The following is a 72089-nucleotide window of genomic DNA, read 5'->3' as shown; positions in this document are numbered from 1 at the left end:
GTTGGGCTGCATGCACGGCGGCAAGGTGCAGCACCCTGGCCACGTCCAATGTGGTGGGGTGCAGGCAGGATTCCGACCATGGGGACGCTGACAGTGGGTGGGCAGCCAGCAGGGCCCTGTGGTCGGGAGCCGGACAGTAGGTTGGGGAGGGCCAGCACAGCCCTCCCCAGCCTCAGCTCTTTGGACTACTGGTAGTGGACAATGGCGCTAAGTTCCTACATTGTTTCAGTGGTTGAGCAGAGAATCCAATCAGGGTCAGGCGCGGTTCCAGCTTGAATGGGAGACCACCTGCCATTTGCATCTTTTTCTCAGGTATCTTGATTCAATTGATGGTGACGGACAATTCATTGCCAGTCCTCCTTGGGGAAGGAATCAAAAGATCGCAAAGTGGCCACACCTGTGCTCAGGGTTCCAGTCCCGGGAACGCGGGGGTTTGGAATAAATCTGTATATATCACCTGCACTCTCTCTAGGCTTTTGGAAAATTATTTCTCTGCATAAACATTGATAGCAGTGCATTCCATCCAGGTGGGAATCAACTAGCTCTCAGTATCATTACACTGGTCTGGATTTAGGACCGTGATCACTTGGTAGAATATGAGAAGAATTCTTAAGAAGAAAAAATCGCACACAAGCATTGTCCTTTCTCTGTTCTTCTTCACCAATGGTATATGCGAATACACAATTTGCTTTATCCTTCCTGCTCTCTATTATTTATTGATTCCTGTCCAGGGCACATTTGCACATCGATCCATACCTGGGAGGAAAGGAACAGCAGAAATAAATGGATTTCCCATGACCACAGTCCCATTGTCAAAGTTGAATCTTTCGACGATCATTTTCAAGAGTCAAGGCTTGGGGAACAGGGCTCAACAGTTTCAGGCAATTCCCTACTGCTACACCACTCCACTAGAAATGAAAATTGGATGTTCCAAGAATGCCAGTGAATCACCAGCAGGATAACATGTGGACTGTTTGTAATTTTTGACCACTGAATCCTGGTTTTGTTCATTTCTCTCTTCCTCTTTGGGCCAAGCAGGCTTTCTCATTTCCTTGGTGGTGGGAAACAGCCTTTCCCCTGAGATCTGTCCCATGTCACCAGGGAGATGTGCACCCCTTGGGATAGGTCCTCCGTGGCTGGAGGGGGGCGTTTCGATCACCTGCTGCATTGGCAGAGGAAGGGCATGCCCTGTATGTCTCAAAAGAATAGGACTGGCAAGATGTACTGGAGAGGCTTTAGGGAAGTGCCTGAAAATGTTGGGCTGTGTTCCAGTAGCCACGTGTCTTGAAGATGGTTGTATAATGATATAGCTTTCACAATATGACTCTGTGAGTGTGAAAACCTTGTGTCGGATGCTCCTTTCTTCTACCTTGTCAACAGACAGGTTGAACAAACAGAATAATTACAAGTAATAAAGGGAACAAATGTTAAGGTAAATTTACTTTGAAACATTAGTGATCAATGAAAGGGAAGGACAAGGTGTATGGTATGCATAATCAAGTTTTTCTGTTTTCCTTTTATTCTTTTTCTGTTCTCTATTTGTTTCTTTTTTATTTCTTTTTCTGAATTGAGGCAAGTGTTCTCAGAAACAATGAATATGCAACTAAGTGAAGATATTGAGAATTACTGATTATATACGTAGAACACAATGATCACATGTTAATGTTTCCATGAGTCCGTTGCTTCATTTTTTTCAATGAAAAAATAAATAAATTTTTCAAACATCAGTTTTATTTGGCAATGCTAGTGGTCAATGAAAGGGAGGGATAAGGGGTCCGGAATGCTTAAATTTTTTTCTGTTTTCTTTTTATTTCTTCTTCTGATCAGATGCAAATGTTCCAAGACATGATCATGATGATCAAAATGCAACCACGTGATGATCTCGTGAAATCCTCATTGCATCCACAGAACCGAACAATCAAAATAGGAATGTTTGCATTTGTTTGGTGATTTCTGGTATTTAAGACAAGGAAATGAAACAGGAAAAACCAAAGAAAAACTCACAGGGGCCACAGCCCCTCCATCACAAATGTCTGTAGTGGTCAGCGGGGTGAGGTTCTGTGGGAGGTGGAGCTTAGCAGGAGGCCCAGCCCACTGCACAGCCGCCCAGTTGACAGTGCTGTTGTGGCCACTGCAGTTCAGGGAAATCTAGGCAGGCTCTGGTGCTACCACTAAGACATCTTGATACATTTTGCTCACTATCATAAAACTAGCACATGATTTAGTACTATACAGTTATCTGAAGTATTTAAGTTCAGGGAGATGTATTTTTAGACTTAGGTCATCTGATCTCCTGTTACCTGCCTGTCAATAAGTTTTTTCTCTTATGAAATACTGCCCATCTCAGGAAGAGTTTGGCCATTTCAACAAATTAGGCAGTGAACTCAACAATTTCACTGATATTAATTTGGAAACCCCAGAAATTTTGTAAGAGGAGAGGGCATCTAAATGCTCAAAGTTCTGGAACACTACTCTGTTGCATGAGCATTGTAATCAAGCCTCTTGTGACTGCTCCACTGTTTTAGTCTAGTAGCTTTGCAACCAAACTTTTCTCTGTTTGTCCACAAACAACCTTGGTGCCTTAATAAGATACATATGGAGAAAATGTTTCCAGTTCTAAGTCTGGAAGTCAGATGGGCTGAGTGGGTCATCCAGCAAAATTAGATCAGGAAGTCAGAATAGAATTTTGACTCCCCTGGAGCTGGGAATGAGACATGGATCCAGCTTTAAAAATTACCTTGCTTTTGGTATGACCTCTACAACTTTCTGTTTTTGTGTACTGCTATGGATGTGGTTCAAGGCCATGACTTCAATTTGTCTTTTGATTATACTTCTAAAAAATATGTAATCCAAAAATTTTTATTAAATTAAACTAATTTTAGTAATTTAATGAAATTAAGTTTATGAAGCCTGACTACCTGTTAATTGGTGTGTGATATAGGTATAATAAATGTTTATTTACTCTTTAATCACTAATCATTGCATTTAATTTCATTGTCAATTAAATGACACCATGAAGCACAGGAATATATGTGTTAGGGTCGTCTCAGAAGGAGAAAAGAAATAAAAGGCACAGAAACACTAATGGATGAAATACTTCCTGAAAACTTCAATGTCTTATGAAAAACATAAAATTACAGATACAAGAAGGCAGTGTATGCTAAAAAAAAATCCACTTAAATCTCCACAAAGACACTTACTAATTAGATTGTCAAATGAAAAGGACAAACAGAGAATCTGAAAGTAGGGAGAGAAAATTGATCCATCATGTACAGGGTAAGCATGATGAGATTATGTGCAGATATGTCAGTAGAAGCCATGCAGATAAGATGGCAATGATATGATCTATTTAAGATTATGAAAGGGAAAAACTGCCAATTAGAATTTCATTCCCAACAAAACTGTCATTCAAAATTGATGAAGAATTAAAATAGTTTCAAACAAATAGTTACTTGAAGAGGTTGTGGCCAAAGGAGCAGAGCTATGAGAAATAGTCAATGTAACCTTACAAGCAGTTAGGAAAACATAGGAAAGACATGTCAGGAGAAGAGTGTAGAATGAAATCTATCAGTAAGGGTAAAAAGAGAAAAAACTTATGACCTCTAAAATCCCAAAGACAAGATGTTAGCAGAAAGTACTGGCTTTATATTAATAACATTAAATGTGAATGGATTAAAATCCCCAGTCAAAGATATAGACTGTAAGAATGGATTGCAAAACAGGACCAAACTATATGGTGTCTACAAGGGAATCAGTTTAGACCCAAGGACAGAAAAAGATAGAAAGTGAAAGAATGAAAAAAGATATTTCACCCAATCAAAAACCAGTAAAGAAAACAGCTAACTATTTTAATACATGATATATTAGTCTTCAAATGAAAAACAGTTAAAAGGGGCAAAGAAAGACATGGTGTACTAATTATAGGAACAATTCATCAAGAATTCATGATAAAAACTATAAATATCTATACACTGAACCAGAGTGATGCCAAATACATGAGTCATGCACTGATAACATTGAAGGGAGAAGTAAGCCCCTTTACAAAATAGTTGGAATTTTCAATACACTACTCTCAAGAATGGATAGAATATCTAGACTGAAAATAAGGAAACAGTGATTTTGAATAATACAGTAAATGACCTAAATAAGAAATATTTACAGAGCATTACACCTCACAACAGAAGGATACATTTCTCTCAGTTGCTCATGGATCATTCTCCAGGCTAGATCACACGTTAGGTCTTAAAATAAGTTTCAATAAGTTTCAGAAGATTGAAATTATACAAAACACCTTCTCAGATGATAATGGAATGAAGTTGAAAATCATTAACAGGTGGAAGTCCTGGACGTTCATAAATATATGAAGGCTAAACAACATATTATTAAACAACAAGTGGGTCATGGAAAAAAATTACATGAGAAGTCAGTAAATATCTCAAGGAAAGGGAAAATTAAAACACAGCATTTCAAAACTCATAAGATGCAGCAAGGTCAGAGCTGAGAGGGAAACATAATGTCCTAAAAGCATACATTGAAAAGAAGAAAGAGCAAAAATTAAGTAATTAAATGCTTACCGGGAGAAACTATAAAAAGAATAGAAATTAACTTCAAAGCAAACAGAAGGAAAGAAAGAACAAAGAGTACAGAGAAATAAAAGGAGTTGATAACATGAAAAGAATTGTGAGAATCAACTAAACCAGAAGTTGGTCCTTTGAGAAAATAAAAAAAAAGAATTGTTGGAGCTTTAGCTACTTTACTAGTTTGAAATGGTTATGTACCCCAGAAAAGCCATGTCCTTTTATTCTTAATCCAATTTTGTGATTGCAGATCAATCGTTCAAGGTATGAGGGAACCAACTTGGAAAAAACTTAACAGCCATGAGAGCCAGGAGATTCCATGCAGTTTTTGGAGATGAAGAAGAGAAATGCCCCTGGCAGAGCTTCATGAAACAAGAAGTCTTGAGAGAAAGCAGATGTCACCATGTTTATCATGTGTCTTTCTAGTTGAGAAAGAAACACAAAATATCATTGGCATTCTTGAAACCAAGTGTCTTTTACTGGATACCTTAGATTGGGCATTTCTATAGCCTTACTTTTAATTGAACATTTTCACTGTTTTAGAACTGCAAACTTGCAACTTAATAAATTCCCATTTTTAAGAGTCATTCCATTTCTGATATATTGCATTCCAACAGCTTGCAAGCTAGAAAAAACTCCAGAAAAAAAAGTCCAGGACCAGTTGGCTTCACATGTGAATTCTGCCAAGCATTCAAGAAAGAATTAGTGCTAGTTCTGCTAAAACGCTTTAAAAATTTGAAGAAGAGGACAAACTAAGTATCTTATTCTATGAAGCCACCATTACCCACACCAAAACCATAAAGTGACACTACAAGAAGAGAAAATTAAAGATCAATTTATTTAATATATGTAGATTCAAAAATCATCAATAAAAATACTCACAAATCAAATCGAGCAGAACATTAAAATAATTATACTCCATGAGCTAGTGGGATTTATTGCAGATATGTAAGAGTGATTCAACAGAAGAAAAACAATTAATGTAATATGGCACATCAAAAAATTCAATGCAGAAAAAGCATATGATCATCTTGATTGATGTAAAAAACACATTTGATTAAATTCAATACACTTTCTTGGGAAAAGTGGTTCAAAGGATACAAATAAAAGAGAACTTATGAAACATGATAAAGGGAAAATATGAAAAACCCCAGCTAGCATCACACTCAATTAGGAAACGCTGAAAGTTTTCCCTCTGAGACCAAGAACAAGACAAGGATGCCTACTTTCACCACTGTTATTCAACATTGTGCTGGAAATTCTGCCTACAGCAGTTAGAAAAGAAAAATAAGCAAAAGATATACAAATTGGAAAGGAAGAAGTAAAGCTTTCACTGTTTGCAGATGTCGTGATAACATATGTCAAAATTCTGCTGCGGTGAGCTACCCGAGGGGCGCGCGTTTTCCCGGCCGGGGCGGCTGGCGACTGGGGTCCCCTCCACGCACGTGGCTCCCCGGTCTGACTGGGAACGTTGGATAGCGGGGCCCTCCCGTCATGCTTGGCGTTTCGGGCCAGCTGGGCAATTAGGACCGGCACTCCCCCAAGCCAGGGCGGCCGGCAACACCCCCCGCCCTCCACGCGCGGTTTCCCGGGCCGACTGCCGTGCAGATAGACGAGCGCCACGAGCACCACCTACTGGGCAGGAAAAGAAAAACAGAGCCCAGAGATTTCACAGAAAAAGCTTTCAACCAGCTGGGTCCCACACCCAGGGAAATCTGATCAAATGCCCAGACACCAGCAGAAAATAATGGATGACGCTCGGAAAATTGAAGATATGGCCCAGTCAAAGGAACAAACCAATAGTTCAAATGAGATACAGGAGCTGAGACAACTAATGCTGAATATACGAACAGAAATGGAAAAATTCTTCAAAAACCAAATCAATAAATTGAGGGAGGACATGAAGAAGACATGGGCTGAACAAAAAGAAGAAATAGAAAATCTGAAAAAACAAATCACAGAATGTATGGGAGTGAAAGACAAAGAAGAAAAAATGGAAAAAACAATGGATACCTACAATGGTAGATCTAAAGAGACAGAAGCTACAATTAGTGAACTGGAGGATGGAACATCCGAATTCCAAAAAGAAACAGAAACTATAGGGAAAAGAATGGAAAAACTTGAGCAGGGGATCAGGGAACTGAACGACAATATGAAGCGCACAAATATACGTGTTGTGGGTGTCCCAGAAGGAGAAGAGAAGGGAAAAGGAGGAGAAAAACTAATGGAAGAAATTATCACTGAAAATTTCCCAACTCTTATGAAAGACCTAAATTTACAGATCCAAGAAGTGCAGCGCACCCCAAAGAGAATAGACCCAAATAGGCGTTCTCCAAGACACTTACTAGTTAGAGTGTCAGAGGTCAAAGAGAAAGAGAGGATCTTGAAAGCAGCAAGAGAAAAACAATCTGTCACATACAAGGGAAACCCAATAAGACTATGTGTAGATTTCTCAGCAGAAACCATGGAAGCTAGAAGACAGTGGGATGATATATTTAAATTACTAAAAGAGAAAAACTGCCAACCAAGACTCCTATATCCAGCAAAATTGTCCTTCAAAAATGAAGGAGAAATTAAAACATTTATAGACAAAAAGTCACTGAGAGAATTTGTGACCAAGAGACCAGCTCTGCAAGAAATACTAAAGGGAGCATTAGAGTCAGATACGAAAAGACAGAAGAGAGGTATGGAGTAAAGTGTAGAAAGAAGGAAAATCAGATATGATATATATAATACAAAAGGCAAAATGTTAGAGGAAAATATTATCCAAACAGTAATAATACTAAAAGTTAATGGACTGAATTTCCCAATCAAAAGACATAGAATGGCAGAATGGATTACGACCCAGCAATACCACTGCTAGGTATCTACTCAAGGGACTTAAGGGCAAAGACACAGACGGACATTTGCACACCAGTGTTTATAGCAGCATTATCTACAATTGCAAAGAGATGGAAACAGCCAAAATGTTCATCAACAGACGAGTGGCTAAACAAACTGTGGCATATACCTACGATGGAATATTATGCAGCTTTAAGACAGACTAAACTTATGAAGCATGTAATAACATGGATGGACCTAGAGAACATTATGCTGAGTGAGTCTAGCCCAAAACTAAAGGACAAATACTGTAAGGTCCCACTGATGTGAACCGACATTTGAGAATCAGCTTGGAATATATCATTGGTAACAGAGACCAGCAGGAGTTAGAAACAGGGTAAGATAATGGGTAATTGGAGCTGAAGGGATACAGACTGCAACAGGACTAGATACAAAAACTCAAAAATGGACAGCACAATAATACCTAAGTGTAATGTAACTATGTTGGAACACTGAATGAAGCTGCACCTGAAATATGGTTTTTTTGTTTGTTTGAAAATCTACAGCAAAGCTATTAGAGTTACTAAATGAATGCAGCAAAGTAGCAGGGAACAAGATCAGCACCCCAAAATCGGTAGTGTTTCTATACATTTGTAGTAAGCAATCTTAAGAGGAATCAAGAAAAAAATTCCATTAACAATACCAAAAAACAATAAAATATTTACAAAGAATTTGACCAAGCCCCGCAAAAGCCTAAGCAAAGGAAAATGACAAGAAATTTCTAAAATAAATCAGAAAAAAAACAAAATAAATGGAAGACCACACTGTGTTCATGGGTTGGAAGACTGAATATAGTTAAGATATAAATTCTACCCTAATTAATTTATACTTTCAATGCAGTACCAATTAAACTCACAACAACATGCTTTCCTGAAATATAAAAATCATAAACCTAATTTATTTATAAGGGACAGTATCTTGAAAAAGAGGAATGAAGTAGGAGGTTTCATACTACCTGACTTTTAAGCATGCTATAAAGTACAGTGGTCAAAACAGTATGACACTGGCATGTAGAAATACTAACCAATGGAATTGAATTGAGTATTCAGAAATAGACCCTATCATCTGTATATAATTGATCTTTCATGAGGCTATCAAGCCAACTCAAATGGAACAGAGCAGCCACTTCATTAAATGGTCCTTGGGAAAATGGATATCTATAAACAAAAAATGAACGAGGACTCCCTGTCTTGCACCTTATACAAAAACTAAGTATCAAAGCTCTAAAAATTAGAGCAAAGACCATAAAATGCTTAGAAAAAAATGTAGGGAAATATCTTACAGATTTTGTTATAGGAGGTGGTTTTGTAGAACTTTTGCCCAAAGTCATGAGCAATGAAAAAAGAAATAGCTAAATGGAATTTCTTCAAAATTAAACCTTACAAATCAACAACAAGAACAAAAAACAAAGGAACCAATTTAAAAATGGACAAAAACATGGACAGACATTTTATCAGAAGGTTAAATACGAATGGCTTAAGAACATAAAAACATGCTCAACCTCACTCGCTATTAGGAAAATGCATATCCAAACCATATCACCTCACACCTAATAGAATGAATATTATCAAAAAAAGTAAAAACTGCAAGTGCTGGAGTGAATGTGGAGGAAAAAGCACACTTATTCATGTGGGTGGGAACATTGAATGATGTAAACACTCAAAAGTAGTTTGGCTGTTCCTAAGGAAGCAAAGTATAGAATTGTTATATGATCCAGCAATCCCATTCCACATTTTCACACCAATGTTGTAGTGGCATTATTCATGGTTGTCAGGAGATGGAAAGAGCCCAAATGACCATCAGTGGGCAAGTGGCTAAACAAACTTGTACATACATATGATGGATATTTTATGCTGATAAAGAACAGACTAAAGTCATGAAACTGCAACAATGTGGATGAACCTCAATGACATATGCTAAGTGAATCTAGCCATATACAAAAAGACAAATTCTGTATTGTCTTATTATCAGGAATTAATGTTAATGAGTTTACTTTGAGGGATAAATTTAAGAACACAGTGTATCAGGAGAAGAAAAGAGGGTAGAGATTTGGCATTTGATGAGGAAGGAGTTCAGAGTATTCAACAGGAAGGAGAACAGAATGTTCAACAGAACTGATTGCAAAAATCCAGAAATTGATAGCACAGTACTATTTGGTGGTAGCACAATATTGTAAGTACTCTGAACAAAACTGAGTGGGAGTATGGTTGAGGGAGGAGGGCTGTTGTCATGTATGACACCAGAAGAAAAGATAGAGGGGTAAGGACTGGGAAAGTATAGTCTACCATCGCATAGAGTGGGCAATGATGGTGATTAAATGGATAGATATGCGAATATGTAGGATAACAAATGAACGTCCATATTGCAAGGTATTGAAAATGGGATGGCATGTGGTGAAAAATACAGTCAGTTGAAAGGAATCCTCTAGTTAACAGTAAAATTATAATATCCATCCATTGAATGTAACAACAGCAATATGACAAATTTAAACGTCAATAACCAGGGGATATGAGGGAGGGGTATACTATACTTTGCAAAGGAAATGGAAACTCTGGGATTGCGCTGGTAAGACCAAGTCCCTGTGATTATAACAGAACCATTGAACTTTACTTAGATTGTGTTGCATGATGCGTGAATAAAACTGGTTAAAAATGAACTAAGAGATGCGAATGCTGGAAAAAATTTGGAGAGAGAGATGAACCTATTCCCTGTGGTTATGAAAGTAATGTGGTGCAACCAATCTAGAGAACAGTGACTCCACAGGAAGCTAAGTGTGAGTTGCCATGCCTGCAACCCTGTATTTAGATGTATACTTTGAGGATCTAAGAGCATGGACACGAGTGGACATTTGCACATTGTTGTTTACCATGGCAATGTTTGTTTTGTAATGATGGAGATGGCCCAAAAATGACATCCCATGTCCTCACCCCAACCTCCACACTCCACCACAAATCACTCAACCCACCTCTGCTAGTTTGAAGGAATTCTTTACCCCAAACAACCTATGTTATAATCTTGATTCAATCTTAGGTTGTGTTCTATGTTGTGTGAATAAAACTGCTGAAAAATGAACTAAGAGATACAAGTGCTGGAGAAAATTTGGAGAGAGAGATAGACTGATTCCCTGTGGTTAGGGAAGTAATGTGGTATAACTTTTTGTTTAGAGATTTAACTCCACCTATTTCAGGTGGATCTTGATTAGTTACTGGAATTATTTAAAAGAGTAAACATTTTGGAGAGAGTCAGAGTCTTCAGAGAGAGAGCCATCGGAAACTTCAGAGCAGAACTCACACAGAAGCAGACATTTGGAGAACAGAGACATAGATGTTTGGACATATATTAAGCCCAGCACACATCACCATATGATGTTAAGCAAGCCAGCACTGGATAGAACTGAGGGAAGCCAAGAGATGCAGGCCAGCCCCAGAGAAGGAAAGTGAGGAACCCCCAAAGGAATAGAGGCTAAAACAACAGAGCCCAAAATAAGGGATCAGCAGATGCCAGTCACATGACTTCCCAGCTGACAGAGATGTTCTAGACCCATTAGCTTTCTTGACTGAAGGTTACTTCTTGTTGGTGCCTTAATTTGGACACTTTTACTTTCTTAGAACTGTAAACATGTAGTTTATTAACTTCTTCTTTGAAAAAGCCATTCCATTTTTGGTATAGTGTATTCCAGCAGCTTTCAAATGAACACACTGCCTATGCCTACATCAGTGCACACTGTAGCATATGCATAACTGCACATCTGAATCCTGTCCTCCTGTGACCAACACACTCAAGTCTGACCCACCCTGTTGCCACATACTCCCAATATGTATGCTGCCCCAGCAGCCTATCTCCTGCAATGTCTTCCCCCTACATCCAACATGCCACACACTGCCCACAATCCCTGAGCCCTGTATGCACTTCGTCCAACAACCCCTGACTCTTTGGCTAACATCCCATACACCCAGACACCTGCACACCAACCCTCACCATGCATAGCCCTAGGTCACATCCTGTAGCTGGACCCCACCCCATGCAATGCACACCACCATATGCCCACCCAAACCCTGCCCCATGAAACCCCCACCCGCAAACGATGCATTGCACCCCACTCATGCCACACTGTTCCATGACCCTCACACCTACACTTGCACACTCTGCCCCGTACCACAACTAAACCACAGCCCAAGTCCCTGTCCCTCCATTTCCTGTCCACTGGGCCAGAAACTTTGTATCATTGACAAGCCTAGCCAATGTGCATTTCTGATTGACTGTGTACACTAGCAGCTGCCATAACCAGTTCCATGACCCCAGGTAATTCCAAGGAGGGACCTGGAGAACACCAGCCTAATCAGGCCCACAAGAAATATCTCCAATGAAGTTCACACTGCCTCACCACCAGCTATGGGGTTGGTAGCTTAATGCTCACACCAGGATGAAGGGACTTGGCTAGAATTGCACCGGGTCTCCATCTGTCTCATAGGGATGCTGTAATTAGAGAAAGGCAGTCCTGTGGGGAAGGTGAGGCCCAAGACCACCATCTGCTGGTAAGAAACAGAAAGTGCAAACTGACACACTGTCTAGATTCAGAGATCCACAAGTTGAGGGGCATCCCCTGCCTGAGTTTTGGGACATGATTTGGCCAGGAAATACTAATAAACCAAAACCTAAAGGAGAATTTCAACACAAATTCAAGCAAATGTAAAACCTCATACTACTGAGTGAAATCAACTTCCATGATAACTCTATCAAGACAATTAAATGACTCAAAATCAACAGAAAATCACCAAGCTTATGAAGATACAGACACATATTTTCCAGTGAAAAAATTGAAATACCATAGGAGACGCAGACTTTGAAACAACTAATAATGATGCTCATACAACTCTCCTAAAGAAATACAGTGGGTTGGGTAATGGCATATAGGATACGAAGAGGAAACTAGAAGGGCATAAAGAAAAAGAATGAGTAGGAAAAACAGCAGGTACCACAGAGAGTAAAGAGATAGTAGACCAAATTAAAAATATACTAGAGATGCACAACAGGAGATTTGAAGAGGTAGAAGAAAGAATAAGAGAGCTAGAGGACAGAGAAATTGAATCTAAATGTACAAAATAAAAATGGCAAAGCAGATGGGCAAACTTTAATCGGATCCCAGTGAAATAATGAACAACATGTACAACACAAATAATAGAATCATCAGTGTCACAAGAGAAGAGAGGAGTAAGAGCTAAGAAGATTGCAGAAGTAATGGGGGAAATATTCCCAACCCTTCTAAAAGACATAAGTATGCAAATCAAGGAAAATTAATAGGACCTAAATAGAATAAATCCAAATGGGCCTACTCTCAGACACATACTGATCAATCTGTCAAATGTTGAAGAGGAGGAGAAAATGCCAAAAGGAGCAGGAAGGAAGCAACTCACCACATAAAAAGGAAATCACAAAAGACTGAGTGTGGACTATTTAACAATAAACAGGGAGGTGAGATGATGGGTCTTTGATATATTCAACATCTGCAAAGAGAAAGACTTCCATTCCAGAATTCTGTAACCAGTCAAATTCTCCTTGAAAAAAGTAAGGGAGGGACCAAAATTTTCAATGACAAAGTCTGAGAGAAATTCTTGATATGAGATGGCCCTAGCAGAAATACTAAAGGGGTTCATTAGGTGAAAATAAAGATGGGGTTGGAGGACTGGAGAGGGGCACAGAATTGAATAGTACCAATAAGGGTAACTTAAAGGATAAAAAGAGAAAGAGGGAAAAGAATATAAAGATTTAACCAATATAAATCAAAGGATAAGATGGTAGGTTGAAGAAGTACCTTTAGAGTAACAACTTTGACTATTAACAGACTAAATTCACCAATTATAAGGTATAGATTAGCAGAATGGATTAAGAATATGACCCATCTATATGCTGTTTACAAGAGATTCATCTTAGACCCAGGGAAGCAAACAAAATGAAGTGAAAGAATGGAAAAAGCTTTCCATGGAAGTTGTAGGCCAAAGAAAGCAGGAGTATTTTTGCTGCTATCATACCAAATAGACTTTAAATGCAAAGACATCATAAGACACAAAAAAGGACACTACATATTTAAAAAGGACCAATTCAACAAGAAGAAATAGCAATCATAAATGTTTATGTTGTCAACTATGTAACTCTAATGTACACAAAGCAAACACTGGAAAAACTGAAGGGAGTAATGGACTTTTCAAGAATACTAGTGGCAGAAGTCAGTACAGTACTCTCCTTTATAGAAAGAACAATCAGACATAGGATCAGCCAGAAAATCATGAATTTTAACATCTTGACAAAATAATTAGACCTAAGAAATATATATAGATCATTACATGGTAAAACAGCAGAAAATACATTCTTCTCTACTGATACAGGGATCTTCTCTATGATAGATAATATGCTGGACACAAAACAGGTGTTTAAAAATTTAGAAAGGTTGAAATTATTTCTCTGATTAAAATGGGGTGAAACAGGAAATCAATAACCACTAAAGAAGCAGAACTTTCACAAATACATGAGATTAAATAATATACATTTAAATAATTAGTGGGTCAAAGAAGAAAACACTAGAGAAATTGACAAGTACCTGGAGATGAATGTAAATAGAATACAACAGATCAGAGCATATGGGACATGGCAAAGGTACTGCTGAGAGGCAAACTGTTTGCACTAAATGCCCATATTTAAAAAGAAAGAGGGAATTCAATGGCCTAACGGCTCAACTGGAGGAACTAGAGAAAGAACAGCAAACCAACCCCTAAACAAATACAGGAATAGAAGTAACAAAGATTGAAGAAGAATTAAATGAATTGGAGAGAGAAAAAACAGAATACAAAGAATCAATGAAACAAAAACTGGTCCTTTGACAAAATCAATAAAATCAATGGGCCCTTAGCTAGACTGACAAAGAAAAAAGGGGGAGGCAAATAAACAAAATCAGAGATGATGTAGGGTTTTTACAATGGGCCCTGAAGAACTAAAACAAAAATCATGAGGATACTATGAACAAATAGCCAACAAATTAGACAACTTAGAACAAATGATTAAATTCCTAGATGCACATGAACAAGTTACAGTGATTGAGAAAAAATAGAAGATCACAACAAGCAAACCATAATTAAAGAGATTAAATCAGCAACCAAAAATCTTACAAAGAAAACGCCAAGGCCAGAGGGCTTCACAGAGGAATTTTATCAAATATTACAAAAAGGACAAAAGCAAACCCTGCTCAAACTCTTCCAAAACAATAAAGATAACATCACTCTAATAAAAAAACTGTTTAAAGATGCTATATGAAAGGAAAATTAGAGACCAATCTCCATAAAGAATACATATGCAATACACCCAGCAAATATTAGCAAATTGAATCCATTGACGCATTTAAAGAATTATAAGCCACAATCAGGTGAGAATTATACCAGAATGTGAGTTTGGGTCAACACAAGAAAATCAATCAATGTAAAACAGTATATCAACAAATTGAAAGGTAAAACTTACTTAATCATCCATATTGATGCTGAAGAATCATTGGACAGAATTCACCATCTTTTTCTGATAAAAACATTTCAAAAGTTAAGAATCAAATAAAACTTCCTTGATAAGATAAAGGGTACATATACTGCCTGCCATGTCAGAGACCTGGGTTTGATTCCTGGTGCCGGCCCATGCAAAAAAAAAGGCACATATAAAAAACCCATAGACAGAATCATATTCAAAGGTAAAAGACTGAAATCCTTCTTCCTAAGATTGGGAATAAGACAAAGATGTCCACTGCACCATTATTCAACATTGTACTAGAAGTTATATTTAGAGCAATTCGGCAGGAAAAATAAATAAAAGCCATCCAAGTGAGAAAGGAAGAAGGAAACCTTTCATTATTTTCAGATGACATGATGCTATATTTTGAAAATTCTGAGAAATCTATGTCAATGCTTCTTGAGCTAATAAATAAATTCAGAAAAGTGGCAAGATGTAACATTAATATGCAAAAATCAGATATGTTTCTGTACACAAGTCTTGACCTAACTGAGGATACAATTAAGGAAAAAAATCATTCTAAATAGCAACTAAAATAATCAAGGACCTAGGAATAAACTTAACCCTATATTGAAAAGACCTGTACACAGAAAACTACCTAATATTGCTAAAAGAAATTAGAAAGGATTTAAATCAGTTGAAAGACGTTCACTATTGATAGATAGGAAGGCTTAAGGTAGCTAAGATGTCAATTCTACCCAAATTGATCTACAGCTTCAATGAAATAACAAGAACAGTTCCAACAACCTGTTTGGAAGACTTGGAAAAGCTAATTGTCGAATACAAATTGGAAGGGAAAGAGATCTTCATCAGCTAAAATACCTCGCAAAAAAATGAAGTAGGAGGATTAACGTGTCTTGATTTTAATGCTTATTATCAAGACACAAGGGTCAAATCAGCATGGTACTGGCATAAAGATAGAAATATTGGCAAATGGAAAATAATTGAGAGTGTAGAAAAAGATCACCAAATTTATGGTTAGCTACTCTTGAACAATGTACCCAAATCCAATTAACTGGGACAGAATATTATTTTCAATAAATTGGTGTAGAATAACTGGATATCAATAGTCAAAAGAGTGAAGGAGAACCTTACTTTACAACCTTTAGAAAAGTAAACTCAGGGTGGTGTGATGGTGGTTCAGTGGCAGAATACCTGCGTGCCATGCCAGAGGCCCAGATTCAATTCCCAGTGCCTGCCCATGCAAAAAAATAAAAAAAAGAGAGAGAGAAAGAAAAAGAAAAAGCTAATTCAAGCGGATGAAAGATATAAATATAAGAGCCAATACCATAAAACTCCTAGAAGAAAATAAATGGAAACATCTTCAAGACCCTGTAAGAGGAGATAACTTCCAAAACTTTACACCCAAAGTGCAAAGAAAGCAAATAAATGTAAATGGGAACATCAAAATCAAATGCTTTGTACCTCAAAATTTTTGCCTAAAAGTTCAAGAGGCTGCCAACACCATGGGATAAAATATTTGGAAATCATGAATACTGTGATGGTTTGATATTCTGCATACATAAAGAAATCATACAATTCAACACAACAAACAACCCAATTGTGCTGGTTTGAAAGGATGCACGTCCCCTAGAAAAACCATGTTTAATCTAAATTCCATTTCATAAAAGCAGAATGATCTCTATTCAATACTATATGTTTTCACCTGTAGTCATCTCCCTGGAGAGGTGATTTAGTCAGGAGTGGTTGTGAAGCTGGATTAGGTGATGACATGTCTCCACCCACTTGGGTGTATCTTTATAAGTTTCTGGAGTCCTATAAAAGAGAAAACATTTTGGAGAATGAAAGCAAATTCAGAGAGAGCAGAGCAGAATGACATAACCATGAGAAGCAGAGTCCACCAGCCAGCGACCTTTGGAGATGAAGAAGGAAAATGTCTCCCAGGGAGCTTCATGAAACACGAAGCCAGGAGAAGAAGGTTGCAGATGGTGCTGTGCTCATCAAGTGCCTACCCAGATGAGAGAGAAACTCTGACTGTGTTCACCATGTGTCTTCTCACTTGAGAGAGAAACCCTGAACTTCATAAGCCTTCTTGAACCAAGGTATCTTTCCCTGGATGCCTTAGATTGGACATTTCTATAGACTTGTTTTAATTGGGACATTTTCTTGGCCTTGAAAGTGTAAACTAGCAGCTTATTAAATTCCCCTTTCTAAAAGCCACTCTGTTTCTGGTATATTGCATTCTGGCAGCTAGCAAACTAGAACACCAATTATAAAATAAGCTAAGGATATGAGCTGACATATTTTCCAAAAAGAAAATACACATGGTATAATGCCCGTGGAGAGATTCTCATTTTCTTTAGCTATAAGGGAAATGCAGATCAAAACTACAATATGATTCCACCTCATCCCTATAGGGATAGCTGGTAGTAAAGAAACAAAGAAGTACAAGTGTTTGAGAAGATGTGGAGAAATTGGAACACCTATGCACTGCTGATGGGAATGTATAATTATACAGGTAATATGGAAGACAGTTTGGTGGACCCTTAGAAAACTAAATATCAAGTTGCCCTATGACTTTGCAATACCACTATTTGGTATACACCCAGAAGAGACAAAAACAATGAGAAAGACAAATATTTGAATACTTTTGTTCATGGAAGCATAATTCACAATAGCAAAAAGTTGGAAACAATTCAAGTAAGATGAAATGAGGTCCTGAATCATATGACAACATGGATGAACCTTCAGGACATAAAGCTGAGTGAAATAAGTCAAACACCAAAGGCTAGATACTGTATGATTTTTTTATTATGACCATGGTAAATGTAAACTCAGAGGATTATAGAGCTACATAGAAACCAGGGATAGATGAATGGTTAGCTAGAGAGGTTGAACTTAAATGCAAGGAAATACATAGAATTGAAAGCAGTTTATTAGGGGGTCTGTTAGTATAGTTGCCATATTGAATGTGAATATGATTGAAAGGGTTTTATAATGCCATGTAGATCATTAATTAACACTTCAAATATAAATAAATTCTTGAATGAACTGCTTGAAGGGATTGAATATGGTACAAAGAGTAAAAATATATAGATAGATGTAGTTGGAAAACTACTATTGCATGCTATGTGCTATATTTCATAGGAAGATATCAACAGTACAACAGCAATACCAGGGGTAAATAATTAGGGGTGAAGGACAAAATATAGGGGAGGTTTTTTATTTTATATTAGGTGAATGTGTGTTTTTCTCTTTGTATCTTTCAAAATTGTTCAAAACTTGAGAGTGCTGATGATTGTACAACTAAGTGAGGATAATGTCAGACATGGATTGTTGGCAATGTACATAACACATGTTGTCCAATAGATGGAAGTTACATTGACTGAGAAGTAGAATGGGGAACTGTGGTGTATACAAATGATCAAATTACAGAAAGGAACAAAGTTGTGAAATATGCAACCATGTGAATGAACTGGGGGGCTATGTGAAACAAAATAAGCCAGAAACAAAAGGATGAATATTGTATGGTATCTATTAGGAAATACTTATAAGAAATTGGGACATGGATTGTGGGCTTTTATATCAGTTATATCTAGTCCAGAGCTAAAATTCTTATTTTTACATTTTGAGATATTGTGCTCTATATGCATGACCTGGTATTTGCATGGAGCTTTGGGTTGCTTGTGGTTTGGGTGTAAATTTTATAAAGTTACCTCATATTTCTAAGTTTTGAATAACTTTCCTTTTATTTTCTACTAGGAGTGTGTGACATCTGGGACTCAGAGTAAGAGTTCTGCATGTTTGAAAGTCAGCATTACCACAAACAACAGTTATTAAAGAATAAAAAAAAGAGATCAGCATTCAGCTAGAGATAAGAACAAAGTCAATTTGATAGGGACTGAGGTAAGTCAGAATACAGGGTTAAGTAGGACACTGTCATATTTTAGAACTTCACTTACTGTATGAGATTAAAGTTAGAGAAGTTTCTCTTGTGCAAAATCTAAATTTTCTGTAGCACATAATCTAACTCAATCTATCTGGATACATCATTTAAAAAAACCAGACATGGAGACCAGAATGGGAATAAGGGTTGGTAATTCTGTATAGCTTAACATAATATCTGTATGTATCCAAGACTATATTGAACAGATAAATTAAAAGCATTGGGAAAGTCCCTTGAGGGATGGGAGAAAAAAATATGGAACTGTTAAAGTTTTTATGAGGGAAACACCTGATTCTGTCTCAAATAATAGGGACCACCAAGTCAAAAGGTGATGTGCTTGGTCTTGAGCCTTGTTCTTCTGAAACATTTATGTAGCAGAGAACTTAAGCCTAACTATAGTTGTGCTGAAGAGTTTCTTCCAGATGGCCTCTTTTGTTGCTAAACTGTGGCCATCCTCTCTCTAGGCTGAGCTCTGCAAGTAAAAATTTTACCCTCCCCCCACATGGGACAAAACATCCAGGGGTGAAATTCTGCCTGACAACAAAGAACATGAATCCCAGGATAAGCCTGGCCCTGGAACTATTGGATCAACAATATCTTCTTGATGAAAACGGGGTAAATAATTACAACAAAATACTACATCAATGGCTAAGGGTGTTCAACAGAATCGAAAGATTATTCTGGAGGCTACTCTTATGCAAGCCTCAGCTAGATATTGCTACTTACCATGGTTTGTCACATCCCAGCCAAAACTATTTCTGTCAATGCTAAAGAACATCTGAGGCTCTATCTGAGATTCTATAAATTCTTCATGCACTATGATTACTTTCCAGAGCCCTACAAATTCCAAAGGAGTTCCTAGGCCAGATGCTTCTTTGATTCCAGAGTGGCCAGTCTTTCTGAGGAGGTCAACAAGTTGCATTCAACTATACCATGTTGTCAACAGCCCTTCCCAACATGAAAACATTAGAATGGGCACTTCCTAAATACCCCTAAATTAGGGAGGAGGATGAAATGAGAAGGAGGAGTTATAACAGAGAAAACAGGATTAATAAATGAGTATGACTGTGGTATCATTATACTGGTATTTCTTTTACTCTCCAGTATCTTGGAGCAACTAGTAGGTAAAAACTAAAACTGTGGAACTGTGACCCATACCAAACTATGAAATATCTTCTATACCTACTTGTTTCAATGTACTTTGAAATTTATTGCTTTTTGTATATGCTATATTTCACAATAAAAAATTTTAAATATATATTTGCAAATTCCCTTTGAGTGACTGAGGAAAAACATGGAAATATTAAAGTTTGCCCACCTGAGGAGGACCCAATATTCTCACAATCTCTGGTGACTGCCAATTTGATGGGACATTCCCTTGATCTTGGAGCTTGGCCATATGAAACTTATTTTTGCAAAGGAGAAGGAAAACCTACTTATCGTTATGCTAAAGGTTCACCCCAGAGATCCTCATTTGTGGCCTCTCTCAAAACCAAATCCACAGTCTAACTCACTGCCTTCACCCTTAAATGAGGTATAAATCTCCCAATGGTGTAAATCTCCATAGCAATGTGAACAAGAGTCCAGGAGATCAGCTTGACCTCAGCTTCATGAAAGTGTGAAATCTTTCTTGACCAAAAGGGGGAGGAGAAATGAAACCAAATAAAGTCTCAGTGGCTTGGAGATTTCGGCAGAAGCTATTCTTATGCAGTGTATAGTTATCCCTTTGCAGTTTTTCATGGATTTGATTTGCTAGAGGGAAATCCCTGAAAGTGTTGAGCTGTAATAAAATAGCTTTGATTTCTGAAGATGATTGCATAACTATAGAATTTTAATATGTGATCATGTGATTGTGAAAACCTTGTGACTGAATCCCTTTATCTAGCATATGGACAGATAAGAAAAAGTGAGCAATAAACACTAAATAAACAACAGGGAATATCAGGTATTGTTTGTTTTGAATGTTATTTTTTACTTTTGTTTTCTTATGGAGTAATGAAAATGCTCAAAACTCAATTTTGAGGAATGCACAGATCTACATTAATACTGTGAATCACTTGTTATAACACTTTGTATGATTGTATGGTGTTTTGGTTTGTTAAGCTGCTGGAATGCAATAAACAAGAAATGGAATGGCTTTTACAAAGGAAATTGAATAAGAGGTTACTTCATTCAAGATAGGTTAATGCCATCCAGAACACCTCAGCTGGGAAGGCACATTGCTGGTAACTGCTGATCTATTACTCATGTGTTCCACTGCTTCCAGCCTCTGTTTCCTGTGTGGGTTCCTCACTTGGCATCAGTGGTCCTTCACTTAGTTCCTTCAGAACTTTGTTCTGTGTTTTGGCTTTCTTAGTTTCTTGTAGGAAGGCACATCATGACATCAGCTTGGCCCTGCATCTCCCTCCAAACGTCTGGGTCTCATGTTGGCTCTGTTAGCTCTGAAGCAACTTTTCTCCAAGCATCTCATCCGCTCTGTGGTATCTATGGTGCCACAGTATCTTTTAAAGTACTCCAGGAAATGTTCAGACCCACCAGAAATGGGCAGACTCACATCTGCATCTAATCAAAAGGTGACATCCAAAATTAGACATCACATCTCCGTGGATATAATCTAATAAAAACATTCTGCTCTAAAGCATTGAATTGGGATTAATAGAAATGTCTGCCCTCATAAGATTGGATCAAGATTAAAACATGTTTTATTCTGGGTTACATAATAGCTTCAAACCAGCACACATGGTATGTGAATATATAATGTATACCACAAAAATTGCATCTTTAAAAACATAAACTAGGGCAGTGTAATTGTATCTCAGTGGCAGAATTCTTGCTTGCCATGTCAGAGACCCAGGTTTGATTCCTGGTGCCTGCTCATGCACACACAAATATATATATATATATTTGTGGGTGCATATATATATAGTTTGTGCATATATATATGTGTGTGTGTGTGTGTGTGTGTATATATATATATAAACTAAGCTATAACACATGTTAAACAGACAAGGATTGATTCATTCTGTCTCACCATTTCCTGTTCTCAGGGCCTAACCAACAAAGGTAGCTATGAGGCAAGATTTGCTGCAGAAAGATGGAGGAGAGTGGCACTGGTTTAGAATACTCTCTACTGGGCATGGAGATTAGAAATTGTAGATAATAAGGAAATGCTGCAGAAAAGGCCATGTTTGCTCTGAAATAATTCCCCAATAAACAATTTTTTTCTAATATTAACTTTGCACTGGTAAGCATAGTGAACAAATCATTATTGAAATATAAATAGCCTTGGGATAGAACTAACAATGAAATCTACTTGACAAAATTTATAATTAAATAAAATGTGCATTAGAATTACAAAAAAGTATTCCTGGGTTATGCTTGTTCAAAGTACACAATTGTATATATTGCCTAAGGCTTGATAGCCTATATGATTTATTGTTGTTCATAATCTTGGGATATTATTAAGGCAAAGTGATTTTTAATCTCCAAAAGGAAGAATGTCATATATAGGACACATGGTCCACTTCCTGCAAATAACTACTCTCCTTTTGAGAAACAGTTACAGCCTGTTACTGGGCCTTAGTAAGGACTGTGTGCTTAACATGATCATCAATTAACAATGAGACCTGTCCATTCTATATCCTGATACTGATCTGCACGAAGTTAAACAGTACAATGTTGTTAGTCATGGTTTTATTTATTCTTAGAAAAAAGTTTACATATTATTAACAGAAACAAGAAAATTTATTTGTTAGCTACACTACATTTTTTCTAATGCTTCTCTAAAATTATACATGGTCAGTTACAAGTCAAAAGTTCATGTTCATCATAAGAGCTTTTTAAAAGAGAAGCAAAGTAAGTGCATACATCATGTTCTTCATTCTACTTAACAAAACCCTGATAAATGGGTTAGTACGAGACAAGACAAAACTTCTGTGATATTTTGTTTTTGATGATCCCAATATAAGCCAAATGTCAAATTTTCTAAATTTCTGAAAGAGATTCATTTAAAAATACTAATGATAAAATTATGGCCTAGAATGTAATTGCATACTGCAAACACATTTATTCCTGAGCTTTATTTGTTATTTCTAAATCCTGAGATGGTTTGCTATTTGTCTATAGCCTGGCAGTTCCCTGGAACTTTGGGTAGCTGTGTGGCACCTGAGACACAGAGTTACAATGCTCTCGCCCTGAAATTCAACACTCCAACATACAGCAACTGTGAAAGAAGGTGAAAAGGAGATGTGACTTTAATTAGTGATGTGAATGAAGCTTATCATATTAGGACTAAAGTACACCAGAATGAAAGGTAAAGGATTATATTGAGACTATATTATAAATTTAAGTTCTGTGTGAGGCCAAAGAAGAGGTATATATTTTGACCAAAATTTTAACTTACACTAACACATACTCTAATTTAACCTGTCTTGTTAATTTATCTAAACAATGTAATTCAGCTTTCTTTGTCATAGAATCTAGAATAAGGCATGAACTCTTGATATACTGTATACATTATTGTGATAACTGAGACAGTTTGGGCAGAAAATGAAGAAAGCATTGGCAAGTTCTTGAGGGACTGGAGAAAAAGCATGGAATTATTAAACATTTATATGAAATGAAATATGAATGAAAAACACCTTGGGAATTCCACCTATTCCCTTAAGCAATAGAGGTTCTAATTTAATAAGCCAAACACTCAATCTTGAGGCTTGCATTTATGGAACTTATTTATGTATTTGTGAAGCTAAGCTTATATTTACTTAGTGCCATAGAACCTCTTTTGTGGTTCAGATGCGGTATCTAGCAAGTAAACTCACTACCTTTCTCCCCAACATGGGACATTACTTGCAGTGGTATAAGTCTCCCAGCAACTTGTACTCCCAGGAATGAGCCCTGACATGATGGAATTGGCAATACTTTCTTGAACAAAATGGGGAAAGGAAATAAAGTTTCAATGGCTAAGAGACGTCAAATAGAGCTGAGAGAAAATTCAGTAATCCAAGTAATTCAGCCAGATATTGCAAACTGCCACAGAATGCCAAGCCCCAACCACCAGGGTTACTAAAAACCCTAAAGAATGCAAAAGGCTCTTACATAAGACTTTCTAAATGTTATGTTCATTAAGTTTATTTTTTGAGATTAAACCTCTGATTGTCCCTATACCAGAAAAAACCTGAAACTGAGGTACCATTCTCTCCAGTAAGAGCATCCAGTTTAATTCCTCTACCCCATAATATCAATGCCTCTTTTCATCATTAAGAAGGTAGAAGGTTCATCTGCAAGATAACCTTCAAGATTGTGATAATGATCAAATGAGAGAGAGAAGCTGTATATGAGAAGTTAAAATTTAACAAATTATTAATGATTTCCTAATCTACATATTTTGCTTTCTAGTATATTGGAATAACCAGAGGTAAGTACCTGAAATTTCTGACTAAAGATGCAGATAACTTGATCTTTTATGGTGTCTATATAAGTATATTGCCTTTATCTTGTGGTTGGAAAAACTTTGTGACTGACACTCACTTGTACCCATTTATCCTTTTACAACATTATGGCCTTATGGTCACTAAACAATGCCCCTAAAGTTTACTACTGAGTCAGCCCCAGAACCAATCCACTGTAATTCTAAAACTATTCTGTTAGACAGAGCTGGAACTAAGCATTATTGCCCCACCTGACCAACGTGGTTTAAACTTTAAGCCACTAGTGACTGCTTTTCAGTTTGATAAAGCTGCTGGAATTCAACATATCAGAAATGGGTTAACTTTCAAAATGGGATATGTTAGTTTGTAAACTTACAGTCCTAAGACTATGAAAATGTCCAAATTAAGGCATCCATAGTAAAATACGTTCTCTGAAGAAAGGCCACTGGCATCTGTGGTTCCTCTGTCAGGTAGGAAGGCACATGACCAGTGTCTGCTGATCCTTCACTTCTGAGTTTCAGTGCTTTCAGCTCATCATTCAAGTTGCCTCCTCTCTCAGCTTCTGTGGGTAATTTCTTAGCATTCCCAGGATTTTTCTCTATAAGTTTCTCCTGGGGATTTTCCTGCCAGCTTTTGATAAAGTTCTCTGGATGTTGCTCTCTGAGCTATCTGAGCTTTTTTTCTGTCTTTTATCTACTCACAAAGACACCAATAAAAGGATTAAGTCCCACTGTGGTGGTTTGAAACTGTTAGTCACCCCAGAAAATCCAATATTGTGAGTAAGACTTATGCTGAGTAGAACCATTTGCTTAGGTTGTTTCCATGGGGATGTGACCCTGCTTGTTTACTGCCCATTCAGTTTTACTTTACTGGAATCCTTTAAGAGGTCTCACATACTGAGAGAAAGCCAGAACAGAAAATGCCCCAGGAAAAAGCAAGACAGACCCTCTGGAGCTGAAAGAGCTATTTGATATCAGAAGACAGGAGAGGATTGAAGACATGGCCATCCATGCACTTTCCCATATTACGGAAGAACCCCAGTGCCAGCTGCCATTATTCTGAGTCAATATCATCTTTTTGGCTCCTTATTTTGGGTGTTTTCATGGCCTTAGAATTGTAACTTGTGACAGTAAATCCCGTTGTAAAAGACAACCCATTTCTGGTATATTGCACTCTAGCAGCTTTAGCAAACTATAACACCCACCTTGAAATGGTTGTGTCACATCTTATTTGAAATAAACTGACATAAATGTCCCACACAACAGTATGTCTCTACCTATGAGAATGGATGAAAAGAACATTGCATTCTCTGGGGTACAACTTCAAACCAATACACTGAAGCATCTGGATCCCAAAAAGACATTTTATTTCCATGTACAAACTACATTAATTTCACCACAATATCACAAAAGCCTTAAATAATTTCATTAATTGTATTAAGCACAAAGACTAATAGACATCAGTTATAAGATGGACTGTACTGGTAAATAATTCTCCTCTGGCTATGGACATGTGATACTTAGAACAAATTATCGGCTTCCAATATACATAACATTTTGAAACACCTTTCATCATATTAAGACTTCCATTTTCTTACATATGTTCTGTGACTAAGCATGTAATCAGTCTGTTCTGGCTTAACAATTAGAGCATCTCTAACCTTCACATCTCAATCCATTGTGCCTGTTGTCCTAAAATCTGCCCATTTTCTGGATACTATAAATCTATCAGAGTTACTGTAGCTTTGGAAAGTGATTTTAGGCCAATAGGCCATCTGATCTCCTCCTTTGTGGTTAGTAATAAATCCTTTCTTTTTCTGAAATGGTAGTGTCTCAAGCATTGATCATTTGAGTGCATTTATCAGAGAACCCACCATTGTTGATAAGTACAATTGTGATACAGAAACTGAAAATTTTGTAAATACCTCTTTCTTCTACACATGCTTAATGATCAACAAATAGAAATGGGCAATTATTCATGCATATAACTTTGCAAACACCCATAAAGGTAACTTTGGTGTAATAGAAAATGTACTTGATCTTAAGATTCCTGGTTTCAAATTTTGGCCCTGAATCTGCCCAATTTCATGACCTTCAATAAAGTACTTACATATGAAGTACCTCTTTCTCTTCATCAAATAGATTGGATCAATAATGCCAAATAATATGCATGAAGTCCTTAGCATATACTAGGGTTCAATAAACATCTTTATATATCACTACTGGTGGTATTACCATAGGGAAAGGTAAGAAGCCTTCTGAAGTTACCCAGATAAATGTGCACATTTTAGCCTCATTGTGCTGGATAGATATAGATGTTTCCCTTTGACAAATGGGGAAAAAATGAAGCTTTCACTATTGAGAGAGCCACGGGGTATGAAAGATCAAATTGGACAGAAAGTCTTAAGAGGTCAGATGCTAAGAACTGGTTGAGGTTCACATGCCATTGGCTCATGTCCACAGCAATAGAACTAAGCACCTTCACCTAGCCAAGTTGACAACTGAATTTAACTACCACGCATCCACCCCTTGTCAGCTTGGCAACTATATGCTTCACCATAAATGATATTAAAGTGGTACAAATTGTTTTCTGGCTGTGGACCTATGAATCTCAAAATGGATTATCTGGTGCCAATATGAAAAGGAGGGACAGTCACAAGATCCTTAGGTAGAAATTGGAAGGAAAACCTGCGGGGCAAACACCACTGGATTTCAAGGTCTGAAAGTCATTTATCCTTCAGCTTTAGAAAGTGGCAGTCCCACCCTTTCCAAGGGCCTATGCAGTGGCCTGACTCTTTCTGAATCTACCTTGGGGAACATTGAGGAGACCACCTTTTCCTTGGCTCCACTCTCCACTCATCAGGGCCATTTCTGAGGCACATTTCTGAGCTAGGCTATTCCCAGTCCCCCAAGGAGCATGCTGTACCTTCTCCAAGACCTGAAGCTGCACAACTCTTCCACTGCAAAGGTGGGAAACTCATCCTTACTCTTCAGGGTAAACTCACCCTCTCCATGAGTATGGATGGGTCCAATCTCCTGGCACATGTTTCTTGGCTTCAGACCCAAGCTTACATGGTTTTCACTCTGCAAATTCCATTTTGTCCCTTTTGTGTCCCCCTCTGTCCAGATTGGCAGTGTTTCTGTTTACACCAAGTCTCTTCAAGCACTCCAGGACTTCTCCATCATTCTCTTCACAGTTCCTCCAAAATCTTCCCCTTAGCCATCCAAAAAACCATTCCAGCATATCTGGAATTTGCAAACTCCAGCAGTACCTCACTCTCCAGTACCAAATTCTGTTCTAGTTTGCTAGCTGCCAGAATGCAACACACCAGAGATGGATTGGTTTTTAATAAAAGGGGATTTATTTCATTTGTTCTTCAGAGGGAAGGCAGCTAATTTTCAAATGAGGTTCTTTCTTATGTTGGAAGGTACAGGGTGATCTCTGCTGGCCTTCTCTCCATGCCTCTGGGTTCCAACAACTTTCTTGGGGTGATTTCTTTCTACATCTTCAAAGGCCTGTGCTAAGCTGCAAGTGCTGAGATGAGGTATGCTGAGCTGCTTGGGCTGTGCTATGTTAAGTCAGTCATTTAAGCACCAGCCAATTAAATCAAATATCATTCAATGCAGCAGGCACACTCCCTAGCTGACTGTGGATGTAATTAACACCAGATGAGTTTCACATGCCATTGGCTCATGTCCACAGCAATAGAACTAAGCACCTTCACCTAGTCAAGTTGACAAGGGGTGGACTGTCATGGTCAGGCTCTGCTGTGATAAGGAAAATTCATAGAATTAAATAATGATAATGTCAGCTGCATCCACAGGTGATCTCATCTGTAATCATCCAAGGGGTGTGTTGTCTGCAATGAGTGATGCTTAATCTAATCACTGGATGCCTTTTAAGGAGGATTCAGAAGAGACAGGCTCCCTTCCCACTTCAGCTGGTGAACCTCTCCTGTGCAGTTCATCCAGACCCTCCATTGGAATCATTGGCTTCACAGCCTGCCCTGTGGATTTTGGAATCTGTGTTCCTATGGTCATGTGAGACACTTTTATAAATTTTATATTTGTGGTGCTCCCTGTTGATTCTGTTTCTCTATAGAACCCTAACTACTACAGGCAAATGACATTTATGATTGTTTGTTTCTTTTGGTGTATTGCCTCTTTCGTTAATATATAATGTTCTTTGTCTCATAAACTTTTTGTACTGAAAGTTTATCTTGTCTAATATTATATAGATACCTTTGCTGCTTCTTGGTTACTGCCTGCATGGAATAAGTTTTCCAGCCTTTTCTCTACTTGTGTCCTGGAGTCTAAGGTGAGTCTATCACAGATAGCATAAGAACAGATCACTCATTTATCCTTTTTACCAATCTGTGAATTTTAATTGGAGAGTTCAAAACATTAATACACAACATTCCTACTCTTTAGATAATACTTCAACTATTTTATCCTTTATCTTCAATATGTCCTATTGCCTCTTTTTTTGGTCCTCTAAGGGACCCTTACTAATGATCTTCAAGTCTCAGTCTCCTCCAAGCCTCTCTCCTCTGTCTTTTCTATTCAACAGGCATAAATGTCTTTTAATATTTCTTGCAGTTCAGGGGTCTTGCTAACGAATTCTCCCAACTTCTGTTTTTTAGTGAATATTTTTGAACTCTCCCTCATTTTTGACGAGTTTTGCCAGTTGAAGAATTCTTGGGTTGAATATTTTCTCTTTCAGTAGTTTAAATATATCATACCAGTAGCACCTCACCTCCATGGTTTCTGAAAAGAAATTGGCACTTAATTTTTTTCCCTATATTTTACTGAGATAGCTGCACACACCATAAAGGCCATTCAAAGTATAAAATAGATGGTTCACATTTTCATCACACAGATGTGTATTCACCAGCAGGATCATATTTAATACATTTGCATTACTCCAGAAAATGAAATTTAAAGATAAAAGAAAACCCCAAACATCTCATACATATTATCCCTCCCTCTTACTGACCACTAGTATTGCAATCTATACAATTTTAAGACTTACAATTGAGGTAGATTAACTAAGACAGTGTAGTATTGACAGGGTATAATAAGAGATTCAGTGGAACAAAAGAAAACATTCTGAAGTTGACCCATACAAACACAGACAACTATTTTTTGCAATATATTTATCAATCATTTTCAGAGATCAGAGCTACTGGATTTCAGTTCCACAACTTCAGGTACTTCCTTCTGGTTATTCTAAAACATTATACTCTATAAAGAAATGTCTATATAATGAGTCAGTAATCACAAGCATTTACAGAATTCTAACTTCTCAATTACACCTCTTTCTTCTCACTTATTTTCATCCTTCATGGCTACTTGAGTAAGGGCCATTATAGTTATTTCATACTGGGAAGGGATATTGGATTTATGGGATAGATGAATTACTCTGGTAATTTTCCTGGAGTGACTGGTACTTATGAGTTTCAGGATTTATCTTGCCTATGATCAATCTGGAGGATTTAATTTTCTGAGCAAATAAACTTTCTAAGCAAACCTATACATAGATTTAGATAGAATATAAAGGTGCTCCCTAGAGCTTACAGGAATACTGTGGTTTGCACTATGGCATACCATGGTAGTGTGAAATATCTGACTACAACTTGCATAAGATAACCTACAGAATGATTTCTCAATCCAATTTTAAAGTTTTAGCCACTGAAACAGTATTTTATTCCATTCCTTTTTCCACTTTCAGTCACTCTCAACTCATGTGGACAAGGCAAGGATCATCCCTGGACATCATGTCCCACAGTGCTACAGAGGCTTATGCCATTGGAAGTCATGTCTCATGAATAGGGAACAGTAGTGAGTTTATTTACAGAGCTGTTGGCATTTAATTTAATTCCAATTCTGTTGTATGTAATGAATTGCTTTTCTCTTAATGCTTTCAAAATCCTCTATCTCTGCAAGTTGACATTCTGATTAGTATGGGTCTCAGAGTGGGTTTAGTAGGATTTATTCTGTTTGCATTTCAATGCATTTGTATTTCAATGCAAGTATTTCAATGCAAGTCTTTGATAAGACTTGGGAATATTTTTTGCCATTATTTACTTGAATGTACTTTCTGCCTCTTTTCCCCCTCTCTTTTTCTTCTGGGAAACCCATTTCAGGTATGTTTTGAGTTCCATATTATCATTCAATTCCCAGAGATGCTGCTCAAATTTTTTCATTCTTATCTCTATGTACTTTTTTCTCATTTTCATTTCAGATGTCCTACCTTGCAGGACTAATTCTTACTAGTTCTTTCTTCTGTCTGTCCAAAACTGCTGCTCTTTTCCTCTAAAATATGTTTAATCTCATCTATTGTGTCTTTCTGTTAATTTTATTCCAGGCTTTCAAATTCTTCTTACATGCTCACCCAGTGTCTTCTTAATATCCTTTAAGACACATTTTCTTTCATCTCTGAAATGGTTTAGGAGATTTGATTGCATGTCTGTGAGTGGTTGTTCCAGTTTTTACATCTCTCTTTGAAATTTCTTCCTTTACCTGGCCATATTCTTGCTGATTAGTATGGCTTGTACTTTTGTGCTTGTTATTTGGGCCATTAATTAAGTTGTTGAGAAGTCTGGTTTCCCTCTGTTGTCTAAGATTTTGTTGTTTATAGGGTTCTGTTACAGCTATTATATGGCACTGTGCTTGTATTTCCCAGCCAAAACAGGGCCAAGGTCACATGCAGGGGGTGCAAAAGAATTCCAAAGGGACTTGGAGAGAGGACCAGGAAAACAACTTCCCAAGATGGCACATTCCAAGCCTTCACAGATGGCACAATTTGGCAACAACAAAGGCAAGGTATTTTAGCACTCAGTCTGCTCTATTTCTCTGGCAGTTGGAAATAATGACATTTCAGGAACCTGTCTGGGTAGGAACAAAAGGAGACATAGAAATCCAATTTTGCAGATCAACTCCTGGGCCAGGCTCTGCTGCATCCACCTGTATTCTTGGCAGAGGGATAACTTCCCCCTAATCTTTCAGTCTGCAGTAGCCCACTAGGCAGGAAGTAGGCCTATCAGAAGCTTTTGGTCTTGGGGTTTGAAAATGGGCACCTTGAAACATGGCCAACTGAGACACTCATGGCAGTTTCTCTTTGAGTAAACAATGGTACTCCAGGCACCATGAGTTCCTGTATGGAATGGGGCAAGGCTGTGGGATCAAGATGTCCAATTTTGTTGAGCAACAAATGCATCAGAACTGTGCCATGTCACCCTGTTCCCAATGTGGCAAGGGATTTCACAAATTCCAGTCGATAACATCCTGACATAGAGAAACTGGGATGACCAGAAACTACTAGACTCAAGGGTGGGGAGTAAGTGCAAATTGGCACAGTCAGGTGAGTTTCTCACTACAGTTTCTCCATCACAACTTCTCTTTCACTTCCCCCAGAATGGTACTCCACTGATCTTTTGAGCCCAGAATAGCAGCTTTAGACAGCTTTTACCTGTCTGCTAGGTGTTTTCACTAATGGAAACACTGTGCTTCTTATTCCACCATCTTCCATTTTAGAGATTTTTATTACAAGCTTAAAGAACCACCATTATTCAATTTAATTTCAGCTTATAGGATTCTGTAGACTTGTCTCTGTCTGAAAACTGCTTGACATACCTGCACTTATATGAACTTCTCCATGTTAGCAAGGCTGTTCTGGTGAATCCCATGACAGATTCAAGGTGTGACTTGACTCCTGGTTAGATGACTATGTAAAGATTTACCTGAAGAAATTCTTGACATTGAACAGTAGAATCTAGGAAATGGTATAACACAGTTACAGGAAAATTACCCCTGCCAAAGATTTGATTCTTGGCACTCCATTCTGAGCACTGTCTACCAATCTCTTTATTGCTGTGTTTGCAGCTTTATCTTTTTACATGCCTTAAATTTTCCTTCTTCTTCAAAAAGACATAATTTTATGGCTTTTCATATGATGCAAATTCAATCAAGAAATGTATTAGGACTGGTATGGGAAAAGAATGTAGCAAATGGAAAAGTAAGTTGTAGAATATCCATTCAAGATCACTTGAAAAATACTTAGGATGATTTTTCAGCATCCTTAAAATACAAAAAAAGTATTTTCTATGTTAATTACAAAAATTGCATAAACAAAGATGTTAATACAAAATATGCAATGTGAGAGTCAGCACATATGAACATTCTCCTTCATCATGCTCTATACTTTCTCAATGATGGGGAGAGATTTGTGAATGATTGAAGAAAAATGGCAAAATTAGGAAGTGTGAAAGGTTTTATATTTGATAACTAATAGGATAGACTATTTATTTCATATACAGTCTAATTAGAGTTTAAGAATCTTCATGTTTCCTAAAGACAATGTATCTTTCGTGAGAAAATAGTAGAGTTTTATGGATTATCGGGAATTTTTAATGTTCTATAATATTGAGTGTGGACAATGACATAGATGATTTCAGGATATAGCCCCATAAATTTCATTTTCATTATAATGAGAAAACAATTTTTCCATGTGTATGTAAAAGTTCATCCAGTTATAAAGTTGTCTTCACTAGGGTTGGAGCAGATGGATTTCAGGACTTTTTGGATAGGATGAACTGAGGAGAGGACAGCATCAGTCTGGGGTTTGCTGTTGGAATTCAGGCCTGTGTCTGTTCAGGAGGGAGCTGTGGGAAGATTTAAGTTAGCACCATATGTACTTGCCCATCTGTCAAGTACATGAGAGAGTGTCTCAGGAACAAGTTCAATTTGAAAAAGCATGAGCTGAAATGGACAAGGAAACCTTTTCCCACTCTAAGGACAATAGTTAAAATTCAAAACTGAGCTCTGGGTTGGATCTTTTCACTTTCAGATTTGGGTTTGTGTGGTTACATAGGAGAGTGTTCCTATATTGAGGAAACATACACTGGTTTATTTTGTGTTAAGTGGTAAATGTGATGAAGGTATAATCATTGGGATTTTGAATAGACCAGGCATTCTTTACACTGTTATTACAATTTTATATATAAAATCTATACATTCAATAATTATTTCAAAATCTGTTTAATTCCCTTGTCAATACCATGCCATTAAGGGAGGACAAAATTAAATCCCATTATAGAGACTAAACTCTATGTAGGTCCACATCAGTCAAACTTGTGATACTAAGTCTGAATTTAGTTAAGTAGGTAGTGAGTGAATATTATATGAATGGCTGCTTTGTATTCAGTGTTATAAATAATGTTGTGATACTATGGAAACAGTACCATATTTGGATTCAATTTTTGCAGATGAGCTCCTTCACCTGGGAACTCTGAAAACTGATTGTCTTTTAGGCAAGGCTGAATGCTTAGGAGAAAGGCACTTACTTGTCCCTAGTTAAAATATTGAGCAAAGGCTTTTCCACATAGATGACATTCCTAAGGTTTCATTACAGTGTGACTTCTCTTATGTTTTCTAAGGTTAGAATAACAGGTAAAGACTTTCTGACATAAATGACATTCATAGGGTTTCTCTCCAGTATGAGTTTTCTCATGTCGTCTAAGGTTAAAAGATTGGCTGAAGGCTTTCTGACATAGATGGCATTCATATGGTTTCTCTCCAGTGTGAGTTCTCTCATGTTTTTTAAGGCTGGAAGAATGATTGAAGGCTTTCCCACATAGATGACATTCATAGGATTTCTCTCCAGTATGAGTGTTCTCATGTTGTTTAAGTTTAGAATAATAGGTGAAGGCTTTCCCACATAGTTGGCATTCATATGGTTTCTCTCCAGTGTGAATTTTCTCGTGTTCTCTAAGATAAGATCCAAAAGTAAAGACCTTCCCACATAAATGACATTCATATGGTGTCTCTCCAGTGTGAATTTTCTTGTGTTTTCTAAGGGTAGAACAACGAGTGAAAGCTTTACCACATAAATGACACTCATATGGTTTCTCTCCAGTATGAATCCTCTCATGTTCTCTAAGATAAGAAAATATATTGAAGGCTTTCCCACATAGATTGCATTCAAATGGTTTCTCTCCAGTGTGAGTTCTCTCATGTTTTTTCAGGCTACAAGAATAAGAGAAGGCTTTCCCACATAGATTGCATTCAAATGGTTTCTCTCCAGTGTGAGTTCTCTCATGTTTTTTCAGGCTACAAGTATAAGAGAAGGCTTTCCCACATAGATGACATTCATAAGATTTCTCTCCAGTATGAGTGTTCTCATGTTGTTTAAGTTTAGAATAATAGGTGAAGGCTTTCCCACATAGTTGGCATTCATATGGTTTCTCTCCAGTGTGAGTTCTCTCATGTTGTCTCAATTCAGAATATTTAGTAAAGGTTTTCCCAAATAGATGATATTCACAGGGTTCCTCTCCAACATGAGTTTCATTGTAATGTGTATGGCCAGAATTCTGAACAAAGGATTTCTCAATTAAATGACATTCATATGACTTACTTCCAGGGTGTAAATTCTGTTGTTGATTAAAAGATGATAGATCATTGAGGGCTTTTCCAAATAGATTGCTGAAGTAAGATTTCATTCCTTTGTGAGTTAACACATGTTGAATCACTCTGGAACTATGAGTACAATCTTCTGGCAACTTACTACATATAATACCATTCTTCTGAGTATGAGAATTCTGCTCCTAGGAAGTAGAGGAGAGAATGTAAGAGGTTTGTCCATAGATTTCAATCCATATGCATCTGAATTCAAAACTAACCAATCGGTGACATTCTCCAATTAAAATATTTCCCATGTTATTTATGAATCATTTTATTCTTCTGCATGTACAGAGATCTACTCTTTTATAGCTTCTCAACTGCAGAAATTTCTAATCAGTCTTGAAGACTTCATAACGTTTCAGAGATTGAGTATATGAGCTGTATTTATAGAATTATTTTTTCATATATAAGGAAGGTTATATTATTGTGTTCAAATCAATTATTTTCTATATGCAAATTATCACAGACTTTTCCTGGATTCACACTTAAACCAACTTACAGTAAAGTGATTGTACTGAATTTTTAATTTATTCCATTTCCAGGTATCTATTTGGAAGACCAGGGTTACAGCCATAATGCTTACCAATGACATGATGGTAGATATTTCTTTCTTGCAGATATGATGCACAGATGGCATTTCTTGTTCTTTAACACTATCTTCCCTGCCTGAAAGAACTGAAAAACCAATTCATTTCTAAACCAGCATTAGGAAAATGAATATGTTGAAGCAGCACACATAGCCATATAATTGTTTCTAAAATGATAGTTATCTGAGAAAGAATATCAAATTAAAGATTACTAGAGGTAGCAGAAACTTTTATATGACACTATCAATTAGAAAATATTTTCAAGATTTAATTATAAGAAAAATTATTTCAAAAATAATATGTTGGGGAGGTAAAGAGAGGGAAAAGCATTGAAGCCAAGGATGAGAAATGGGTCATAAGTGAAAGTTTAAATTCAATTGTCCATAGACATCTATTTTGCCAAAGCTAATGACATGTGATACAGATTGATAAGCATTTGATACTTTGAACTGAGGAAATTTCCCCAATATGTACATTTCAGAAAATATAACTTGCAGAAATCTGCAGGTGATATATGAGTCACTCATTGATAATGTTCCTCCCTGTCCTGAATACATGTTCCAAGGAAGTGCTCACCTGAATTCTGGTTTTGAAAATATCCAATTCCTTCTTCCCAAAATTCCTCCCCTTGAACCAACTGTGAAGCTACATCTGATTTACAGACCTGATATCCTGTTTATGGGAAAAATACAAGAAATTTTGAGTTCTGTGCACTTAACAGTATATTATCATGAAGTCCAGTGAAGGTGATTGTGTAGTTTGCAAGTGGCTGAACGGTAATATACTAGAACTGGAATATTTTTATAAATGTGAATTTAATAATTTACAAGTTTACAGTTCTAATGACATGAAAGTGTCCAACTTAAAGCATTAACAAAAGATTGCCTTCACTCAAGAAAAGCCAATGGGTCAGAAACACCTGTCAGCTGGGTAGGCAGATGGCTGGCATCTGCTGATCACTTGCTCCTGGGCTCAATTGTTTTCAGCCTCTGTTCCTGTGGATATTATTCACTTTCCTTCTTCAGGGCTGGCTTTCCTCTTTTGGCTTCCCTTGGCTCTACTCAGATTCTGCTTTGCTTAACATCTTATGACAATATCTACTGGGCTCCAAGCATCTCCAAATATCTGTGTCCCTATTCTCCATGTGTCTACATCTGGGTAAGACCTGCTGTGAAATTTCTGTTGGCTCTGATGCTTCTGTAATTTCTGATTCTCTCCAAAATATTCCCTCTTTTAAAAGATTCCAGTAAACTAATCAAGGCCTACCTGGAATGGGTTGAGTCACATCTCCATCTAACTAAAAGTCAAACCCACAATTGGGCATGTCCCATCTCCATAAGATGATCTAATCAAAATTCTCAACCTACATTTAATCAGGATTAAAGTAGCTGCTCCAACAAGATCAGATCAGGTTTAAAACATGGCTTTTCTGGGGTACATAACATTGTCAAACTGGCACATTACAACTTTTGGGCCCTCAAAAAGAAATGTTTTCAAAATACAAAACATATTCACTCCATCAACTTAACCATTTCAATTCAATTCAAATACAATAAAATGTTAAAGTCACTAAAAACTCTCAACAAAGTCAATTATGGACATTGTCTGCTCTAAGGCAAAAATTCTTCTCCTGCTCTGGACCTGTGAAATTTAGAGCAAGTCATCTGCTGCCAATATACATAAGCAGGACATTCATAGGATACATGTTTCCATTGCTATAGGGAGATATAAAAAAATAAAATGGGGCCACTATACTCATACAGTTCTGGAAACCTATATGCTTTCTCCATTAGATTTAAAATTCTGAGAGGCATATGTCCTTTGGGTTTTAGGAAGCAAATTAAAAAAAAAGCACAGGTATGGATTTTAGTTAACAAAAAGTTTTCTGGGCACATACAATTTCAAACCACCACATTCCACACTCTGCAACCCAGAAAGACCTGTTCTTTCTGTATGCAAAGTACATTCATTCCATTAAAATATTCTCCCCAAATTTAAGCCATTTTAAAAGCAATGCTTAGTATGAACTCTAATCAAAATTTGTTATGTGTGCCCTCTGCATGTGTACCTGTGAAATCTATAGAAGAATATACAATGGAATGACAAGAATAAAATAAACACTTCCACTTGATTGGTAGGTGAAAGGAAAGCACAGTTTATGGTTCCAAACCCTGAATGGCATACTCTATTACGTTTCAAGTTCTGAGAGTCACATACATGATGAATTTTTTTTTTGAGCAGGATGAGAGGGAGCTTTTTTTTTAATAGCTGTGCATTTATCATCACAATCAACTTTTTTTCCAAAAAATAATATATATACAAAAAAACAATGAATTTCTAAGCACATTGCAATAATTAGTTGTAGAACAGATTTCAGAATTTGATATGGGTTACAATTCTACAATTTGAGGTTTTTCCCTTCTAGCTACTCTAAGATACTGGAGACTAAAAGAAATGTCAAAATAATAATTCAGCTATCATACCTGTTTAGTAAACCCTACTTTCTCTGTTTAACTCCACCATCACCTTTGATCTTTCCATCCCTCTCTTTTTTCTTTATTAATTAATGGAAAAAAGAAATTAACCCAACATTTAGAAATCATACCATTCTGCATATGCAATCAGTAATTCTTAACATCATCACATAGATGCATGATCATCGTTTCTTAGTACATGTGCATGGGTTTAGAAGAACTAGCAACACAACAGAAAAAGATATAGAATGTTAATATAGAGAAAAAAATAAAAGTAATAATAATAGTAAAAAAAAGACAAACAACCACATAGACAAAAACAAAAAAATAAAACAAAAAAAACCTATAGCTCAGATGCAGCTTCATTCAGTGTTTTAACATGATTACTTTACAATTAGGTATTATTGTGCTGTCCATTTTTGAGTTTTTGTATCTAGTCCTGTTGCACAGTCTGTATCCCTTCAGCTCCAATTACCCATTATCTTACCCTGTTTCTAACTCCTGCTGGACTCTGTTACCAATGACATATTCCAAGTTTATTCTCGAATGTCGGTTCACATCAGTGGGACCCTACAGTATTTGTCCTTTAGTTTTTGGCTAGACTCACTCAGCATAATGTTCTCTAGGTCCATCCATGTTATTACATGCTTCATAAGTTTATCCTGTCTTAAAGCTGCATAACATTCCATCGTATGTATATACCACAGTTTGTTTAGTCACTCGTCTATTGATGGATATTTTGGCTGTTTCTATCTCTTTCCAATTGTAAATAACACTGCTATAAACATTGGTGTGCAAATGTCCGTTTGTGTCTTTGCCCTTAAGTCCTTTGAGTAGATACCCAGCAATGGTATTGCTGGGTCGTATGGCAATTCTATATTCAGCTTTTTGAGGAACCGCCAAACTGTCTTCCACAGTGGTTGCACCATTTGACATTCCCACCAACAGTGGATAAGTGTGCCTCTTTCTCCGCATCCTCTCCAGCACTTGTCATTTTCTGTTTTGTTGATAATGGCCATTCTGGTGGGTGTGAGATGATATCTCATTGTGGTTTTGATTTGCATTTCTCTAATGGCCAGGGACATTGAGCATCTCTTCATGTGCCTTTTGGCCATTTGTATTTCCTCTTCTGAGAGGTGTCTGTTCAAGTCTTTTTCCATTTTGTAATTGGGATGGCTGTCTTTTTGTTGTTGAGTTGGACAATCTCTTTATAAATTCTGGATACTAGACCTTTATCTGATATGTCATTTCCAAATATTGTCTCCCATTGTGTAGCGTGTCTTTCTACTTTCTTGATGAAGTTCTTTGATGCACAAAAGTGTTTAATTTTGAGGAGCTCCCATTTATTTATTTCCTTCTTCAGTGCTCTTGCTTTAGGTTTAAGGTCCATAAAACCACCTCCAATTGTAAGTTTCATAAGATATCTCCCAACATTTTCCTCTAACTGTTTTATGGTCTTAGACCTAATGTTTAGATCTTTGATCCATTTTGAGTTAACTTTTCTATAGGGTGTGAGATATGGGTCTTCTTTCATTCTTTTGCATATGGATATCCAGTTCTCTAGGCACCATTTATTGAAGAGACTGTTCTGTCCCAGGTGAGTTGGCTTGACTGTCTTATCAAAGATCAAATGTCCATAGATGAGAGGGTCTATATCTGAGCACTCTATTCGATTCCATTGGTTGATATATCTATCTTTATGCCAATACCATGCTGTTTTGACTTCTGTGGCTTCATAATATGCCTTAAAGTCAGGCAGTGTGAGACCTCCAGTTTTGTTCTTTTTCCTCAAGATGTTTTTAGCAATTCGGGGCACCCTGCCCTTCCAGATAAATTTGCTTATTGGCTTTTCTATTTCTGAAAAATAAGTTGTTGGGATTTTGATTGGTATTGCATTGAATCTGTAGATCAATTTAGGAAGGATTGACATCTTAACTATATTTAGTCTTCCAATCCATGAACACGGTATGCCCTTCCATCTATTTAGGTCTTCTGTGATTTCTTTTAACAGTTTTTTGTAGTTTTCTTTACATAGGTTTTTTGTCTCTTTAGTTAAATTTATTCCTAGGTATTTTATTGTTTTAGTTGCAATTGTAAATGGGATTAGTTTCTTTTTTTCCCCCTCAGCTTGTTCGTTACTAGTGTATAGAAATGCTACAGATTTTTGAATGTTGATCTTGTAACCTGCTACTTTGCTGCACTCATTTATTAGCTCTAGTAGTTTTGTTGTGGATTTTTCTGGGTTTTCGACATATAGTATCATATCGTCTGCAAACAGTGATAGTTTTACTTCTTCCTTTCCAATTTCGATGTCTTGTATTTCTTTTTCTTGTCTAATTGCTCTGGCTAGAACCTCCAACGCAATGTTGAATAATAGTGGTGATAGTGGACATCCTTGTCTTGTTCCTGATCTTAGGGGGAAAGTTTTCAATTTTTCCCCATTGAGGATGCTATTAGCTGTGGGTTTTTCATATATTCCCTCTATCATTTTAAGGAAGTTCCCTTGTATTCCTATCTTTTGAAGTGTTTTCAACAGGAAAGGATGTTGAATCTTGTCAAATGCCTTCTCTGCATCAATTGAGATGATCATGTGATTTTTCTGCTTTGATTTGTTGATATGGTGTATTACATTAATTGATTTTCTTATGTTGAACCATCCTTGCATACCTGGGATGAATCCTACTTGGTCATGATGTATAATTCTTTTAATGTGTTGTTGAATACGATTTGCTAGAATTTTATTGAGAATTTTTGCATCTATATTCATCAGAGAGATTGGTCTGTAGTTTTCTTTTTTGTAATATCTTTGCCTGGTTTTGGTATGAGGGTGATGTTGGCTTCATAGAATGAATTAGGTAGTTTTCCCTCCACTTCGATTTTTTTGAAGAGTTTGAGGAGAGTTGGCACTAATTCTTTCTGGAATGTTTGATAGAATTCACATGTGAAGCCATCTGGTCCTGGACTTTTCTTTTTAGGAAGCTTTTGAATGACTGATTCAATTTCTTTACTTGTGATTGGTTTGTTGAGGTCATCTATTTCTTCTTGAGTCAAAGTTGGTTGTTCATGTCTTTCCAGGAACTCATCCATTACATCTAAATTGTTGTATTTATTAGCGTAAAGTTGTTCATAGTATCCTGCTATTACCTCCTTTATTTCTGTGAGGTCAGTAGTTATGTCTCCTCTTCCATTTCTGATCTTATTTATTTGCATCCTCTCTCTTCTTTTTGTCAATCTTGCTAAGGGCCCATCAATCTTATTGATTTTCTCATAGAACCAACTTCTGGTCTTATTGATTTTCTCTATTGTTTTCATGTTTCAATTTCATTTATTTCTGCTCTAATCTTTGTTATTTCTTTCCTTTTGCTTACTTTGGGGTTAGTTTGCTGTTCTTTCTCCAGTTCTTCCAAGTGGACAGTTAATTCCTGCATTTTTGCCTTTTCTTCTTTTCTGATATAGGCATTTAGGGCAATAAATTTCCCTCTTAGCACTGCCTTTGCTGCATCCCATAGGTTTTGATATGTTGTGTCTTCATTTTCATTTGCCTCGAGGTATTTACTAATTTCTCTTGCAATTTCTTCTTTGACCCACTCGTTGTTTAAGAGTGTGTTGTTGAGCCTCCACGTATTTGTGAATTTTCTGGCACTCCACCTATTATTGATTTCCAACTTCATTCCTTTATGATCCGAGAAAGTGTTGTGTATGATTTCAATCTTTTTAAATTTGTTAAGACTTGCTTTGTGACCCAGCATATGGTCTATCTTTGAGAATGATCCATGAGCACTTGAGAAAAAGGTGTATCCTGCTGTTGTGGGATGTAATGTCCTATAAATGTCTGTTAAGTCTAGCTCATTTATAGTAATATTCAGATTCTCTATTTCTTTATTGATCCTCTGTCTAGATGTTCTGTCCATTGATGAGAGTGGGGAATTGAAGTCTCCAACTATTATGGTATTTGTGTCTATTTCCCTTTTCAGTGTTTGCAGTGTATTCCTCACGTATTTTGGGGCATTCTGGTTCGGTGCATAAATATTTATGATTGTTATGTCTTCTTGTTTAATTGTTCCTTTTATTAGTATATAGTGTCCTTCTTTGTCTCTTTTAACTGTTTTACATTTGAAGTCTAATTTGTTGGATATTAGTATAGCCACTCCTGCTCTTTTCTGGTTGTTATTTGCATGAAATATCTTTTCCCAACCTTTCACTTTCAACCTATGTTTATCTTTGGGTCTAAGATGTGTTTCCTGTAGACAGCATATAGAAGGATCCTGTTTTTTAATCCATTCTGCCATTCTTTGTCTTTTGATTGGGGAATTCAGTCCATTAACTTTTAGTGTTATTACTGTTTGGATAATATTTTCCTCTACCTTTTTGCCTTTTGTATTACATATATCATATCTGACTTTCCTTCTTTCTACACTCTTCTCCATACTCTCTCTTCTGTCTTTTCATATCTGACTCTAGTGCTCCCTTTAGTATTTCTTGCAGAGCTGGTCTCTTGGTCACAAATTCTCTCAGTGACTTTTTGTCTGAGAATGTTTTAATTTCTCCCTCATTTTTGAAGGACAATTTTGCTGGATATAGGAGTCTTGGTTGGCAGTTTTTCTCTTTTAGTAATTTAAATATATCATCCCTCTGTCTTCTAGCCTCCATGGTTTCTGCTGAGAAATCTACACATAGTCTTATTGGGTTTCCCTTGTATGTGATGGATTGTTTTTCTCTTGCTGCTTTCAAGATCCTTTCTTTGTCTTTGACCTCTGACATTCTAACTAGTAAGTGTCTTGGAGAATGCCTATTTGGGTCTAATCTCTTTGGGGTGCGCTGCACTTCTTGGATCTGTAATTTTAGGTCTTTCATAAGAGTTGGGAAATTTTCAGTGATAATTTCTTCCATTAGTTTTTCTCCTCCTTTTCCCTTCTCTTCTACTTCTGGGACACCCACAACACGCATATTTGTGTGGTTCATATTGTCCTTGAGTTCCCTGATACCCTGCCCAAATTTTTCCATTCTTTTCCCGATAGTTTCTGTTTCTTTTTGGAATTCAGATGTTCCATCCTCCAAATCACTAATTCTATCTTTTGTCTCTTTAAATCTATCATTGTTGGTATCCATTGTTTTTTCCATCTTTTCTACTTTATCCTTCACTTCCATAAGTTCTGTGATATCCTTTTTCAGTTTTTCTATTTCTTCTTTTTATTCAGCCCATGTCTTCTTCATGTCCTCCCTCAATTTATCGATTTCATTTTTGAAGAGGTTTTCCATTTCTGTTCATATATTCAGCATTAGTTGTCTCAACTCCTGTATCTCATTTGAACTATTGGTTTGTTCCTTTGACTGGGCCATATTTTCAACTTTTTGAGCATGATCCGTTATCTTCTGCTGGCGTCTGGACATTTAGTCAGATTTCCCTGGGTGTTGGACCCAACAGATTGAAAGATTTTTCTGTGAAATCTCTGGGTTCTGTTTTTATTATCCTACCCAGTAGGTGGCGCTCTTGGCACACGTTTGTCTGTGGGTCCCACCAGTAAAAGGTGCTGTGGGTCTTTTAACTTTGGAAAACTCTCACCATCGGGGAGGTTTGCCAGCCGAAGCACCTTGGAAGAGTGCCAGCTGGCCCAGGGGTCTGAACACAGGGAGGGTCACCGGCTGCCACAGCCTGCAATAGCGCCCATCTGAATTTCCTAGTCGGCCCGGGGCACCAAGCGTTGTGGGAGGGCACCAGCCACCGTGGCTTGAGGGGACCACCTGCCCAATTCTGCCAGTTGGCCCAGGAAGGAGGATGGGAGAGACTCCGGCCACTTGCCACCCCACCTGGGGAAGCCCGCGCCCCTCGGCGATCTCACCAGAGCGGGTTCTCTCAGCCAGTCAGCCATTCCAGGATGGGGTACGCTGTCTTTCTGATCTCTGTCGTGGCTCCGGAAGCTGTTCTGTATCGTTTTTACTCGCCTAGTAGCTGTTCTGGAGGAGGAACTAAGATCCCCACGTCTTACTAAGCCGCCATCTTTTCTGGAAGTCCTACATAATGAAATTTTGTCCTCCAAGACTGATGAAGTGGGAATTTTATCTCTCCCAAGTGCTTGTGCAACAGCCATGCTCTCTGTAAACACAGGAGTGAAATCTCCAACCTCTCAGGTCTTTGGGGTTGTGGTCTGACTCTGACAGCCCTGGGGAATAATCACAACCCTCTCAGAACAGTGAGGTGGCAGAGAGAAATTCTACATTCCCATGGGTTCTGATTCCACCATCTGAAAGAGTGGGGTTGTACTTAATATGGGGTGGGAGGCCTACACACTTCAAGCTGTGAAAAAACCACACCCTTTCTACATATATTGATGGGTCCACCTTCTTGCCTCAGTTGTTTTTGTTCCAGACTTCAGCTTCAATGGTTCTACCCTTGAAGTGATTTTTCCGACAATCGGTCCCTTTTCTTCAAGACTACCAGTGGTTGTTCAGGCAGATTTTGCAAATGACTTGTCAGTTGTGAATGTTGCACACAGACGTCCAAACCATCAGACAAAACAACATTCCACAAATCTCTCCTGGATAACTGCACTCCCAATCTTGAGTAGAACAGAATTGCTGACTTGTCTCAGGTTTAATTAAACCCTTACAGTTAGCACTATTCTCTGGGAGCTCACTTTCCAGAAGCTCCAGGTTCTCTAAACCACCAATATCTGGTTTCTTTAAGCACATGATTTCAGTCCTTAGCTTATCACATTCCTCTCATATTTTAACATAAGTGGCAATTAGGATTCTGAACTTCCCATGCTTATCTTGGAAATTGCCTCAGTTAAATATCTAAGTTCGTGAATGAAGATCTGTCTTCCACCCAATATCAGAAGTCAATAGTGACAGGAATCACCTTTCCTCCTGTCTCCATAATACATCATGATTTCCTTCCTGAACATTACTGGAAATAACTTTCACATTCATATGCCTTTGAATGCTCTCTTCAAAGATATCTAAGCCATTTCTATAAATGACCTCACAATCCTTCCAGCCTCAACCAATTACCCAATTCTGAAGCTGAATTGCCATTTGTGGTATATGCAACAAAAGCACATCAAATGCCTGGGCCAAACTCTGTTTTTAGTTTCCTAGGCTACTTAAGCAATAGCATAAAATGGGCTGGTTTAAAATTGGAAACTTATTGGTTTATTGTTTTGAGCCTTGGGAAATGTCCAAATCTATACATCATCAAGGCAACATTTTCTCCCCAAGACTGTGGCTTTCTGATACTCACAACTGGAAACCATTGTTCCTTAGTCTGCCATATGGCAAGATATATGATGCTGTCTCCTGGTGTCTTTCTTTTCTTCAAGGTTTCAATGACTTCAAAATTTTATATCTATGGCTTTTTCTCTCTGTGTCTGAATTTTATTCTTTTATGAAAGACTCCAGTAATAGATGAAAACTAATCATGCTTGAGATAGGACACAACTTAACTGAAGTAACTTCATCAAAAATTAATACAAACAATTGCTCACATGTGAAGGTATGGATTAGATTTAAGAATATGCTTTTTTGCAGTACATACAGCTTCAAACCACTATCATGACTAGAAAAGAATATAATGTTGAAGGTCAGTCAGGGGAAAAGTACCTCGAATATATAATATTGACCATTTTTCACCATCAAAGTGTTAAATCTTGATCTTGTGCTCAAATACAGTGAGAACTTTTGGTTGCTGAGCCAAGCTCAAGAACAGACTGCAGAACACTCTATATTTTCAGACAAGGAAAATTCTAGATTTCCATAATAGTTTATTATGATTTTCACAAAGAATTCAAAAACACTGTGATGGTTAAGTTCGTATGTCAGCTTGGCCATGTGAGGGTGCCAAGTTTTCTGATCAAGTAAGCACTGGCATAAACATTACTTCAAAGAAATTTCATGGCTGATTAATAAATTGAAGGTTGGTTTTCTAAATCATTACTTAGTTTATTGCATCTGTGGCTAATTACATCTATTATCAAATAAGGGAATGTCTTCCACAAAGAGAGAATTGAATCAGTTGGATTTAATTCAATTTGTTGAAGTCTTTAAAGGGAGAAGAGAGAGAACTTCCATGTCTTATTCAGTCAGCCAGCCCCTCCTGAAGAGTTCATTGATGCCCTTCATTGGAGTTGCCAGCTAGTGCCTACATTATAAAATTTAACTCATGCATCTACACAGTTGGTGTGAGATACTTTTATAAAATCTCATATTTACAGATATCTTCTGTTGGCTCTGTTTCTCTGGAGAACCCTGAGTAATACAATAAGTCCCCTTGGAACATTCTAAGTTAATGTGGAAAATGATATGCCTGTTGTGTTATTACTATCATCTGAATCCACACAAAATCCCTAGAGCAAAATAATTATTTAGAGCATATTTAATCTCCTTATTTATCCTTATAGAAAATACTCATTTTATTCCTACATTGTATTCAGTATAAAAGAAATACATGGAATTTGTGTTCACAAAGATTATATTTTAGTCAGGGGAAAAGCTAGATGTAAGTAATAAGTAAAGAGACAAAAATCTTAGATTGTTATTCATGTTATGAAATAACATAGAATATGAATATAAAGTAAAATCTAAAACAATATAAACAAGCTGTTCTAGACACTTCTTAAGAGGATTAGATAGGTAAGTTTGATACTCACCCACTGAGAGCAGATGACTGATATTCTCCAGCATCACATCTCTGACCAGCCTTCTCTGGGATGAATCCAGCATGACCCACTCTGCCTGAGTAAATTCTATAAATACATCTTTCAATTTCACTAACTCCTAAAAACATCAGAGATACAAGTATTCAGAAAGGGCCATCTGCTGATATTCAGATCACAATGATTGGAAGCATAGCACTGAGGAATTGATAATTGTTGCAGAAAGCTCAAACTGCATTTGCGTTTCAAGTCAGATGATTCTTAATACTGAACAATCTGTCTTTCAAAGGTATGGACACATACAAATACACATTGATTATTTGACTCAATTATTTTTAAAAATCTCAAAAAACACATGGTCTAACAGAATCTTGACATTTCCCAATAAACTGGTCATTATGACTTGCAGATGGTGAGGTATAATTTGCACTTCAGCATTTATAACAAAAAAACCATTTTCTACCTATTTCAAGTAAATATACAGACTCATCACAGGACAGTGAATACTCATGTGCTGCCACTTTTATAACTATAGTTATATTACTACCCCAGATGACCTGTTTTCTCTCATCTATGGCATCATTTCACAAACAGTTTGAAATTTTGAAAGATCTCATGAGCTTATGTGTAAAGTACTTTGCATCCAAACTTAATATACAGATATATTATTCAATAGAATGGCAGCAAACGTTGCAGCTAAATATAGCATTCTACAGAACTAAATAGGTACCATGGATAAGTTGGAACAGTGTATGCTGACTCATTAAATTTTCCATAACTTCAGATATTTATCATAAAATACAAATATGGATCAGTGGCTCACTTCAAAGACTCCTGAAACTCCTATACTGAAGGATAAGCCTAGCTCCCCATTCCGGGATATGAGATCATTCAAACTCAATATTCCTTGGGAACTTCAAAACCCATGTTCATTCTCTCTTTATTATCTTCACCTCCTCTTTATGTTTAAGAATAAAAGAAGGCCCTTAAACCATTCCGGTCTCTTCAATTCATCACAAAATTTCCTAGGGACATGAATTTTACTCTACTTTCTATACTCCTGAATGCAAGTTAGCATTAAAGAAACAATACTTCTTTTCATTACTCTCTTTTACAAAATTTGAATAAACTGCTTAAAATAAGGGGAAAAGAGCAATGAGAACAAAAGAAAGGGAAAATTTCAGGTATCCATTTTAAAAGTTTTAAAAATGTACAAATATACAATATTAAAACTTTAAGAAATTATGATTTGAGGAAAATAAATGATTCCTCTTTTCCTTCTATTGACTAATCCTCACATTTGTTTCTTGCAACAATGCAAACCCTCCACCTTGGCAACTGTAACCCTGTACTGATGAACTCACTTGCTGAGCACCAGCCTCCCTACCAACTATAAATATCTGCTATTACTCAGTTCTATCAACTAAGCTCACTATACATCTAAGCCATTTGCAGGCATTAACAGGATCAATGAGTACATTATTTCTCTAAAGAGGACATGGGCTGAATGAGAACAAACCTCTCAGTTCTCCAGTGAATATAGAGTCTTAATGGAGTTGGCAACAAACTTTTGCTGGAAAGATTACTTATTGATGAATGATCACTGTGCCAGTTTGAGAGGATTGATGCACCCTAGAGAACCCATGTTTTAATCCTAATCAATCTTGTGAGAGCAACGGTTTCTTCCAATCCCTATTCATCATTGTAGGTTGGAAGCATGATTAGATTATCATTACAGAGACATGCCTCAATCAATTGTGGGTACTAAACTTGATTAGATGGAGATGTCTCTCCACTCATTCTACCTGGGTTTTGATTAGTGTGCTGGAATCTTATATAAGAGGAGACATTTCAGACAGAGCCCCTTTTGAGAACAAGAAGAGAGGTACAGAACCATGACAGAAGGATGAGAGAACCACAGAGTCTACCAGCCATCAACCTTTGGAGATGAAAAAGGAAAATGCCTCCCAGGGAGCTTCATGAAGCAAGAGGCCTGGAAAGAGAGCCAGCAGATGACACCATGTTTGCCATATGCCCTTCCAGCTGAGAGAGAAATGCTGAATGTCATCAGCTTTCTTAAACCAAGGTATCTTTTCCTGGATGTCTGAGAATGGACATTTCCACAGATATATTTTAACTGGACAATTTCACAGCCTTAAAACTGTAAACAAGCAACTTGTTAAATTCCCCCTTTAAAAGCCATTCTTTTGATTCTGGTATTTTCCATCTGGTCAGCTAGCAAACTAGAACAGATTTTGGTATCAGAGAAGTGGGGTGCTACAATTTACAAATACTAAACATGTTGGAGTGGCTTTTAAAATGGATAAGAAGATTCTGGAAGAGTTGTGAGCAGCTTGATAGAGAAGGCCTAGAATGCTTTGAAGAGACTGTTGGTAAAAATGTGGACTCTAAAGATACTTCTGATAAGGCCTTAGACAGAAATGAGATATGTGTTATTGCAAACTGTAAAGAAGATGCAATCCTTGTTTTAAAATGACAGATAATATGGAACAACTGACCTGTGGATTTGGATGGAAGACAAATTTTAAAACCCACGAACTTGGCAATTTAGTAGAAGAGATTTCCAATTAAATGTGGAAAGTGCAACCTAGTTTCTCCACACAGCTTATAGCAAAATGCAACAGGAAAGGGATAAGCTGAAACCTGAATTTTTGGGTACACAGAAACCAGATGTTGATTTTCTGGAAAATTCTGACCTTCTGGAAAGGGGGACTCCACAGAATAGTGCCCCACATGAAGATTTAACCAAATGTGGAAACCACCAGCCATTTCAGAGAAAGCAGGATTGGACATGAAGTTATCCAAGACAGATTTGTGGAAACTCCTTATGTCTGATGGACATGATCTGAGACTATTTATTGAAAGCCAATGAAAGTGTTTCAGAGCTGTGTAAAAAGAACCACTGGCAGTCAGAACAGAGAGGGATAGAGAAGGGAAACATTGGAGGAAAAATAACTTCAAAGGTAGAATCATGGAGGCTGAGGTCTGAAGGCAAGACACTCAGGCTAGGAGAGTGAACCCATCCAAGCATGTGGAGAGGGTGAGTTTGCCCCAGAGAAATAGGATGGGCTTTCTACTTCATTGCAGTGGAAGAGTGGTGATGCCTCAGGCCTTGGAGAGGGTGCAGCACACCCTTTGGGGATTGGGGAGAATAGGGCTGCCACCACACGCAGGGGTTGAGTGTGTACCGTAAAGCTTACAGTGAGGCTGGGTGTGGCCCTGATGCTTAGAGAGGGTGAAGCTGAGTAAAAGGTGGTCTCTCCAGTGTCTCCTAAAGTTGAATTCAGAAAGGCAAGCATAGGCCTGTAAAAACGGTGGGATTGCTGCTTTCTAAAGCTTCAAAGATAAATGACTCTCAGATTTGAATTCTAATGGAATTTGCCCTACAGTTTTTTGAGCCTGCTTGTGTCCTGTAACCCATGTATTCCTTCCTCCTAATGGAAATGGATACATATATCCTATGACTGTTCCTCCCTTGTATGTTGGCAGCAAATAACTTGTTTGAGTTTCACAAGTCCAGACTGAGAAGAAAATTTTGCCTTGCAACTGTCCATGCCTGTAGCTGACTTTTCTGAGACATTTACTGGTTTTAACCTTGTATTGTATTTGTAATGTTACTGAAATGATTTAAGGTTCTCTGACATTGTAATGGAATGATGTACTTTGTATATGGGGAAAACATGTGATTTTTAGGGCCCATAAGGTGGAATGTGCCAGTTTGAAAGGATTTATGTGCCCTAGAAAAGCAAAAACCATGTTTTAATCCTAATCAATGTTGTGAGAACAACAGCTTCTTCTAATCCTTATTCAGTACTACAGTTTGGAAATTTAAACAGCAAACTTGAACAATCACCATCCCAGAGGCCAGGAGAAATATAACTTTAGCTCAGATCCCTGAATAGCTTCTAAATGAGATCAGAATATTGTTCTAGTTTGTTAGCTGCCAGAATACAATATCCCAGAAATGGAACAGCTTTTAAAAAGGAGAATTCAATAAATTGCTAGTTTATAGTTCTAAGGCTGTGAAATTGTCTAAATTAAAACAAGTCTATAGAAATGTCCAATCTAAGACATCCAGGGAAAGACTCCTTGGTTCAAGAAGGTGATGACATTCAGCATTTCTCTCTCAGTTGGTGGGGCACATAGCAAAAGTGGTATCTGCTAGCTTTCTCTCCAGGCCTCTTGCTTCATGAAGCTCCCTGGGAGGCATTTTTCTTCTTCATCTTCATAGGTCACTGGCTGGTGGACTTTCTGCTTCATGTGACTATGTCATTCTGAAGCATTCCCCCAAATGCTTCTTCTTTTAAAAGATTCCACTAAACTAATCAAGATCTATACAGAATGGGTGGAAACATGTCTCCATCTAACCAAGTATAATACTTAAAAATGATTAACCACATCTCCATGAAGATAACCTAATCAAGTTTCCAACTTATAGTGCTGAATAGGGATTAGAAGAAACCATTGCTCCTACAAGATTGATTAGGATTCAAGCATGGCTTTTCTAGGGCACATAAATCCTTTCAAACTAGCACAAATATCTATGCCCATCTGCTGAAAACACATGGGTAATTTCAGTAAAAGGAAGTATTCCTTACTCACCAGTGGCTGCATGGTCAACAGCTCAGCTGAGAATTGTCTTCCTCTGGGTTTACACTCATAACAAGATAAGCACAAGGTAAGCAAAACTGAGAATGTAGAAAGAAGCTATTAGATTCTGGACTTATCCTTGACTTTCAGACACAACTCTCATGACTCCTAATCCTCCACCTGGGAATGAACCCAATCTAATAAACAGGAACATGAAATATGTCCTAAGAGAATAACTTCTTTGTACAGATAAGATGAAAACCATTGAGTTTTATATCTTCATCAGCCCATGGTTTTCAGAGATTTTCCATTCCCTTCCTGACTCAAAATATTTGCTCTCCACATCCAGAGAAATCACTGTGGATTTTCTCAGCTATCAGTATAACTGGCTTCTGAAATATCCAACCCCATCCTTTCAACTCTCACCCCAGTCCTACTTTGCCTTGTAGCTATCCTTCTGAGGATATTTGCCTGAAGTTTTCCTGGTTCTTCCATATTAAATGTCTAATACTATCACTCTCTCAATACTTACTTATGATCTCATCCTGCTGGATTTAGATAATCAAGAAACAATGCATTTTATTATCAAGGACTTGTTCCACTTTGAGGGATCAATGGATGGCTGCTGTATTACAAATATAGTCCTGAAAATCCCTTGCATCAAAAAAGTAGCATATGCACATGTGTCATAACATCTCACAATCCTGATTGGTTCAGAAGGCTCAAATTAAATAGAATTAAGGATTTGGAATAAAACTCATACTTCACATTGAAATTAGCAAAATGGCAGTTGACATCTTATATTATATTAATAGTTTTCAATTGTAACATTTTTCATTTCATAATTTATAGATGTGGAAGATCTTTTATGTTTTAAATTTTTATTAACATTGTTAAAAATTATATAATTATTTCATGGATAAATGATATTTTCTGAAAACAGTTAGATTAACTTATGCATTTGTTCCTAAAATCACATAAACAACATTGTATTAAATGTGTTTGGAGAATTACTTTTATTTAATCTTTAAATTAACATATTAATTAAGGCAGATTTACCTATTTAACAAATTAAATGAAAAGAGGTTCAGAAACCTTAGAAAACCAGAAACTTTTCTAAGGTTTGTAACCTTAAAAAAGTACATAGCTAGAAAAAGACACAGCCAGAGTTTAAATTTTTCCTTCTTGCTTCCCAGTTCAAATTCCTTAAAGCTTACACCATTACCTGAATGCCACCTGTCATTTCAGTAATCAGATGTTGCACCTTGTTGTGAAAATCTCCTTTTCATATAGTTTGTTCTCACAATTATGTCCCATGTCCAGGTTCCCCTCCAATGTGAGAACTTTCATAAAACTGAATCCACAACCCAAACATAAACTTTGGCTCTCCTGATGTTTACTGTCCAACATAATGTATACTTACTCACATCAATATATACTTACTGAGAACAATATTTCTCATGCCCTCCCTTGTCCCTGCTCCATACAGAGATCACTAAGATGTTGAGCCAGGTTTAAACACTGAGTTCCTTCAGGTAACTCATAAAATTTGTCATTATTCATGTATTAGTTCATTTGTCTGTGCTTCCTACTAGTGTAAATTCATGAATTTATTCCTTGAATGATTTTAGGCAAGTTTCCCTGAGAAATGTACTAATGAATTTTGAATCTAGAGAAAGTGTTTGTCCACTAATAGCTAACTTGACCTCAAATAGACTGGGCCTAAATGCCTGCAGTCAAATTCAATAATTAGAAAGTACATAAGGACTGTCCTTTTTGGTTAAAATTCTCTTCCTTATAAAACAGAGCCCAAACAGGCCAAAAACATAAGTAAATCAATACTTACTGATGACGCTTTCATCAAATTGCACCCTCAGAGGTTCTTTACCAGTCTAGAAAAAGTAACATTTTCAGGGATGACTCTCATTTAATGAAGTTGACAGTGTGATCAGCCTATAATCCAAAACATACTCTAATTCAGATGAGAGATACATATAATGAACAATGCCTTCTTTAACACCATCATTACCCAAATTACATAAACCATGCAGATATCTTTTAATTCCTCCTAAAATCCAAAAACCAACCTATATATCTTTTCCCAGAGAAAATACTCTTTAGTGATTTTTATATGCTGTGTAAGTATTCTGGAGAATCTACAGGTAGAAGGGCTCTACTACTCTTCATCTATAAAAGGACTTGTAATCAACCACCACTCTCTAAGGATGTGAACATTAATGTAGTCTACATAGGGTAAATATTTTTGCTAAAAAATATACTCAAATAAAAATACATTCATTTGTATTTTTTTTGCATGGGCAAGGCAAATGTCATATATATGGAATCATACAGAATGAGGCATTTTGAATGTGACATCTTTCATTTAGCATTACATATTTGAGATCCATAATTACTGTATGTATAATGTTGCTGAGTGGTGCTTCATTGTATGAATGTACCACAGTTTAACCATTCACAAGTTGAAGGATTGTTAGATTATTTCCCAATTTGGAGCAATTATGCATAAGGCTGCTATAAACATTTGTATACAGATTTGTTTGTTCACCTATGTTTTCATTTCTTTAAGATAAATGGCTAGGTGTGGAAATTTGGGTCATATGATATAGATGATCCAGATATGTTTAATTTTTCAACTATCAGACTTATTCCAAGTTTCTGTACAATTTTGCATTTTTACCAGTGATGTATGAGAGTTTCAGTTATTTTCCATTTTAGCCAAAATTTGGTATTGTAAATTGTTTTTAAAAGCCAGTCTAGAGTAGTGCTATGGTGGCTCAGTGGCAGAATTTTTGCCTGCCATGCCAGAGGTGTGAAGTTTCCCTTTCATTTGGGAAGGTACATGGTTATGTCTGCTAGCTTTCTCTCCTTGATACTCCTTTCAAATGGATTCTGGATTTCAGAGACCTTCCCAGGGGGTATTTTCTTTCTTCACAAGTGTTTCTCTCTGTGTTGGCTCTGAAGCATTTTCTAAATTGGTTCTCTATTAAAAGACTCCAGTAGGTGACCCAGCTTGAATATATGGAGCCACATTTCCATGGAAACAACCTAATTAAAGGTCCCACCCACAATTGGGTGGACTAAATCTCCATAGATATACCTCATTAAAAAATAATCCACCCAACAGATGAGTAAAAATTAAAGACATAAATAATTACCTAATGGGTGGGAAGAGGGGTAAAAAATTTGGGTAGTTTGCAATAGTAGTAGTAAATGAGGAAGGGAGGGTAAGAGTATGGAATTTATGATTTTTTCTTTTCATTTCTTTTTCTAAAGTGATGCAGATATTCTAAAACTAATCATGGTGATGAATACACAACTATATGATGATTAAAAAATTGTTGTAGTGATGTATTGTATGATGATACTGCGAGCCTTCAATTGTATACTCTGGATAGATTGTACACTGTATGACTACATCTCAATAAAATTGTATAAAAAGTGATTCCACCCAAAAATAATGAATCAGGATTAAAGAACATGGTTCTTTGGGGGGTACACAACAATGTCAAAGCAGCAAATCCTACCCTCTGGACCCCAAGGAAAACATATTCTTTCCATATATAAAACATATTCATTCCATTACACTATCACAAAGCCTTAAAGCATTTTCCTAACAATACAAAGTCAGAACCAGTAAAAAAAAAAAACCTCATCAAATTCAGTTATAGGCAGAGTCTGTCCCAAGGCAAAATTCTCCCCTGGGTCTGGACCTGTAAAACTCAGAACAAGTCATCTGTTGCCAACATTTACAAGAGGCACACTCATATGGTCAACATTATCATTTCCATTGGGAGGAATTGAAGGAAAACAAAGTTCACTGTCCCAAGCAGCTTCAAAAACCTACAGGGCAAACTACATTAGATTTCAAAGTCTGGGAGCCATTTATCCTCAGGGCTTTAGAAAGCAGCAGTCCCACCCTTTCTGAGAGTAGAAACACTGCCTCTTCCAACACTGAGGTGAAGGGTAGAACCCTGGGGGACATTGGGGAGAGCACCATTTTCTTGTTTCCACCCTCAACAAGCATTGGGAGAGCACCTGGATTCTCTGCCATCTCTGGAGCACACTCTAAACCCCCTCAGAAAAATAGAGGAGCAGCAAGGCTCTTCCCAAACCACAAGGAATGAGCTCCACCTTCTCTGAGGCCCAGTCTCTGAAACTCTTCCTGAACATTGAAGCAGAAGACATGCCCTCTGCTTTCAGGGCAAACTCACACTCTCCAAATGCATGGAGGCCTGCTTTTCTTGCCTGAGTTTTCTTGGTTTTAGACCTTAGCTTCCATGGCTCTGTCTTTGAAATTATTTTTCCTTTAATCTGTCCCTTCTCTGTCCCTTTTAGTGCAGACTGGCTAGGGAAAGACAACTCTTGTTGATCAACAGTCAACTCTTATTGATTTTCTAGGCAGAATAGTGGGATCATACCTATCAGTTGACAGGACTTTCCACAAATCCTCCCTGGGTAATACCTGTCAGATGATAGGACTTTCCACAAATCCCCCCTGGATAATCCCTTCTCCAATCCTTGCTTTTTCTGTAGTATCTTACAAGTTTCATGTTTGGTTAAATCCTCATGAGGAACTGTTATCTTAGGTCTCCCTTTCTGGCATCACAGAATTTTCCAGACCATCAATTTCTAGTTTCTTTGTACACAAGAGTTCAGATCTTGGTTTATCCCTTTCCTGTCACATTTCACTATAACGTACAAGAAGAAACCAGGCCACACTTTTCACATTTGTGTAACTCTTCAGCTAAGTATCCTAGCTTGTGGCTTTTAAATTTTGCCTTCCATTCATAACCAGGACTCAATGTAGTTAAATTCTCTGCCACTTTAAAGCAAGGATCACCTTTCTTCCAGTTTGGAATAACACATATACCATTTCTGCCTAAAATTTTATCAGAAGTATCTTTTGAGTTCATATTTCTGCCAGCAGTCTCTTTAAACAATGTAAGCCTTCTCTATAAAGGTCCTCACAAATGTTCCAGAATCTCCTCTTATCCATTTAAAAAGCCATTCAAAAATATTTGGCATTTGCAAACCACTGCTGTCTACATCTCTTGTACCAATATCTGCTTTAGTTTGTTAATTGTGCTAGAAATGCAATATACCAGAAGTGATTTGGATTTTATAAGGATAATTCACTAATTTACGAGACTATTGTTCATGACCATAAAATGACCAAACTAAGGCATCCAGAGAAAGATCTCTTGACTCAAGAAAGGGCTTATGATGTTCAGGGTTTCTCTGTCAGCTGGGAAGGCATTTGGTGATGTCTGCTAGGTTTCTTTCCTGAGGCACACAACAGTTTAAAACTGGCAAAGAGGCAATTCAGTGTTGTTCTCCAATTTGAAAAAGGAGCAATTAAATTTATGTAGTTCTGCAAACATGAAGCATATGGTTCAATATATTAATATGTTATGTGCCAAATTAATATGATTATATTCTGCCCAAAATTCACACCAAATACACTGACAACATTGATAAATTGATTCTAATATTTATTTGAAAGACACATGGTCAAGAATGCTGCCACTGATCACTTTGCTTTAGTTCCACCTAGGCACTTCTTGCTATTTATGATCAGGGCCTAATAGGCAAGAATAGGGATCCCTATTTTGGCAAGTGTGATTAATTTGAAGGTATGCTGTTATGTTACATGAGGAAAGAAGAATATGTTTAGCACCAACATGATTTACTTAGGTACCTCTCTATATTCACCTGTCAAACTTGTTAATAAATGGAAAATTTAGCAAACCCTGCCTGAGCAAGGCATTGTGACAAATAGATATGACCCATTAAGGGTAAGACATGAGACAAAAAGAGGTGCCATGTGGTGGTGAGGGATATCTAGAATGTACAAGGTAGAAGGATACTGATTGGCCCCAAGAACACCTGAAGCCATGGTAGCATTACATGTAAATGTACTTCCTCTTGCAGATTCCTTCAGGAAGAGAGGCCTGGGGGAACACCAACCTGAATAAAGACAGATCCAAGTGAGACAAGAGACGAACTGGATGGACATGTAAATGGACCACCAAGATCCTTCTTATGTGAAAATTTCCTGCTCAGATTCTGAGTGTTATCAACACTCTGACAATGTCCTTTATTTGTTTGGATATTTGAGGATTGCCTCACCTGCAGAAAACCACATGCCATAATGTCACACATTCCCAGGGTGATTAATGGAGATCAGGGTATGTACTTATGGCCATTCTAGTTCAGTTAAGTATGCATATATGGGCCATGGCAGTAATAAGTTTGCTTTGCAGATTCAATTTTCCCTCTGCCCAGGATTTCTTTCTCTCCTTTCCTTTCCACTACATTTATCCCAAGAGCACTTCCAAATAAATATCCTACATATTAGGTTCTGGGAATCTAACCTGTGAGAACAGTCAAAATTGTCTGGAGAAAAAAGAAGATTTCATAAGCAGGAATTACTCAAATTCTGCTGAGGATGAAATAAGATGAGGGCTGAAAAATCTCATAAGACTGCTATATTGATGAAAATATTACTGTCATCAAGACTGATGTCCATGAATTAATGTGAATAAAGACTCAGATTGGAAAGGGTGAGAAGAGTGGGATGAGGAGAGGATCTGATGTATGGACTCTCTCAACTTGCACTGAAAAGTACATGAGAGGTCAGCAGCTGTAAATAAAAGTTCAAAAGTGTTTTAATGGCTCATCAAGTTTTGGAATGGAAGATTTTAGAACATGTCGAAATTCAAAGGGCCTGGATCAGATTTTAGATGGAGTAGATTCTAAGATAAAATATTCTTTATAAATAATGATATAAAATTCATGATACTTTAGGAAGGGATGGGAATCAAACACAAAATTAGAAGTAGAGAAGTCAACTGGGATAAAGGATGATGCCGTGGCTTCTATGGAGAGATGCCAGCAGAAGAATATTTTCAAATTTAATGGCTCAAAATACCTACCTCAAAAGTAATTTATTGTTTCTCAAATAGATTTCAAATGAGCTGCTGAATTTGACTGGAAAGGTAAGAATGTGGAGATTCATAGACATGGCAAGGGTGTAAAAGAGTATTTATTAAGCCTGGGGAATGGAATTGACATGGAAGACTTAATGGGATTGCTTGAAATTTTTGAGAAATACCCCAGATAACCTGGTGTCACAGCCTCATATAGAGGGGAATAATTACAATGTAACTTAGTAAAAGAGTTTCCTCCTGGGAACCAGAAACTTCAATGTATAAAGGCCTATCTCTGCAGCAAAAATTATGTCTGAGGGCCATTACAACTTGGAAATCTTCAGTATGCCACTTAGGGTCCTCAATAATTGGCAGTTGTTACAGGGGGTGGTAGACACTTAATGCTAAGATACACCAGAAATAGGCATGCTACGAAACAGCAAAGGAATTTTAAGACTGAGTGTATCTGAAGGCCAGGACTGAATATAATGATCCCTGTGGCCAAATGCAACTCATGCTTGTACAGCCCCAGGATAAATTCAAGCATCACTAAATGTGACCTATTTGTGCCAAGGAAAACTAATTTCTTCATCTGAAAAATGTAGGTGATATTTTAACAAACTTCTTATTCTGAATGGTAAAATAAATAGTTGATGTAGAGTGCTTTGAAGTAAGCCCAATAAAGATATTCTATTAACATGTTAATTTATAACAGCAACAATGTATTATTATTTAAGTTTTGGACAAATAATTTTTTCTGAGTTCAGGGAGTGATGTCAGGTCTTCTTTATGAGAAGTACGAAGTTTGAGTCTAATATATTGTATCAAATTAGAAAACATTGAATTCAGTTTGAACAGAATTATGTGGAAATGTGAGAATCCTGATTAAAATATATGCATCATAAGCAACAGAACAATCCTTAAAGAGGAAAAGGAAAATTCATAATTTTTCAAAACTTTGAAATAGTATCACAGGTTTTCAAGTCAATGATATATTCCTTGAAAGAATAATTCTAACAAGATTAAAAACCTCATGGGAGGAATTCAGAAAATGTCAATATTATTCTGATAAATTCTACAATGTTGAAAAATCTGAACAGTTTATTAAAATAGCTAACAAGGGATAATCACAATAGAAGTCTATAGTTTAAACTAAGTAATGAAACAAATATTTTAATTATTTTAGATATGAAGCCTGGAAATAATTTTAATAAAATAGAACATTTTTGAACTCATTTAATGGGTCCCCAAAGAGCATGAGACAAAAATATGCTTTGTATAATTGTTTAATTATGAAAATTCACTGTCATTGCTATGGCTTAAATTATGTCCTAAAAGATTTTAACCTGAAAATAGTCTTAAGTCCTAACAAATTCAAACAGTTGTGATCAAACAATTCTTTTTTTTGTCCCATCCTTGGCTATACCAGTTCAGGTGTTCCCCAGTTCAGTTTGTGACAGTGGACACTGATGGCTTTTGTTTAATCACCAATGAAACTACTTCAGGAAGCTCCTAGACACTGCCCAACTAATTGCTGGCATTTCTTGACTGGGAACTGACTTCTTCAGAGTTCCTCAAATACTTTCAAATGGTTTCCCTCAAAATTAATCCCAAAACATGGGCATTAATAAAGAACAAATGTCTAAAACAAAATATATCATTCTTTCAATAGAGTTTCTGAGACTCTTCACATGCCACACTGTGATATACAATGCTGAGACATACAAAATTGATACCTGTTCATCTGGATTACATTTGGGTCAAGGGAGTCAAGAAAAATATATTACTAGTGGTGTGTACTTTGGTGGAAACACAGAGGTTTTGGCAGGATCTTGATAGGTAACAAGGCTGGGCTTCAGTATTCAAACTCCTAAAATCTAAGTGAGTGTCTAAAAAGAGGCAATGCAGGATATTCTTATCATAAGAAGTCCTAGGAATAGGTGACTGTGTGAACAAGTCACTAATGTAGTAGAGCCAATGGCCACCCCACAGAACAAGTGAGGTTATTCATGTGCTGCTGAGATCAGGTACACACAAACTGCTTGGGAATGAACATGGCTCCAATATCACCACATGACCCCTAAAGACACCATTTCAGGTAAGGCAAGGAATCAAAATCTTTCTGTGGGTAAACTGGCATAGTAGTAAAGCTCTTATGGCCTAAATTCAGTAACTGCATGAGGTCATGGGTGGTGTTGAGACTGAAAATGTTTCATGACAATTCCAATCCTCCTGCTTTTTTCCTGCCACATCACTACCTATCTGTCTCCCTATGCCGTGGATCCCTACAGGGGTTAGAGTACAAAGACATAGACTCATGACCCTAATTTAAGCAACTACATCATATATTTATAAAGATTCTCATCCAATTCTTCAAGAGCCACCAGAGACCCCAGAGAACCAAAACACTGCCCTCCTGAAGAGGCACTGCATCCTGGTCTGAACCCTGCTGTGAAGAAAATATACTAGTCAGACACATGAGAAAAGGTTACAAAATCTTGACTAGTATCATAATGAAGATGTAGGAGAAGATTGTGAAAGGGGATACAGTTTCAGTATTACCCTATTTCAGAAATACTGGCATGTTCAGAAGATTCAAGGTTTGCATGAAAAGAAACACATATGAAAAATGTAAACAGATAATAAATGTAAACACAGATCTCAGCATCAACACTTCATGAGAGAAAGCTTATAAAACTCTAAGGAGAAAATGAGTCTGTTAGTTTTTTGTCTTTCTAATATAATCAAATTACCCAAATGAGTGAGGATCAAATAAGAAAAGGCAAGCATCCAGGGTCATAACCAATTCTCCACCTATATGCAACTAACTAATGAGAAAGATACTGCAAAAAAGTTACTACATTCCTCAAAAAACTGAATATAGAATTGCCATACGACCCAGCAATACCATTGCTAGGTATCTACTCAAAGGACTTAAGGGCAACAACACAAATGGACATTTGCACACCAATGTTTATAGCAGCATTATTTACAATTGCAAAGAGATGGAAACAGCCAAAATGTCCATCAACAGATGATTGGCTAAACAAACTGTGGTATATACATACGATGGAATATTATGCAGCTTTAAGACAGAATAAACTTATGAAGCATGTAATAACATGGATGAACCTAGAGAACATTATGCTGAGTGAGTCTAGCCAAAAACTAAAGGACAAATACTGTATGGTCCCACTGATGTGAACCGACATTCGAGAATAAACATGGAATATGTCATTGGTAACAGAGACCAGCAGGAATTAGAAACAGGGTAAGATAATGGGTAATTGGAGCTGAAGGGATACAGACTGTGCAACAGGACTAGATACAAAAACTCAAAAATGGACATCACAATAATACCTAATTGTAATGTAATTATGTTAAAATACTGAATGAAGCTGCATCTGAGCTATAGTTTTTTTTTGTTGTTTGTTTGTTTGTGTCTTTTGTTTTTTTTTTCTTTTTCCTTTATTTCATATATATATATTTTTTATTTTTTATTATTATTATTTTTTCTCTATATTAACATTCTATATCTTTTTCTGTTTTTTGCTAGTTCTTTTCCTAAATCGATGCAAATGTACTAAGAAATGATGATCATACATCTATGTGATGATATTAAGAATTACTGATTGCATATGTAGAATGGAATGATTTCTAAATGTTGTGTTAATATCTTTTTTTAATTAATAAAAAAAACTTTACAAGGGACAGCAGAGCACAAGCTAATAGTGGCTGTTCAGTTGATGAGTGGGGATGAAATAGGCAAGGTGCTATTTCAGAGCTGTTGATTTTAAACTATGGTTTCTAACTCGAATAAACTGAAGCTGAACGAAAAACAAAATTTCTGTGGGGACATTTTCTTTTCATCTTCAAATGTATGGGTCTCCTATTGGCTCTAAAGCTTTTTCCAAAGTGGTTCCCTTTTAAAGGTGTCAAGTAAACAACCTCATGTTTACTAGTTGGAGACACATCTCCATGGAAATCACCTAATCAATGTATCCTACCCAGCAATACTGAATCAAGGTTAAAGAACATGGCTTTTCAGGGGTATACACCAGTTTCAAACAAGCACAATTGTTAATTAAAGAATAGGCATTTGTAATGGTCTTTGAATGATAATATGCCATTATATTAATTTGTGCAAAACATCTGTTAGTAGTCGTTTATTACAAAGGGATGCCTACTCTTTTTAATTATTTGATCCTCATTTTTTCTATCTAGTTCCCTTTTTTATTATACTGAATTTGCATTATGGATGTTTGTATTTGTCCTTATATTTGAATTAAATATTCATTTTCTTCTTATTTATTTGATTGAAAGAATAATAAAAGTGTTTATTTTCATTAAAAAAAGTTACTACAAAAAAAGAAGTGTAAAAATGGTGAGACCATGGACTGCTCTATTAGAGCAACCAATTCAAAGAAGAAATAAAGAATATGCAAAAGCATGAGAAATATTGTTTACTAGAATGTAGGTCCCAGCAGGCCCACAAAACTCAGCAGTGAAGTAACAATAGAGAGGGCTGCCAAAAGGAGGATTGTCAGGTGAAAAAATTTAGATATAATAGATTATAACTTGAAATTAAAGGATTGGGAGCAATTTTACAATTATTTTGCATATTAGGGATGATAATTTATTAGATGTAATGAAAGTGAAGAAAAGGGCAAATTAATACAACAGCTGATTCCAGAATAATTTTTTAATAAACAACTACAAAAGAGCAATAAAGTTTTTATATCTATTCAAAAATAATATAAACACTAGTTACATTTAACAATATTCATGATATAATTATTTTGGGATAAGGTTCTGACTAAGAGTTGGGCAGGTATAGTGTATAAATGAAAATACTCATCATTTGATACATGGAGGTATCTAAAGATGAATATACATTTGGAAAGATAAAATTAAAAACAAAAAGATTACTGAAAACTGAAAAATACAAAGAAGCCTTAAAATAACTGAAAATACATACTTCTCAGAAATAAGGTTGAGGATGTGAAGAATTAAGGTATAGGGGAATTCTTGTTTATTACAATATTGGTGATTGTATTATTCAGTATCTCAACCTAAGACTATTTCATTTTGGTCCAACATCCAAAAGAAGGGAAACAGTTTGGGACAGCAAAAGTTCACTACCAAATGTTTACTTTTCTTGGCAACCATCTGTACTTTCTCTTCTAAGCAGAGATGCTTTGGGACATGAACAGAAGGAGACAGTGGCAGTATCCTCACTTTTCTGCATAGGTGTGGGAAGCTGAAGACACTTGAGAACCAATGCTGCTCATACTTCAACAATCACATGAATCTCTCCAATCTTGTAAAATTCAGTTCTTGATTTACTAGGTTTGTGGAGGACTCTTTGAAATTGCCTTTCTAGCAAACTCTTAAGATGTGTGATACAAAGGGCATATGTACCTCACACTGCAAATTGCAAGGTCCTGATTTGGTCTCCACTTCTCTATGGAAGTGGTTTTCAAACTTGAATACTTATTCAAATAATCTTAGGATCTTTTAAATTCTGAACGTCAATTTCAAAACCAAGGACAATTAAATCAGAATCTCTGGCAATGGATTCTAGATATCATAATAAAAGGAAGACAAATAATATCAAGGTGCAGAGGTCTTAAAATCCATTGTCTTAGAAGCAATGATTTAATATGGGTGGTATTCACACTTGAAATTGTGCAGCTCATAATATCAACAAAAACATCAGATTAGGGAGCTCCAATGGATCTTTTGTCCTCAGAAGAACTGAATAAAAAGCATAAACTGCCAAAATCATATTTGTCATAACAAATAATCTCAGGTTTATAGCAACCGCCTTGAAGGCTGAATCAAAAAGGTAACAAATGAGGAGAGAGTTTGCAGTATTTCTACTTAGCCCTATAACCCCACATCACAAGTGTGGGATGGTTCTGAAGACAGCAACATCTAGTTCTTGTTCCTGATTCCAGAGGGAGAAGGGAGATTTAGATCTCAAGAAATTGTGCTTGTCTCATTTAACCTCTCAGAACATTTCCTGAAGGTTAGATGAAAGTTTGTTGCCTTTCTTTGGTCTTAGAGCTCTGTCAAGGCAAAATAGTGGCAAATTGGAAGATGGTCCTTGAAAACATTAGAACAAGAATGAGAATTCTCTGATGCCCAGTGATGTAAGTAATAAACACATCAAAATCCTGTCTAGGAAAGCTGAAGAGGCCTATTTTAGAGTATAAATATTTTGAAAAACTTGTTTTTAAGGGAAATCAAGAAAGCCAAGTGTGTGTTTTGAAAGCATTTGTGCTCATTCAGAAAAGGACCAAGAAGAACCTATGTTGCCACATCAGTATGATGATAAAACTTCAAAAAATTAGGAAGTGAAGACAAAGGTAGTTGTTTAAAGGGCCTAGCTAAGCATAAGGGAATACTCCAACAGAACCAATGTGCTAAGACAGGTAAAAGTGTTTAATTTCACATATGTGTTTTTCATATGGAATGCTCTATGCATAGATAACATATTCAAGGCTTAGTGAACACTCACGTTGTGTTCACTCATGTGAAACCCACTTGAAAATGATATCTTCAAATATACTAAGGTAAGTCAGAATCTCGACTCATTTGTGAACAGGATCTATGGATATTCTTTGGCAGAATGGAATGAATTTGGGCTTGAACCCAATAGGAGATACTTCATATGCAAAGAAAATTGAACATGAAGATGGGAAGGAAAGAACCAGACATTGAAGCCAGAGAAGGGAGAGAGATCAGCATGTGACAGAGGTATTCCATCACCACAATTCTACCAAGTATGACAGAAAGCATGGACTTGCTGACATTTTGATTTTAGTCTTCTAGCCTTCAAAACTGTGAGACAGTAAAGGCATGTTGCTTAAGCCTGTATTTGTCATGGCAGCTCTGATAAACTAAGACTACTAGTATTAATGAATTTTTTTGTATGTAAAACCTGTTTATCTCAATATGACTCAGAGACAATTGCATGCAACAATAATTATAAACCTATGTTATTGGGAATAAAATATATAAAGGTGTAAATTGTGACAATAACTCAAAGAGGGGTTGATTGTGCTATGTAAGACTATTACCAGTAATAGAGGACTTTATGCTATAAACCACCTAGATCTAGGACACCAATACAGAGCATGTCACAAAACAGAAGCAAGTATCCATTCTTTTTAAGCTCACATGGGATATTCTCAAGGTTAGACCATATATCTAGTTACAAAATAAATCTATAAAAATTTTAAAAGACTGAAACACACAAAGTATCTTCCCAAACAATAATGAAATGAACCATAATTCAGTAACATAAGGAAAACTAGAAAATTCACAAAAGTGTGGAAATTAAATAGCACCCATTTAACAAGCTGTGGGTGAAAAATCAATTACAAGGGATATTACAAAATATATTGAGGTGAATGAAAATGATAACACAACATACTAACTTTGTGGGATGAAAAGAAAGTACTGTTCAAGCAAATTGTATCTTAAAATCCCTACTTTAATCAAGAAAAATAATTCCCAATTAAGTATGTAACTTTACATGTTATGTGTTGCATAGATCTATAAAAAGGAGAGCAGACTAAGCACAAAGTTATGAGAAAGAAGAAACTAAGAAAGATTAAAATGGACAAACACAGAATGTAGAAGAGAAAACAAAAGACAAAATCAACAAAACCAAAACATGGTTCTTTGAAACATCAATAAAATTGCCAAGATGTTACCTCAACTGACAAACACCAGTAACAAAAATGAGAAAATAAAGTGGGGAATTGAATGAGTATTCTATAAATAATTGTAATCCAACAAGTTAAACAGTGTGGATGGCAAAAATTCCTAGAAATAAACAAATAACAAAAATTGACTCAAGAAGATATAAAATATCTTAACAGAACTATAATAAGCAAAGAATTTGAATCAGAAATCAAAAACCTCCCCATGAAGAAAAAAATCAAGACATCCTCACTGTTGAAATCAATAAAACATTTGAAGAAAAACTGGCACCAATACTTTTCAAACTCTTTCATAAAACAGAATAGAAGATGTATTATATCCACACAATGGAATATCATTCAGCCAGAAATAGGAAAGAAGTAATCACATCATATAACAATGAACAAATAAATAAATATGTTGTTAATGAAGGCAGACCTAAAAGTTCACATATCTTAATGACTCTATTTATATGCAAAAGCCAGTGTAAGTAAATACATAGAGACAGAAAGAAGATTAATGTTTAATAAGGTTTGATAGTGGTAGATATGGGGTTTCCTTTGAGGATTACAAAAATGTATTGGTACTAGATAAAACCAATGCACAACACTGTGAATACAGTAAATGCCACTGACTGTACACTTCAAAATAGTTCATTTGATGTTATGTGCATTCAGCTCCATCAAAACAAGGGATAATAACAAGTCAAGGAAATCCAATCTACTTTTGAAACATAAAACATACTTTAATGTATCTGTTGTGAATATGAACATTAACAGATTAAAATTTCAATTAACTTTTGTTTGTCATATTCACATCATGCAAAAAACCCCACCACAGAGAAAAAAATGAAAAATACCAAATGAAGAGAGAGGCTCTAGAATTCCTTTCAAATGCAAAATTTGTGAATGAAATGGCAATAAACTTATGTACTACAACGATGCTATGTGCTAAAAAATATTCACTTAATTTCTACTTATCAAAAACAATTCTAGACAATAAAAAATGAAACACAAAAAAGAAAAGAAAAACAAAGACAAAATAAAAATACAAGAAGCAATTATAAAATTATCGTTCCATTTTGAGAGAACATAGGACATTCATAACTTACTCAAGGGAGTGCTATTTGGCTCTTAACTTACCTCCTCCATCTTCCCTTCTTTATCCCAGAAACCTGTTGTTTTATTTTGTTCACATCATTTTACATTCTGAAATGTCCTTATTTATTCATCTTTATGCCAGTTTGAAAGTATTATACATCCCAGAAAAGCCATGTTTTAATCCTGATCTAATCTTGTGGGAGCAACCATTTCTTCTAAAGGAATTCAATACTGTAGTGCACAAGCTTTAATTAAACTATCTTCACAGAGATGAAGCATGCCTTATTGTGGGTGTCACCTTTTTATTAGATGGAGATGTAACTCTGCCCATTCAGGGTGGGTTTTCATTAGTTTACTGAAATCCTTTAAAGAGGAAACATATTGCAGAGAGAGACCGAAATGACAGAAACCTCAGAGCTGACTGAGAAAGGAGATGTAGATGCTTGGAGAACAGTTGCTTCAGAGAATAGAGACAAATGTTTGGAGATGCTTGGAGCCCAGCAGACATTGCCATGAGATTTAAGCAAGACAGAATCTGGAGAAAGCCAAGAGAAGCCAAGAGCAGCAGTGAGGAACCCATGCATGTAGTGACTGAAAACAGCAGAGCCCAGGAGCAAGGGACCAGCAGTTGCCAGTCACATGACGTCCCAGCCAGCAGGTGTTCCAGACAATTTGGCCTTTCTTGAGTGAAGCTACCCTCTTGTTGGCACCTTAATTTGGGCATTTTCACAGATTTAGAACTGTAAGCTTGTAGCTTATTAAATCCCCCTTTTGAAAAGCTGTTCCACTTTTGGTATATTGCATTCTAGCAGCTTGCAAACTAACACAATCTTCCAATTATTAATATTTCCAAATTTATTTGAGGGAATTCTGGCATGTTGTCTATAGGGTATGTAGTCAGTGTCTTTGTCTCCTTTCTCTATCTCCAGAACTAAAATGATTCCTTACATGATAATCAAGTCAGAAGCCATTATGAAGGAATTAAGGAATGTATGAATCTCTTTCCTGCCCTTCAAAATGGCCTTATATCTATATTATCCAACATCATATAGGGGTTCTTATTTTGTAATTTTCTGGCAAAGCCTATCAAGATGAAGAGTGTGCATCCACAGAATGAAGCCCTACCTGGGTTTATTATGTTTGTAATCAGGGTGTGACCCCTGTAATATAGCCCTTCTCAGATTTAGTAACTGTTTTTAAATAGAATGCAAAATAGAGGATTATGTATGATGAAAATAAGCTGGAAAGTGTGGAAACTACAGAGAAGAGCAAAGTGCTTCCTTCTGAAATTTTTCTGAGAAATTGGTTGACCTGTGTCTTAAAATTTGGGGGATCATCTGGGTTCTCCAAACAGTAAGCTGTGAGCATACCACATAAACTTATGCTTTCATAAGCACTGCTTATATTTAGACATGTGTTGTGTCAAAGCTATTTTTACCTCATTGAATTTTTCAGTAATTTTAACTGCCTCTTCCAAGATTCTATGCCTATACTGTGTAATACTGTAAGCCCTGGATTTGAATTAGTGTTAAATTGACATTAACTTTTAAAAAATCAAACAAAACTAAAAGTTCAGCTCTTTGGAATCACCAGTTTTAACAGCCCCCTTCAAGATTCTAGTCTGAGCTGTGCAATATCATAAGTAATAGCCTCAAATTGTTGTGAAATTTACATTGATGTTAACATAATCAATTAAAACTAAAATTTAAGCTCCTCAATAGTGCCAGTCAAATTTAAAGACCTCATAGTACATGTGGCCATGTTTCTGTAATGGACTGTGCAGAAATATAAGCAAGGCTGGAATACTATCTTTACTGCAGACAGCACTGTTTTGAGAAGTTGTCTGTGTATTAGTATTTCTTCTATTTTTTGTATATAAATAATTTATTTTCTCCTCTCTTAATTGCCCTCTATGTCTTTCTTCAAATGATATTTTCATTGTATTTGTTTTAACTTCATAAGGTAACCATGCATATTGTTTAATTGGTATTTTCCACAAAATGAGGCAAAAATTATCCTATAGTATTGGTTTAATTTTACTCACCTGTCAGATGTACTGCTTTCATGGATAAATTTCTTCTATACTTGTGGAATCCATTCTATCTTTAATATTACTGAATGTGCTGGTTTAAAAGGATGCATGCCCCCTAGAAAAGTCATGTTTTAATCAAAATCCCATTTCATAAATGTAGAATAATTCCTAATCAATACTGTATGTTTGAAACTGTAATCAGATCATCTCCCTGGATGATGTGAATTAGTCAAGAGTGGTTGTTAAACTGGATTAGGTGATGGCATGTCTCCACCCATCTGGGTGGGTTTGATTGGTTTACTGGAGTCCTATAAAAGCAGAAACATTTTGGAGAATGGGATATTGGAGAGAGCAGAGAATGTTACAGCACCATGAAGCAGAGAGTCCACAAGCCAGCAACCTTTGGAGATGAAGAAGGAAAATGCCTCCTGGGGAGCTTCATGAAACTCGAAGCCAGGAGAAGAAGCTAGCAGATGATGCTGTGTTCACCATGTGCCTTTCCAGCTGAGAGAGAAGACCTGATTGTGTTCACCAAGTGCCTTCTCCCTTGAGAGAGAAACTCTGAACTTCATTGGCCTTCTTGAACCAAGGTATCTTTGGATATTTCAATAGACTTGTTTTAATTGGGACATTTTCTCAGCCTTAGAACTGTAAACTAGCAACTCAATAATTCCCCCTTTTAAAAGCCATTCCATTTCTGGTATACTGTATTCTGGTAGCTAACAAACTAGAACACTGAATTTTTGGATATATCAAATATTGAACATTAATAAGGGTTTTGCTTTGGTATATGACTGTTCTAATTTGCTAGCTACCAGAAAATCAATGGCTTTCAAAAAGAAGAATTTAATAAGTTGCATGTTCACAATTTTTAGGCTGAGAAAATGTCCCAATTAAAACAAATCTATAGAAATGTCCAATCTAAGGCCTCCTGGGAGATACTGTGATTCAAGAAGACTAATGAACTTCAGAGTTCTTTTCTCAAATAGAAAGGCAGATGGTGAACACAGTCCGGGTTTCTTTCTTGTCTGGAAGGGCACATGGTGAACATGGGGTGATCTGCTAGCCTCCTCTCCAGCTCCATGGGAGGTATTTTTCTTCTTCGTTTCCAAAAGTCACTAGCCAGTGGACTATCTGTGTGAAGGGCCAGGAGCAATCAATCAGGCCCAAGCAGGGAGAGTCCCCACACCATTGGGGTGGAATGTCCCCAAGAGTTAAACAATAACTAATGCTAAGAAACTGTGGGAATGGGATAGGTTTTGGCAGTGACTAACGGCATTCTTCTGCTTTTATGAACTGCTTGCATGCTAGCAACTGCAAAAAAAAAACACACAGCATGATTTTAGCCTTTATAAGCACACCTTGGAAACCTCTAGGGGCTGCTCTCTGAATCCTCTTTCTTGGAGGTTTCTGAGGCAATTGCCAGCTGGCTAAAAAAGACTCCAAATTGGCTTGCAGTTTTGAATTGTGTGGTCTCTCTTTTGGTGTGCCCCACAACATCTGCTTCATGGTTCTGTGGCATTCTATCATCCTTCTCTGCTCTCTCTGAATCTCCAGGTTTCTCCCAAATGTTTCCTCTTTTATAGTGTTCCAGTAAAGTAATCAAGACCCACCTGGAATGGATGGAGACATGTCTCCACCTAATCCAGTTTAACACCCACTCTTGAGTGAGTCACAGGTCTATGGAGATAATCTAATTAAAGTTTCCAACATACAGTACTACATAAGGATTAGAAGAAATAGCTCCCTTTACAAAACCGGATCAGGATTAAAACATGACCTTTCTAGGGTACATACATCTTTTCAAACTGGCACAGTGATCCAATATGAAAGTATAGATTTGTAATCTATAATTTGAGCTATTACTTCATTCAAATTAAATAGATTTTGAAATCATACCATTCTACATATGCAATCAGTAATTCTTAACATCATCACATAGATGCATGATCATCGTTTCTTAGTACATTTGCAGGTTAATTTCTTTTTTCCGTTAATTAATAAAAAAATAGATTTTGTTTTCTACAGGATTTGTCTTTGTTTTTCTATTTATGCTTTGCTAGAATGCAAGCAGAAAGGAAGAAAGAATTTTTTTTTGTTCAATTGTCCATTGTATTCCCTGTAATACCTGGACCAGCACCTAGCCCATTGCTGCTACTGGGATTTAAGAGGAACCACTTAAAAACATCTCTTTAAAACACTGCATTATCGTGTAAAAGAAAGACAAATCACTGGTGAGTGGATAGTTGATTTTTTCACTAACAGAGCTATTGGTAACATGTTTTGATGTAGAAACAAAGAGATGCCTAACACTGAACTGCAGCACTAAGCAGATCTGTCCACAGAGAGGAAGAGCTGGGAAATGACAAGCCTGCTTTTACATGACAATGAATGCTTTTATGTATTAAAGTGACATTGAGGATATGTTTGACATCTACTTCTGTTGGCTCTTTAAGAGATCCAGATGGAAAGCCTAAGCAAAGCACCCACACATCCTAAAGGCACTAAGGACTTAAATCACTACATTCTCTCTGTTGATAATTTGTATAATATTTTTTGTACAAAGTATTTTTGAATAAATGGACATGAATGATTTGGAAGCATTAAAAAGTTTGTAACATCACCTCAAAATCAAGAGGGTAGGTATGTTCTTTGTAATATATTTCATCTCCATCTTATCACATAGTTTCTATTGACTCCATGCTGCAACCCACTATGAAATGTCTTTACTTTGACTTCCTTCACTTAATATATGTCTCTGTCACAGTCTACATTTCTATTCATCTATAGTAAACTCCTATATGTAAGAATTCTTGTGCATCTTTTACTGTGATATTTTGAAAGAATGTATATGCTTATATTATGAGCCATGATTGCACTACCTGACAGTTTTTTAGACATTCTCCAATATTTCATCATGTTGGGGAAAGCTTTCCCACTATTTGACTTGTTTCTTTTTTTTACTGATCCTAAATATTTATATTTGAATTACAAATGGTGAGAAGGAAGTTTGTTTAAAAACTGTTATATTTATATTTGTTTATCCACACTTAGAGTGAGCATTCCAAAACTCTAAAATGAAATTTTTTAATTTCTATGGAATTAAATCATAAAATTATTTTTTCATATTATGCACTTTTTCTTTACTATTAACATCAATTTCTTCTGTTTTA

General features: G+C 36.6%; 1 protein-coding gene across 4 annotated transcripts; it reads right to left on the bottom strand.

The window, feature by feature from the left end:
* Nucleotides 1-32647: 32647 nt before the first annotated feature.
* On the bottom strand, nt 32648-53423 carry LOC143681175 (uncharacterized). Of its 4 annotated transcripts, XM_077157994.1 has the most exons (6): nt 52968-53423; nt 51134-51219; nt 46505-46631; nt 35962-36057; nt 35382-35473; nt 32654-34941 (listed from the first exon to the last, which is right to left on the bottom strand). In XM_077157994.1, the coding sequence occupies exons 2-6, from the start codon at nt 51143-51145 to the stop codon at nt 33733-33735; spliced, it is 1536 nt and encodes a 511-aa protein (XP_077014109.1). In that variant the 5' UTR covers nt 51146-51219; nt 52968-53423; the 3' UTR covers nt 32654-33732. The 4 variants fall into 4 exon arrangements, with proteins under 4 accessions (XP_077014112.1, XP_077014111.1, XP_077014110.1 ...); XM_077157997.1 differs by lacking the exon at nt 46505-46631 and having other exon boundaries at nt 32648-34941; nt 52968-52979; XM_077157995.1 differs by lacking the exon at nt 35962-36057 and having other exon boundaries at nt 32651-34941; nt 51134-53423.
* Between the last annotated feature and the right edge of the window lie 18666 nt (nt 53424-72089).

Source organism: Tamandua tetradactyla, chromosome 4, assembly GCF_023851605.1.
Source record: "Tamandua tetradactyla isolate mTamTet1 chromosome 4, mTamTet1.pri, whole genome shotgun sequence".
Classification (NCBI taxonomy): Eukaryota; Metazoa; Chordata; class Mammalia; order Pilosa; family Myrmecophagidae; genus Tamandua; species Tamandua tetradactyla.
Note: the sequence above shows the minus strand (reverse complement) of the source record. Positions and strands in the feature narration are given on the sequence as shown.

Excerpts from the sequence above, each read along its gene's own strand:
- LOC143681175 (XM_077157994.1), bottom strand. Across the intron at positions 36,058-46,504 it reads CAGTCATCTGCTCTCAGTGG|GATATCAGGTCTGTAAATCA; the intron begins GTGAGTATCAAA and ends TCCCATAAACAG. Across the intron at positions 35,474-35,961 it reads TTTTCAAAACCAGAATTCAG|TTCTTTCAGGCAGGGAAGAT; the intron begins GTGAGCACTTCC and ends TTGGTTTTTCAG.